Source organism: Pinus tabuliformis, chromosome 9, assembly GCF_031772625.1.
Source record: "Pinus tabuliformis cultivar Carrire ecotype Pingquan chromosome 9, CPIR1, whole genome shotgun sequence".
Taxonomy (NCBI): domain Eukaryota; kingdom Viridiplantae; phylum Streptophyta; class Pinopsida; order Pinales; family Pinaceae; genus Pinus; species Pinus tabuliformis.
The window spans coordinates 1868835313-1868907401 of record NC_142307.1 but is presented as its reverse complement, the minus strand read 5'-3'; the positions used below and the strand labels follow the sequence as shown (position 1 = coordinate 1868907401).

At 35.8% G+C, this 72089-nt stretch overlaps 1 protein-coding gene across 1 annotated transcript; it reads left to right on the top strand.

Moving 5' to 3' along the window:
* Positions 1-29364: 29364 nt before the first annotated feature.
* On the top strand, positions 29365-46505 carry LOC149156344 (LOB domain-containing protein 23-like). The gene is made up of 2 exons (XM_089437871.1): positions 29365-29601; positions 46164-46505. The coding sequence occupies exons 1-2, from the start codon at positions 29419-29421 to the stop codon at positions 46497-46499; spliced, it is 519 nt and encodes a 172-aa protein (XP_089293997.1). The 5' UTR covers positions 29365-29418; the 3' UTR covers positions 46500-46505.
* Positions 46506-72089: the final 25584 nt, after the last annotated feature.

Sequence of the window (72089 nt, the reverse complement as noted above, 5' to 3'; positions counted from 1 at the left end):
GAACACATCAATCCTGCTACAATTTCCATGGAGAACACATCAATTCAGGCCTCACAGGAGAACACATCAATCCTGCTACAATTGCCATGGAGAACACATCAATCCAGGCCTCACAAGAGAACACATCAATCCTACTACAATCGCCGTGGAGAACACATCAATCTAGGCTTCCATGGAGAACACATCAATCCAGGCCTCACAGGAGAACTAATCATCCTGCTACACAGGAGAGCGAATCATCCTGTTCCACAAGAGAGCGAATCATCTTGTCCCACAAGAGAGCGAATCATCTTGTTCCAGTGTGCAACACCAGGGGAGGGTGAGTCACCCTGTGGTCATATGTTGCTCCAGTAGGAACCGCAAGCCCTTAGAGCTCCCAGAGCTCAATGTATGCAACATGCAAGACCCTTGTACAAGGGTTTCTTGCCAACTCCAAGTCGTTTGGGAAAATCACAGATTAGATCTTTCCTCGGGGCTTTGACAAGGTGTATCAACCTGTACATCATCTTGATGCGATGGAGCTTCCTTGCTCATCGACTAACCATATCCCAGATGATGTCTATCTGCTGGAGCAATTGACGAATACGGGATTCCTCAATAATCAAATCCCACCTCTGGTTGTTACAGAGAATCACAGTGGTATCCAATGTAAATCCAAACAGCTCACTGAAGAGCTTTCGCAACCAGACTGCCTCACACGAGGTTATGCTATCAACAATATATCCTGCTTCAGCGATGCTTAAAGCCACCGACTTTTGCTTCCTGCTCATCCAGGATATCGAAGCAGATCCCAAGGTGAAACAGTACTCGAAAGTGCTCTTACAGTCCACCACACTGCCTTCCCAATCAACATCATTATATCCAAGTCGTCTCACATCTCCGGCAGTGTATCTTAATCCATGAGAGATTGTGTCCTGAAGACATCTCAGAAGATTCCTGGCATTAATCCAGTGAGGCTCAACCAAATATGAGCTCACAATGCTAGCTGCAAAACATATTTTCGGATGGGGGTTCACCAAGAACATCAATGCGAATGAGTTTATGAAACTCAGAGGCATTTCCGAAATCTGGTCCGACATCACTACCATATAACTTTTAAAAGTTAAGATCCTCGAGGTAGTCATAGGCTTGCAGTCCATCATACCAAATCTTTCCAATATCTTTCCCACATATTTTCCTTGAGATAGGAAAATTTCCCTTGGCTTCTGCCACACTTCAATTCCTTGGTCCTTCATTTCAAATTCAGAAGCCAACTCCCTCTCACATTTTTGAATGAGAGGGTATGCACCTGTTAAAAAGAGGTCATCCACATAGAACACCAGTATGAGAGGCTTGTCATCTTCAACCTTAAAGTAAAGGTTAGGATCGGCTTCACTCCAGTGAATCCCAGCTTCATTAAGTAGCTATCGATCCTCTCATACCATGCTCGGGGTGCTTGCTTCAGCCCATAGAGAGCTTTCTTCAACCTGCATACATGAGATTTTCGATCATAAATCTCAAATCCTTCGGGTTGCTCCAAGTAGACCTCTTCTTTGATCGAGCCATGCAAGAACGCAGTCTTGACATCCATCTGATGTAGGTTCCATCCTTGTGAAGCGGCAAGGGCTATGATCAAGCGGATGGTCGTATATCTGGCAACAGGTGCAAATATCTCATCATAGTCTATACCTTCCTTTTGGGAGAAACCTCGAGCAACAAAATGAGCCTTATACTTTTCCGTGCTTCCATCTGCTGCATGCTTTATCTTGTAAAGCCATTTGGAAGTAACAACAATCTTGTCCTGGGGTCTGGGAACTACTTCCCAAACATCATTCTTTCTGATAGACTCATATTCTTTGGTCATAGCATCCTTCCATACTTGATGCTTGACGGCATCTGAGAATGATGAAGGCTCATTTTGTATGATCGTGCTCATGATGGTCAGGTATCCCTGATACCTGTTAAGTTTCTTACTTTGATGGAAGGTTCCTCAGGGTGTAGCATGTCCTTCAGCATCATCAAGTATCCCCCTAAGCCATGAAGGCCTCTTCCTAGAAGAGGAAGGTTCATGTGGATGAGGATCAATCAGATTCATGGGTTTTTCTACATCAGGCATTGATTCATCATCCTTTTCTTTCGGTTCCCTGGTGTCATCTTCTTGAGAGCTCCTCAAAGTCGGAAGATTGATCACCTTGCGGAGAGACATATCTTCATCAAAGGTGACATCATGACTAATTATGACTTCCCTTTGACCGGCTACATAGATTCTATAGCCTTTAGTATTTTCACCATAGCCCACGAAAATTCCCTTCTTTCCAGATGCTCCCAATTTATTTCTTTTCTCTTTCGGCACATGAAGGTATACAGGGCTTCCAAAAATTTTAAAATGAGAAACATCAGGTTTCTTACGGGTGAATTTTTCTTCAGGAGTCTTGGAACCCAATGCTTGATGAGGGCATCGATTTTGTACATATATGGCAGTGTTTGCAACTTCAGCCCATAGAAACTTTTGAAGTCTTTGATCATGTAGCATGGCCCAAACAACTTCCATCATCGTGTGGTTCTTCCTTCCCACCACACCATTTTGCTCGGGAGTATGTGGTGTAGTAGTCTCCCTCTTAATGCCAACCTCAGGTATGCCTGAGTAAACCAATTGTAATATATCGGAGGTCCTGCTTTGGCTTGAGGGGAATGGTCCCCTTTTGAGCTTTCCTTTGGCACATCCCGGTCATACACCTTCTTTCTCTACTTGGAATTCGGGCATCCCTGTTACCATCTGTCTTACATCGGGTAGAGCTTTGTAATGAAGGTGGGAAAACCTCTGATGCCAAAGTTCAGATTGAAGCGTTGTGTCGCAAGACATGACTCCTAGCAGACTTCCATCGACCTGATATAATGAATCAACACTAAACCCAAGAGTAAAGGCATCTTTAACATTTTTTTTCCATATACATACCTTGCCATTACTGAAGGTTACCTTGTAGCCTCTGTCTTCCATTGCCAAGATGGACACTAGGTTCCTTTTGAGGTCAGGTGCATTTAATACATCGTGGACTTTCTAGCCTTCTTGAATGGTTGTCCTCTTCCTTGATCTCCAGCTCTCCTCTTACCTTTGCTGTTGAATTTGTCATTCCTTTGATTTGCCATCAGAGGGATTTTGATCATCGTCCTGGTGTGAGTCCTTTCTTTTCTTTGCATGAGAAGAAAAGGTAGCAGGAGGACCTTTAGGCATGGGCATTTCTTGCACTTCTTCCCTTGTTTCTTCTTGAATGCATCTAGCCATTAATTCCTCGAAACCAGGAATTACATTATAGTTCAAAAGAGTAGTCCTGAACACATACCATTCATATGGTAATCCTCCAAGAGTTGTGAGTGCCATTTCTCTGTCAGTAATAGTTTCCCCAATAGATAGGAGATCGTTCTTGATCTCGGTGATTCTTAAGAAGTATGCTTGCATACTTTCATCTTTACCCTTCTTGATTTCCATCAACTTATTTCTAAGAAACAAAACTTGATTTGCATCATTAACTTTAAATAAACTCACCAGTCTGTCGTAGATTTCCTTCGAGGTGTCTAGATCGGAGATGTAGGCCACCAAGCGCTTGTCAATAGAGTCCCGGATGATCTTCTTTGTTTTGACTTCTCCATTTTTCCATTTGTTCCAGGCAGTAGCAGATGCATTTGATGAAGGCTCAACAATATTTCCTCTTGCATGGTCCAGCACTCCTTGATCTTCAAGGGATAGATCGATAGACATCTTCCATCCGTGATAGTCAGCTTTCTCACGGAGCTTATCTTTGGCAGGAAAGAGTGTTGAGGACCCCATAGTTCTTTTAGGATAGCCTTGCCAATCTTCTCTTCGATGATTTCTCTTGCTCTTGCTCGGGCTTTGTCTTCACCTCAGCTCTGATACCATGTTAAGTTATGGTATGTTCTATGCTTATAACAGTTTACTTCTTTTTCTTATTATATTCCACCGATTAGCAATCACATGTACATAAAGTAAAGTGCAGATAGAACATTAAACAATCGACAGAAAACAAGCCAAGAAAAGAGACACAAGATGTGGCGGCTAGCCAGGGACAAACCCCACAATGTGTAGGGAAGCCCTTTGATCAAATCTTCTTTTATCTTCAATAATTCAGTAGAGAGAAATAGTACAATAAATCTGATTCATATCAGCAGTAGCAAACCCTAGATCAGTAGCATCAGCATTAGCGGCTTCATTATCAAACTAGGGCAGACCATATCTCACAAGCCGACCGTCGGATTGACTTCATTCCACCACCAAAAGTTTCAGCTTCCAGAGGAGTTTCAGATGAACCTACAACGCAGTTCAGATGAGGAGATCTTCTAGGCCACGCAAGTCAATCTTTACTTCTGCAGTTGCAGCTTCAGTTTCAGCAGTTTCCAGCTTCAAACTAGGGCAGTCAATATCTTGCAAACCGTTCGTCGGATTGACTTCATTCCACCACCAAAAGTTGCGGCTTTCAAAGGAGGTTCAGATGAACCTACAGCATAGTTCCAAAGAGGAGATATTCTAGTCCACGCAAGTCAATCTTTACTTCTGCAGTTGCAGCTTCAAATTCAACAGCTTCCGGCTTCACATGTGTGAGAGAGAGAGACCCATTTCAGCGCAGTAGAGAAGAGACTCATATCTGCGCAGTAGAGAGAGAGAGATGTGATGAGATGAGTGAGTCCAAATGAGGAAAATTCCTCTTATATTTATACACAACGTTGGTGGGTGAATAGATGCGACTGTTGGGCTTCTGAGCCTACATGTGTTGTAGGTTGGCTTGATAATAATTCCATAATCAAAATAAATTCATATCTCCATGAATACTTATCGGAATCGGATGATCTTTATATCAATCCTACACCTCTCGACGAGAGGAATCTAATAAAAATTTTATCAGCCATGAATAAGATGACCCACATGAAGTTTTGCCCTGGTTGCCAATTTTAACAGTATAAGAATACAAAATGGAGTTTTGTGTTAGTACATCGAAAACCAATATGCCCTCAACAAGATATGCTGAACATTTCGCTATTTCATGCTTTCTCAGATCCTCTCTTTCATAACTTGTACCTGTTAGGTCCTTCTACTCCTAATCTGCAACTCCTATCTCTATCAATGCTCCAATTTCATGTAGCCACTGAACCTCTATTATCAATCTGCTCACTAGTTGTGCCTTAGTCCATCAACGGTACAACACATCAAGACTCTTATCAATATTTTCACATATCTAATTGTGAACAACTCTCGATCTATCCATTATTTCTCCTCAGCTAATCAGGGACTTCAACCCACTATGGTCTTCCCACGCTGCACTGATGAAGACCAACATAGGGCATGGAGGGATGCCACCTATCACTACAATATTTTCATCTCCCACGATGAACATGGGCTAGGAGGACTGCCCATCATTTGCTGTAGAAGTCCTTCTCCACCCTCAAGTCTTGGGCTCCACAAAGTTCTCCTGGTTGATCAAACCCTTGACCTCATCAATTTCCTCTATTGCAACTACCATTGTCCATCAACATGATTCTCATTGGGCTCCAACTTGGACACTGTCACGCTATCCTCCAGAACACTATAAGTTCCCAATCCACGTTCACACTTGGTCCACTCTCATGCTGCCCTATAATAGTCCACGAATGGCCAATCGATGTTGTAGCATTTACACCTAACTAGGGCATCCTAACACCTAGGAGACCCTTCTATTGGCTACCAATAGACTTCTCCACATCTACCCTTTTCTCTGGAATAGAGGAGCTATTACACAAATCTAGGATTCATATGTACTTCTCTTCGCTGTTGTTTGTGGACTAAGTTTCAATTATTGGTTAGGGCTTCCACTGAAACCTACAACAACCCACTAACCCAACCAAAAATCACCTAATTTTTTGTGGCTTCTTCCCTTTACCAACTATGGAAACTTTCTCTCCTAGATGAATTACTCTTCACCCAATTTAATTTTGTTTAGAACTCTAAACATTTCATGAAGGACTACGGCTAGTTCACCATAGTTCTGTCAACTTCTCGGACTAATTCCCATGCCACATCTAGCCCAGAACAACTCTTCTTCCAATGCAACATCTTAGAAGATTACACCTTCAAACTCAGCCCTCAATGTGGAATTTGTCACCTAATTAGCGCATCTAACCATCAGGTATGCCCCTCCTCTTTGACTCCCATAGGCTACTGAAACTATCTAGTCTTGGACAAAACCCACTCAGCAACAATTCAACATAGAAAAATACCAACTTACTTATACATATGGGTGGATGCATTGTTTTAGGGTAATTTTCTGGTTGGGGAAACATAGAATACTGAACAACCTTCAAAAAACCCTGCAATAGTCCCCTCATTCTCTGCAGTTTCCCCTCCTTCTTAAGGCCTCTACCCACGCTACATTTTCCTCTGCTCTAGCACTATGGAATAGGCCTTACAACCCTCCTAACAAGCCTAGAAAAGTTTTTCGGTGCCTCTAATGTGACCACAGCACCCACGACTCAACAAACATAGATAATCCACCATTAAATCAACACCAAAATGGTGCATACTTGCTCAAATTCCTTTGCTACTCCTCAACCTCTGTAAAAGGTCTCACATCTGCCCAATATGCTCCTCGGCCTTCTCTCCTTCAGTTTCAGCTTCCATAGGTATAATTTTCACTATGAATGTTGCTCCAATGGATGACTAAATGAATCTCTCACCTTCTATTTATACCAAATCCAAGGTCTCCATGAATTTGTTGAACATGCATGTCTCTTGGACCAAGCCTACATGACTTGATTATCCATAATTTATTGTCAACTTCAAAAAATCATATCTCAAGTTCTAGAGCTCTGATTGGGGTGATTTTTGAAGCATTGGAATTGACACACCAATCTCTATTACCTCAAATTTTCTCATGCTCTAATTCTTCATAGTTTTCGCCCAAATCCCAATGTGTGCAAAACCTCATGCTTGGGTTCCAAGCTCACAAGCCTACTTTCGATGCTTTTCCCTCCAAAAGAAGAATCCTAGGTCTTGTAGTACCTCCCAATCTACCATCCTAGGGGGTGTTCATTTGGTTGTTTATGGCTAGGGAAATTGGCAAAGGAAATGGCAAAGGGTTTGGAAAGGAAAAATGGCATTTTGGAACATTTATTTATGAAAATAATAGAAATTAGGAGAAAATGAAGGGGAAAGGTCACAAGTTCTATGTGAAGAGGAAAATGAAGGAAAATAATGGAAAATGAAGAAATAGATGCCTCACTCATAAAAAGGCTTCTGAGGATCAGTTGGCAAGCTTCTTCTTTTCAATGTTAAGATCTTTGTTAGTGTAAGCTCTTGGCTCAAGTTTTTTCTATGATCATGCATGGGATAAGGAAAGGAATAGAAGGCAAGAGGAAGCAAAGACCAAGCAAGGAATATGAGGATCAAGAAACTACAACAATATTCTTTGCAAATATCGATTTGCATGTGTCTTTTCCTTGCTATATTTTGCATGCATGGAATTTCATGTGGTTCTTTTTTATCATGGCATGGGTTTCTCCTAGTGTAACAGTGTTTTCAACCTATCCTTTCCATTTTTGAATAGCCATGGTGTGATGGGGTTCTCATGTTTTGGTTAAGTTGGATTGTCACACGGATTCAAAGATGAGTGGGATGGATCTAGGAATGATAGAACACATAGCCTAGTGGTCCCTGAACCGGAATGTGGATCACAGTATATCCACTGGCCTAGTGACCCCTGAGCCAAACTGTGGGTTGCGATAAAGTGAGGATTGTGTTGCCTCATAGGCCTAGGAATCCTTGCTAATGAATGGAAGGATATACGGTAAATCCAAGAGGTGTTTTTCTCTCCGTTGGGCCTAAGAATCCAATGTTTGGGATATGGAATAAATCCTAGAGAGTGGGTCTTAGTTTAGGGCCTAGTGATCCGGGTTTGGATTATGGTAAAGCCCGAGAGACTAGGAGACAGGAAAATTCCTCACAGTGTAGGTGGATAAATCCAGTAACATCCATGCTTGTTTGGCCTAGTGATCAGGTGGAGATCATGGTAAATCCTATTATGATGTGTTCATTGTGTTGGCCTAGTGATTCGGTATGGATTATAGTAAATCCTGGCTTCTATTGATGAGGGTGAGGTGGTTTAGCCTCAGTATGCCCTCATTTGTTCTTTTCATTTGAGTCCCACATTCATGTTTGGAATATGGAATGGGGGTAAATGGTTAAAGAGAGATTTGTCTCAGCCATTCTATGTTCAGGTGGAACGTGGTAGTCCCATCACTGGTTGGTTTACTGCATTCATTAATAAGAAATTCATTCCCTTGATTTCTATGTGAAAATGTATTGATGTATATGTGGATTTTGATGGTTGTTATGTTTATGGTAATTTTTTTCCTATTCTATTGGTTATATGTATTTTTTATGAAATAGCTAAGTATGGCTCTCAGCATGTTTTTTCTTGTAAATGAGTGGATAGTGCATTTATGGCCTAATAGATGATAATTCATAAAATTTCATGAGGGAAAAATGGTTCATAGAAATTATTAGATAAGTATGATATCCCTACACTTAATTTTGTTGTTTACACATCTAGGTTACATGTTGATGACTTGTTTGATGAAATGGCTATCATGGCTAGTAAGGGTCTGGTTATGGAATTGTTCATCTTGTTACTTTTGCATCATTGTTTCCCTATACTTTTACTGATTTCAATCTATCACTCCATTATGGGAATTGGCCTTCGCCCTTGACATGAAAAAGTGGCTTAAATCTCGGGGTCTCTGGCACAAAACTAACAATTTTGGTCTTTGGTCGCTAGTAGGCAAGCCTCTGAGAGTGAGTTTAAGTTGATGGTCACTCCCTTTCCCATAGAATGAGAGAAAATATGACATAAGAGACTCAAAACAATAGTGGGACCTAGGTTTAGTCTATTTGAGTGGTTGACATGTCTCCTAAGGGTTTTGTTGCTGATGTTGGATGAATCTATGTGATTCCACTTCCTTAAGGTCACATAGGAGGTTGAATCTGATCATCGTAGCCTATCATCTAATGTTTACCCCTGTTGGCATGGTTACTCGGGTGGATGTGGGAGGAGGGTGTTAGAGTGTTACTATTTCAGAAGATGATTTGGTAACCCTAATCCTTCTAGGCCTTCCCAAGGGTTGGCACAAATACCAATATTTGGTGAATGCGAGAGAGAAACTACCAAATTGGGAATTCCTATGGTTTGCCTTGGTGCAGGAGGTAATAAGGTGGAATACAAGAGATGGGACCTCATTAAAAGAAGAGGAAAAGTAGTTTTTATTAGTCAACAAAGGAATCAAGGCCAAGGGAAAGAAGTCCCAAGGAGAGGCAGAATCTAGTAAATGGGGAAGAAGAAATGCTTATTCAAAATTAAGTATTCCAATTGTCCTGAATTCAGGAACTATGGTGCAGGGTAAGGGTAACACTCGCACATACCAACAATATGCATTCAAAAACAATGCATCCACAACTGTCCCAGGTATTTAACTCTACAATGGAGTTAAATCTTCAGACCTTTAATGGTCAAGTGGCCCTCTTATACAAATCTTTTGTAACAGAACTTCAATCACCCCACCTGAAACCTCTATCGGGATTATATGAACCCAAAAACCTTAGTTTAAGCTCTTTGTCGCATATATAACCTTCTCACTTCAATAATTGGTTATCTATGTATTTAACTCTCATAACTCGACATTCGGTGCTATTTCCTTATCAAACCCTTCACAAAGGAAAATGTCGCAAACATACTCTTTCTCTGCCTTCCTTATGGTTTCGCATAGATTCCGAGGTTAAAATCCTCTATCACAATCGCTATCGACTATCGAGACTTCCACAATCTTAACACATATACACCATCCCCCTTCTCTGACTTTGCTCTCCGACTATTGGAGCAATAACACCTGCTTTACGTTAAAAGGCCCGCACCATATAACTATCAAAAACATTAACTATTTGGGAATACAAAGGAAATTCCCCTTCGAACCACATACGCCGGATTTCAAATACTATAGAACCGCGACTATGACTATTGTTAGGTCTGTAATTTATCATTCCACCATGCTTTCGCTATAACCTCTGCCTTCTCCAAACGCCGATTCCTGATTTCTGAACCTCCAATCACTGATTAACGCTTAATCACTATCAACGTATCGACGTTCCATTATACTGGGCCTTGGCTACTTCAAACTGCTGACCTGACTAGTTCTCCAGACCCGATAACACTATAAATCAGTCTCTATAATAATTCACATCCAGAACTTAGTTCCAACTGTGTTTTGCACTAATTTTTCAGTGTAAACAAGGATTTAGGTTGCGAGACTTACTCTCCAAGAATAATCCCGCCGATGCGATGCTTTGCCTCCTTCTTCAAAGAAATCATCTGGACCATTGATCCATTGATCAAACGGTTCCTGTGCACTAGTATTCTGATTCCTTGCTCTTCAGTTTACTTAGTTTCCAGCTAAGTCTTCAGTTTTCCATATTTTAGCTTCTCCTCAAAGGGTTTCTTCAAAGGTTCTAGGTATTCTATTCTGCAGCTCAATTACTCTTCTAAATTCAACTCCTCGAGCTCTAAACTTCTCTTTCACTCCAGAGTGCCGCTCTGGTGCTTCAATGGGACTCGATGGTCCATTACGATTTTCTGAATCATTCTCCTCTCTGTGCTTTGCCTTCAACTGTGTTTGCTCGAACAATCCTCAATGTCTCCTCTGTGTGTTCCGCAGAAGTCTGTCTATAACCCCCTATCATAGAGCCTATGAGTTCACATAAAAATCAACACTCAAACACGCATTCAACTCTTTTGAGAACATTTAGAAATAACTATGTATATATTAATGTAAAAGCACATATTACACCCGAGACACCTCCGTCTCACATAGGCCTAATTCTCAACATTAGTGGCCTCTTTTATTGAATGTGTAGGTTCACTTATTTATAAAAATGTATTGGATTGGATCATTGGAGGATCCAGTCACCCCTCTAAGAAAATCCCTAAAGCTATTTGCATGCATACATATGTGGCAGAGTTTATCTACTCCATCTTTTTCTCTGTTTTAAAATAGAAAAGTCTCCTTATCAGCTCAATCGTCCATACTCTAATTAATTCATAAAAGCTCTCTCCTACTCCTAGATAGTTGGATTTGACTTCTACCACTCATGTTCTCATTTATTTATTTTGAGATCATTTGCATATTCTCCCATTATCTAATAAAATCACACGTAAAGGCCTAAATATTACATTGACTTGGAACTTAGGAAAACTATTTCCTAAAATGCATGACCCCCTATGTCTACTATTTACAACAATTTTCCTTGGGTGAAATGCTCCTGCATCTGACTCCAAAAGTAGAAAATACTCATGATATCCTAATCATGTGTCTTCTGATCTTGGTCTTCCTAGATCCCATATTTTGTTCTGTAACTATCCAGATTCTTTGTTACTTTGTTGCTGTTGTATGTCTATTGTATTTTGCTCCATGTTCTTCTTCTTGTCAATCAGATTCAAACTCTGATTGATCTTGCTTGCTACTGCTACCATTTTCCTCCATTTGGACTACTTCATCATCAGTTTCCATATTTCTTCAATTTCTATGTCCAGCATATCTTTAGGCTGGTCCATATTCTTCTTTGTATTTTTGTCTCTTTCTCTTTGTTTTAGGTTACTATTGTTGTCTTCTATGCTGACTCCTCTTTTACTTGCTTCATTCTTTGGTTTACTTGCTTTACTGAGTGCCTCCCTATCATCCTTACCCTCTTTCATGATTAAATCATGACTGTTCAACATTCTTTCTAGTAAATTAATTTTTCCATTCCATGGATTAAGTTCTTCCATAGAATTCTCTTCTTCTCTCATCTTTATTTGGTTGTTCACCTATGCCAAATCTCCTTTAGCATCTGCAACAAAACCTGCACTCACAAAACACTTGTTAAAATTAAAAACACGAGGCCTTGGTGCCCCTTCTTTCTTTGGCAACATTTCAGTTTGTTTCTCTATTTCCTCCTCCTCTATCAGCATATCAGTATGCTGATTCAAATTCTCAGCAGAATTCATGAGACTGTCAATTAGTCTCTCTTCCACACCATCTGTTCTAATGATGTCTTCTTGCTTGGATTCACAGTAGTGAACTTCTCCTCTTTTAACCTATTGTTAGTTATCTTCACCTTGAAATTGTTTGATTCCTACCACTTCTTTACCATCTTCAAACAATCTCTGCTCAATCTCTCTGATCATATACTCATACTCATTCATGCTTTTTAATGAACCTGCAAAAAATTATTACATCATTATGTCTCCATGGCTACTTGAGACACATATTCTTCTTCAAAAACTGTAACTGCAACTTCTGTTCTACCGTTAGGTTCTCTCATAAGTTTTTCCAGCAGTTTAATCTCCTCTTCACACTTAGCAAGCACTTCATCACAATGCTCTCTTCTTCTAGCTTCATCCTTTACATGTTGTGTTACAGTATTAAAATATTGTCTTCCTTCGACACTTTTACTCTTAAGGTCTTTCTGCTGTAACAAATCACTACTTCCTTCATTCAAGAGGTCTCCTCCATTATACTCTATTCTCCTAGAGTACTCCTCCAAACTTTCAACATCTTCAAAAGACTGTCAATCCTCTTCAAAAAACTCTTTTGTTAGTGTTCCTTTTCCCAAGGTTAAATCCTTTGCATAGGGGTTCCTCCTTCTTAACATCTTTTAGTAGATGTCCTTCTTCCCTACTTTCTGCCTCAATAGTTCCCATGGCTATCTCCACTAGGCATATCATCATAGTGAACTGATGATCCTTTACTATTTTTTCAGCTAACAGAGTCTCTTCCTCAAGTTTGCCTTCAGTTCCTTACTGTTTATCTCCTCTGAAGATATCTTCAAATGGCTGCTTTTCTCCTACGATACCTACCATCATACACAAACTATCAGTTTTAAAAATATAAGACCCTATGGTCTCACTTGATGGTTTAGCCAACAGATCTCCTTGTTGTTCTAAATCATTCATATGATTTAGAAATTCTTTGGTAGTCTCTTCTTCAATCTCTTCAAGCCCTTCAATCGGTTGCTTGACATCTTTATCTAGTTGTATATGACACCTATCTATCTCATCTTCTTCCAAAACAGAATTTGGATTCTGCTGGTCTTCTTCTTTTATGACAATATCATCAAATTATCCTTCACCCGCAAACATACACAAATTCTCATATTTAAAATCATCATATCTTTTGGTCTCACTTGAAGTTTTAGTCTTCAAGTCTTCATCTTCACTTTCCTTCTTCTAGTTCACAAATGGATTCTTCCATTTCTAACTCAACTTCCTTCAGTTTTTCCTTCAACCACTTCACTTGCTTTTGCTGTAGCCTTCTCTGTATTTCATGCCATTCCACTGGATTCTTCCTCAAGACACAAGCTAGTCTATGCCTTTCCTCAACCATTCTCCTTAATGCATTGAGTTCTTCTTTTAATTCAACAACCTCTTTGTCGATTTCTTCTTGACTCATCCTCTTGCCATTTGCTTTGGCATCTTCTTTCTTATACCCTCTACTGTGGCTTCTCTCTGAACCTCTGCTATGACTATCAATAGTCAGCTTCTTCTCTTCTTTCTTCATGAGCTCCTTTGCAACAAGCCTCTACAACAGTGAGTCCTCCTGGCTACAATCTTACCTCACTAAGCTCTCCTCACTCAGTCTTTCGGTAAGCACGGATCCTCTGTCTAGAACCTCCCCTTGGGAAACAGTTTTTCTCCTTCTAGGCTTCTGAAATCTCTCACTCTCTCTTGAGAACACTTCAGCTATCCTCTCTGTCCAATCTCTTGTTGGATTCTTCAGGTTCACTGCCACTTATTTTTTTTAGAGTATTCTCCTTACTCTCTCTTCAAGGACTCACCTAGTTCTTCTCTCACAACTTCTCTTGCTGTCACCTATGCATTAGTATAAAAACACACATTCTTAGTTTAAAACAGAACATATTACCTCACCTCCAAGATCTCAGCATGATCTTGTTTCACCCATTCTTCTGCACTTTGAATATATTGTCCTCTGTTTGGTTTCCAAGTCCTCCTTCCTTCACAACTTACACTAAGCAATCTTGCTTTCTCCTTCCTCCAAGGAATCCTCTGTTCCTGTTTACTCCAAGCCTCTACTACAATGCTATAGTCTTCCAAGAACTTCAAAAGTTCTCCTTTTACAGATTACAAATCTGCTCTGATACCACTAATGGTGTAGGGTAAGGGTAACACCTGCACATACCCACATTATGCATTCAACAACAATGCATCCACAATTGTCCTAGGTATTTAACTCTACAATGGAGTTAAATCTTTAGACCTCTAATGGTCAAGTGGCCCTCTTATACAGTTCCTTTGTAATGGAACTCCAATGACTCCACCTGAAACCTCTATCGGGATTATATGAACCCAAAAACCTTAGCTTAAGCTCTTTGTCGCATATATAACCTTCTCATTTCAACCATCGGTTATCTATGTATTTAACTCACAAAACCTGACATTCAATGTTATTTCCTTATCAAACCCTTTACACAAGAAAATGCTACAAACATACTCTTTCTCCGCCTTCCTTACAGTTTCGCACAGATTCCGAGCTTAAAACCCTCTATCGCAATCGCTATCGGCTATCAGGACTTCCACAGTCTTAACACATATACACCAACCCCCTTCTCTGACTCCGATCTCCAACTATCGGAGGAATAATACATGCTTTACGTTAAAAGGCCCACACCATATAACTATCGAAAATATTAACTATTCGAGAATATAAAGGAAATTACCCTCCGAACCACATATGCCAAATTTCAAAAACTATAGAACTACGACTATGACTATCATCAAGTCTGTAATTTATCGTTCCACCATGCTTCCACTATGACCTCTGCCTTCTCTAAACATTGATTCCTGATTTCTGAACCTCCAATTGCCAATTAGCACTTAATCACTATCGGCGTATCGGCATTCCATTATACTAGGCCTTGGCTACTTCAAACCACCGATCGAACTGGTTCTCTGGACTCAATAATGCTATAAATCAGTCTCTATAATAATTCATGTCCAGAACTTAGTTCTGACTGTGTTTTGCACTAATTTTTTAGTGTAAACAGGGATTTAAGTTGTGAGACTTACTCCCCAAGATTAATCCTGCTGATGCAATGCTTTGTCTCCTTCTTCAAAGAAATCATCCAGACCATTGATCCATTGATCAAACAGTTCCTGTGAAATAGTATTTCGATTCCTTGCTCTTCAGTTTACTTAGTTTCCCACTAAGTCTTCAGTTTTCCATATTTTAACTTCTCCTCAAAGGGTTTCTTCAAAGGTTCCGGGTATTCTATTCCGTAGCTCAATTACTCTTCTGAACTCAACTCCTCGAGCTCCGAACTTCTCTTTCACTCTAGAACGCTGCTTTGATGCTTTAATGGGACTCGATGGCCCATTACAATTTTCTGAATCATTCTCCTCTCTGTGCTTTGCCTTCGACTGTGTTTGCTTGAACATTCCTCAATGTCTCCTCTGCGTGTTCCACAGAACTCTGTCTGTGACTCCCCCGTCACAGAGCCTACGAGTTCACATACAAATCAACACTTAAACACACATTCAACTCTTTTAAGAACATTCAGAAATAACTCTGCATATATTAATGTAAAAGCATAGATTACACCCGAGACACCTCGGTCTCACACAAGCTTGATTCTCAACATTAGTGGCCTCTTCTATTGAACACGCAGGTTCACTTATTTATAAAAATGCATTGGATTGGATCATTGGAGGTCCGATCACCCCCCTAAGAAAATCCCTAAATCTCTCTGCATGCATACATATGTGGCATACTTTATCTACTCCATATTTTCCTCTGTTTTAAAACAAAAAGGTCTCCATATCATCTCAATGGTCCATATCTACTCTAATTAATTCCTAAAAGCTCTCTCTTGCTCCTAAAGAGTTGTATTTGACGTCTACCACTCATGTTCTCATTTATTTATTTTGAGAGCATTTACATATTCTCCCATTATCTAATAAAATCACACTTAAAGTCCTAAATATTACATTGACTTGGAACTTAGGAAAACTATTTCCTAAAATGCATGACCCCCTATGTCTACTATTTACAACAATTTTCCTTGGGCTGAATGGTCCTGCATTAAACTATCCCACAAAGTGTACAGACAAGAAGGCAAGCAATAAGGAGCCTATAGTAGCAGCAGTAGGTGAAGCCTTAGCATCACAATTCGAGCTTGAATTCATTCAGTGATGAGGAGTGTCTGAAACCTGGTCAATGGTGCCTCATTCCACATTATGAGGAGTAAAGAATTTTCAGTGAATTGGAGGAGAAAGATATCCAGATGAACATCGAGTTTGGAAATGAGGAAAGGTACAATGAGACCAGGATTGGTACAGTCGCCTTTCAGAGGGTGTCGGGATCCCCTCTCATACTTAAGGATGTCATGTTCATTCCAGGAATAAAGAAAAATATGATCTCTATTGCAATCTTGGAAGACCATGGTTACGATGTGTTCTTCATCAAAAGTAAAGGATTCTTGAGACACATAGCCATGGGGTAAGTGAAACATATCATTGCCTGAGTTAAGAACATGTATGCACTTGAGGTATAAGATGCATGAAAATCCCTTAGAACCAAGGTAGAGACTAGGGACATGGTGGTTGAGAGGGAGCATGTTAGACATCTCAACATGCAGCCTCAAAAGAAACCTCAAGAAGTTGTGGAGAAGCCATAAATGGAGAGGTAGAGAGGAGGAAGAGTGGAGACATACACTGAAGAAAATACCTCCAGTAAGGGGAAATTTGGAGCCATGTGGCCAGAGGGAGAATATGCAACTATATCTCGAGGAGCTAGGTGGAGTGATATAGATCCTTAGTCCACGAGTTTTAAAAAATTGGGCAGGGACCATTAAGGCATTCTCCTCATGGATAATTACCTTGTTATGAGGGTCCACAATATTCAGTAACAAGATGATAAATGTTATTCAGATACTAATGAGTGCATAGCAGTGTTGAAATATGAGCATGAGGCTCAGTAGCAGAGTCAACAACAGCACAATTTTCCTAGTAGAGAGTTGCAGACAATTGATTCGGTTTGTTTTTTTTGGATTCTTCTCAGTTGTAGATGTTACAGTAGAAACAACAATAGTGAGAGGTGTTTCATGAAGCACATTCCATAGGTTTAGGATAGGGGTGGTTCACAATCCCTTTCTTTCTGAGAGGGAATCTTGAAAATGCAACAAGAAAGTCTCAATTTTGATTTTTCCTTAATCAAATTGAGGAAATTCAAAACTCCACATCAATAGAAAATTTGGAGGAGTTAGCTGAGGTGACATGGATCTTGTCACTTAGTTAAGAACACTTAATTTGTTTTCAGGGCATGAAGTTCAATTATGTGTAGTGATTCCTAAATTTTAGGATCCTAGGTTGAGTTAATTTCAATTGTAGTAATTGAGTTCAGTTAAATTAAGTTATGTTCAGTTAAACTAGTTATAATTATTAGAGGAACTAGTGGAAGGTTAAGTTGTGGAAGTGTAACTTCAACCTCACTCAGTGATCAACCATTTAACTAATCTGTTAGCCCAAAATAACTGATGCATGTAGATAATTCGAGTCACCCAGTTGGGATGGAGATTGCAAGGAAATATTCTGTCAGTTGTAGACTATTCTGAAGTGTATAGGTGGTGCATGCAGTCAATGGATGAGCCCAAAGGAATTGCACAATTATAATTGAGGAAATTACTAATTAATAGGGACCCCATTCCTCAATGAAGAATGTAAGGAAATAGGATATTGGAGGGCTTGAAAATTGGCTAAGTGTTGGCTAGAGTTAGTCAGTTAGGAAGAGAAATAGAATATACACTTGCAAGTTGTGCACAAGCTTGAGAAAACATATTTATTCATTATGTATTCTTTGATTAATGAAATACAAATAGGAAGGGGATTTTAGTAGTTTATTTCCACCACGTAAATCTCTGTGCATGTGTGAAAAATATTCTTGCATGTTTATGATTTTTGTTCTCGTTCGTGAGATAAATTCCACAGAATAGTAAAGTAGATTTTGGTCTTGCATTTTGGTAATTTTCATGAGAAATTTCAGATCTACACAATAATTTCTACACAAGACAAGGTCAAACAAATGTTTTCTTGCTGCATTTTTCAACACAAGCCTTCTGGTTGCTCGATATACACCTCCTCAATAAATCCATTTCAGAATGTTTTTTTCACATCCATCTAGTGGATCTTGCACCCCAGTTGCGCAAACTAGAGAAAGAGTTGAACTGATGGATGAGTACATTGTTGCAGGAGAAAAGCTATCCTCATAGTCAATCCCCTCAACTTGAGAGTATCACTTGGCCATAAATCTAGCCTTGTACTTTTCTATGCTTTCATCTGCAACATGCTTTACCTTCAATATTCATCTTGAACCCATAAATTGTTTGTTTGCTGGTCTTTGGATCACTTCCAAAGCACTGTTGTTTATAATGGATTCGTATTCCTCCACCATTGCATCAACCTATATTGGTTTCTCTACTGCTTCCTCAAAAGAGGATGGGTCAATCAGTATAATCTCAGTGCTTAGATCCATGTAGCTAAGTGTACCGATCTAGTGACCTTCTTTGCCTACGTTGATTTGAAGGAGCACCTACATTCTCCCTCACATCTTGCATAAATCTCCCATCTTCTTTCATCCTCTTCCTGCCTACTCTGGATGGTTCTTTTTGAGTGGTTGTATCCACTCTTTGCTCCTCAATTTTTGGTTTCTCCACCACTTCTTGAGGTTCCTCCTTTGGAGCTAAAATCTCCTCTTCTAGTGGAATTTGAAGATCCCTCTCAAGAGAGCACTGCATGGATTTGTCTTCATCAAAATTTACATCCCTTTGCGCGATTTTCATTCTGAGAGATGGCATGTACACACAGAATCTGTGGGGAGTTTCTGTATAACCCACAAATACCCCCAATTATGTTGGCAACTCTAGATTCTTCCTTGATTCTTTAGAGACATGGCAGTAAACAAAGGCTCCAAAAATCCTAAAGTGCGACACATCCAAATTTCTCCCTAAGAAAGGCTCTCATTTGCAAATAGACTATTGTGGTGCATGGCTTGGCCCATAAAAGGAAAGTTAGGCCTTAATCATGCAACATCACCCTCATTTCTCCCACAATATCACCCCACTCTGATGTGGTTCGTGGGGTTCTTTCAACTCTCATCGAATGCCTTCTTTTGCACATAAACTTTTAAATTCATTTGGCACATACTCACCTCCATTATCACTATTGAGAGCCTTCACATTCTTCCTGGTTTCTTTCTCAACTAGTGCCTTAAATTCCACGAACTTGGAGAATGTCTCATCCTTCTTTCGCGTGAACAAGACCTAGCATTTCCATGAGAAGTCATCAATAAAAATGATAAAATATTTATGCCTGGTAGTCGAGGTTGTCAAGAAAGGTCTCCAGACATCAGAGTGGATCCTTTGAAGGATTGCATGTGCTTTGCTATCCCGATCATGGAATGTGGCTTTTGTGTACTTCCCAAAAGTACATACTTTGCATATTAGCTGCTACTCAAGTGCGCCTTTGGGGAGTCTTGTGGTTATCTACAGGATGATCTTCAAAGTTCCATGACGCAAATGGTCTAGTCTTCTATACCAAAGTTCATTGGCATCGTGAATCTGCACCTTCTCCTCCTTTGTTCTTTATGCAACATAATACTCCACATCTAGCTTGTAAAATTCCTTCACACAAACCCCAATATACTTCATCTGTCCCGTGGCTGTGTCTCAGGAATTCCTTTCCTTGGTTGAAGATCACATCATAAACACAGTCTTCCAAAGCTGCAATAGAGAAGAGATTTTTTTTTAGGCCTGGAACGAACATGACATCCTTGAGCCTGGGGGCGAGCTCGACTCCCTTTGAGAGGTGGTTGTACCAATCGCGGTTGTGCTATATCTTTCGTTATCCCCCATCTCAATGTCCATATGCAAGCCTTTTTCCTCTAGGTCACTGAAAAATTATCTATTCCTCGTCATATGGAATGAGGCACCTGAGTCTAAGTTCCATAGGCTCCACATTATTGTGTTGGCCATGCATGAAATGAGGGGAAATTCAAGCTCGAAATATGAAGCCAAAGCTTCACCTACTACTCCTACTAAGGTATTATTACTTGTCTTCTTGTGTAGACACTTCCTGGCATAGTTCCCAAATTCATGACAATGGAAGCATTTAATTTTTGACATATCTTTCTTCTTTCCCCCTTGAATGGATTCTAGTTTGGATGTGGATTTCTTTCTTTTTCCTTTCTTTTCCTTTCTAGCCAATGAAATGTTTTCTTCCTCCTCACCCTTGGATGAAGTCCCAACTCTGGTATTCCGCCTTATTTCCTCTTATACCAAGTCAGGCCATAAGTGTTCCAACTCGGTAATTTCTTCCTCCCATTCATTGAACCTTGATAGTTATTCCAACTCCTGGGAAGGCCCTGAAGGACTAGAGCTACCAAGTCTTATTCAAGGACATTAACACCAACCCTACCAAGTTCATCATCACACTATGTAAAAATTCCTAGATACAATGAAATTATGTCATTCTTTGGCATCTTGATACTTTAGAGTTTATCCTTGACCGCTAACTTCCTCTGGTGACTACTACACTCAAACATTTATGTTAGTTCTTTCCACATCACGAAAAATGTTTCTTTTCCATGGATATTCGACACAATATGATCCCATAATCTATCCAAGGTGATTGTCCTCACCTTAGCTACATATTTATTCCACTAAGAAAGGTTCTAGGAATAAGATGTTTTAGGTTTTTCCACATTTGTCTTGATGTATTCTAACAACCTATTGTCATCCAATACTACCTACCTATGGTCCTTCCATGTAACTAAATTTAAGGTTCCTTTCAACCTTAGCCCATTGAAGGCTACCATCTCAGATCTCAAGAAATCCTACTGCACTAATCTTCAAATTCGAACCTTTTAGACTAAACTTTGAGTTTCCTATTCTATTGTGAATCCTTCTCTAATACTATGTAAAACTTATGATGTAGATCTGAAACTGCTCATGAAATTTATTAAATCACAAGGCTCAAAGCTACTCTACTATTTTGCGGAATTTAATTCACAATCTAGAACACAAATTATAGACATGAAAAAGGAAATTTCACAAATGCACAAAATTTTATCTAGGGGAAAGAAACTGCTCATAACCCCTTCCTATATGTATTGCATTAATTAAAGAATAGAGATGAATACATATGATTTCTCAATCCTGAGCACAACTTGCAAGTGTATAACCTATCTCTTTGCCTGACAGGATGACTCTGGCAAACATTTAGCCAATTTTCAAGCTCTCTAAGCTCCTATTTCCTTGCACCATTCCTTGAGGAAATTATCCCATATTATTTTGGAAATTCCCTCAACTAGATTGCACAATTCCTCTAATCTTGTCCTCTCACTACATGGACCAACTGTACACATTGGAATAGCCTAAAACTTATAGTACACTCCCTTAGAATCTCCATCTCAACTCAGTAACTTGGATTCTCTTCATGCATCAATTATTTTGGACTGATAGATCAACAAGTGTTGTGGAAGTTACACTTACATAACTTTACCTTGCACTAGTTCCTCTAACAGATAGATCTAGCTTAACTCACTATAACTCAACTTAACTGAAATAGATTGCTACAAATTAGGAATCAATCATACTTAAATGAACTCAATCTTTCCCAACTAGAATTAATTTGAGTTAATTGAGTGACAAGTTCCATGTCACCTCAATTAACTACCTCCAAGATTTTTTCTCAAATGGAAATTTGAATTTTCTCTAGTTTGACCAAGGCAAGGTCAAAATGAGATTTTCTTGCTTCATTTTCAAGAGGTATTATTTTAGTTAAGCTTAGTTTTAAAAGGTGAAGTATTTGAAGAAAGTGAGTTAACAATGTCTGCAATTAAACAAAGTCTTTTGGTAGAAATCACATGAGAGAATGTTTTGGCCGTTACTTGAAATTATGTCTCTACATTTCTCTCTATTTAAGCCTTTTCCATGGTCTGCCTCTTCATCTGGTCCTGATGATGAACCACACTTGTTGGTTCGAAACGCGTCAGCCAAAAAATTCTCTCATGTGATTTCTACCGAAAGACTTTGTTTAATTCATTATGGATCACAGAAGCTTGAAAACCGAAATGTATGCAATTTCAAAAGGAAATATAACTGAAGTATGAAGTTGGAGATGTTGGATTTGATGAAAGGGCCTAGTTTAGAGAAAATATAAATATCTAGAAAGAAAGAGGAGATAAGAAAACACTATAGATAAAATATTGATGAGGTGACTAAAAATAATTAGAAAGTAAAAGTGAACTAGAACATTGCAAAACAAAGTTTAGAGGGAATTGATGTGTCTTCTAGGTTAGTTCCTGTAAAGAACTAGAGGGAATTGGTGACTCGTGTAGGTTGGTACCTATAAATAAGAGGATATTGGTGTCTCATGTAGGTTGTTTCCTACAAATCATTGTAATAGTATGTTGGTTGCTAGAAAGAATCATCAATTAAAATAGGTTTTGTGGTTTTATCTAAAAGTGTTCCGACATATATCTTATGTTTCATGTTCTACTTTTGAGATTGATGTTATATGGTGTTTGCATGTATAAATAAGTAAAAACAATATTACGTTGATTCACATCCCTCCTTTTAGTATAATTATGAATCCGACATTTGGTATTGGAGTAGGTTCCATTAGAAACAATATAACCACTGGAAGGTAGATCTAAAAGGGGAAAATGTCTAGTTAGGATCGTTCTTTCTCAAACAAAGCCCCACTATTTGATGTAATAAATTATGCCTTCTTGAAGATAAGCATGAGGACTTATCTAATGCCTCTTAGCATTGAATTTTGGAAATATGTTTTATTTGGATATAAAATTCGTATAACTCCAACTAATCAAGATGACAAAAAAGCCTTTGTAAATAATGAAAAAGAGATGAATGTCATTTTATGTGGCCTTGTAGGATTAGGGTTTGTTAAGCTAATGTAGTGCAAGATTTTTACAGATATTTGGGACAAGTTTCAAAGTAGATATGGAGGAGATGAAAAGGTAAATAGGGAAAAGATTCAAACTCATAGAATATGAGTTAATTTTCAAATATGAATGAATAAGAAAATATTACAGACTCCTTCCTTTGTGTAGATGAGCTTGTTAATAATATTCGAGGACTTGATACAAATATTAATGAATTAGCTATTACTGGGATAGTTTTGAGATCTCTTGATAATCAATGAAAAGGTCTCAACCATTGAATAAATGAAATATCGAGAAGGTATTATGATAAATGAACTACATGGAATCTTCATTGCATATGAAATGAGAATAGGGAAATAAAATCCAGGAATAAAGGAAATAGCCTTAGCCTTCAACGCATCAAATAAATTGGGAGGACATCAAATCCATGATTATTCCAACCATGAAACAGATATAGAATGATGTCAATTTGTGAGGAAAAAAAAAGAGGATTTGGAAAATACAAGGGTCAGCTACCATTCCAATTTTTTAATTGTGGTAGAATAGGTCATTTTGATGCTAAATGTCCACATGCAAAAGTGTAGGATAATGATGATGGAAAAGAACATAAAAATAGAAGTGAATATTATAAACATAAAAAGGGAATATCTCTCAAGAAGAACACATTTTATTACAAAGAAGTGGTAGCTCATCAGAAGAGATGATGGACATGAGACAAAGAAGAATTAATATTCATGGTCATGGAGGTTCAAAATGTTGATCAAGAATGTAAAGACAACCAGAAGTAGACATCAGATTTAGACTAAGAAGATGTTGATGGAGAAATAAATAGTAAGCCATAACTTGTGAGTGCATTGTAGGAAATAGTTAGACTCAATGGAAAGATTAAACAGCAGAAGGAACTATTGCAAAAAAATGAAAAACAAAATCATGACTCTGATGAAGCAATGATCATCCTCATAAAGACAAAACTAGAAGAGGCTAAATGAATAGAAGAAATATTGATAAAGTCATCTTACCAACTAATCTATATTTGGTGGATATTAAAATGTGCATTGTTGAATATATTGCATAATATATACAAAATGCATATTACTAAAACTAGACCATGATTACAAATTTCACATGAAACCAATCAAATGATGACATCGAAACAAGACAAAGGGTGATTCCTGAAAGTAATAGCCATTAGGGTTAGAATTTCTATTCCTCTTTAATTTTTTTTAAGTTTAGGGTATTTCTATTTTCTATCAAGGAAAGTTATGTTTACAATTTTTCCCAACAAGAGAGATGTTTTGATAATAAATTAAGCCTTCACCATTAAATATTTGATTAAAAAATTACCTTTCAATAATACAATTATGTTAAAAAATTTAACATACTTATAACAAAAAAATACAAATTGATCACAACACACAAATGACTTATAATAAGAAAAAAACAACAAAATTATCACAACACACAAATGACTTATTGGCTCTTGAATCTTGATTTGAAATTACATTACCTTGAAATCAAACATCCTTGAAATAGAAATTCATCTAACTATCAAACGTAAATGAAATCCAACACCACATAAATATTAATCATTATTGTTGTTGCAAACAAAAATAAAAGATTGACCAAATGCTTAAATATTCCCTACTTGTAATATGTTCTTCACACAAATCCTTCTCTAAACACTCGCCGGTTGGAAACAACTAGACCGAACACAAAAACTCCGAACCTAGCCATCTTCAGCCTACATCTTGCCATATTGTCTTTCTCACTATATTATTCCGAGTATTAGATATTGCTCTGATACCATATCAGAAACTGGAAGACTCATGGAAGAGCTTGATCATTGCATTAACAAACATAGAAATTTATACACACGGATAGTCGTAAATTCTACAGCAATCTGCCGACTGACATTTATGGTTCAACAACAATGGCCGACTACCGCCGCTTGCTGCTGACTAACATTGATGACTGGCCGACTTCTAGAACCTGCACTTTGAATATCTGTTGTATTCTCTAGATTAATCTAGCTACTGCATTAACAGAGGTAGTTGGAATTAATACCTTCCAACACTCCCCCTTAATTCCAACTATATAACAAATATAAAAGACACTGTTAAACATACTCTTAATTGATATGCCTGCTGGTCTAAGTCTCAGCTAGGTTTACAACAAAACATTTCATTTTTGCCTTCTTGCGAAAAGGTCCATGCTTGTTCATTTGCTGGTGCAGTTTCATTTTTACCTTTCTGGCTTTCCTAAAAGAATTCCTCTACTCCTTGCTTATGTACTTAACATCAGCAACCTTTCCCGGATTGGGATGCAATGCAAGATCCCAAAAAAGGTAATCTAATTCATGTTCTCCCCATTTTCCATGAGGAACCAATGAAGGAGTCACCAAAATGCAGTCATCTTTGAACATGAGCAGCCTCCATACAACATCCATGATAGTATCCTCCACAGTAGCAATCATCTTGAAAGTAGGGCCAATTAAATTTTTAACAATTGGGTTATGAGAGAAGCAAGTTTTACTCTGAGTGATTTCTTCAACAACATGATCGTCAACAACATGAGTGATTTCTCCAACAGCATGATCCTCAACAACATGAGTGATTTCTTCAACAACATGATTCTCAACATGACATTGTTTGTCCAAAAACTCAAAAATACTGCTAAGCCCAAATGGGTTCCTAAGAAAATGATCATCGACACAAAGCTTTCACAACTTTAATGGCATTGTGTAAATGCATTAATTTTTTTTTTTTAAGGAAACATCAAACCCTTCTATTACGAATGATTGCATTTATAGAGGCTTCAGCAAAAGCACATTGAACCATTAGTTGAACACAGTTCAGACAAAATTAGCAAGCATTAAACCCTACTATATACTAATGTCGACTAGTTTCTGACATAATCCAATACGATGTTGTTCATCTTGACCAAATATATATTAGAAAGAGTCAAAGCAACCCTTAAAATTGATGAGGCAACAGCCTACAGAACACGGATTGAATATGTACACCTCACGAACTCCGGGAGAGTCCAACAAATACAAGAAGCTTTCAGCATCTTCCCCTGAAAATTACCACTTCCGAACCCCTGCATTGAAAACAAGTCTAGCTGCAGGCACTCGTACATTACATTATTTATTTCTTGCTCAAATATTTGCGTAGTAGTCGGCGGCAAAAAAAACAGGAACAAGGAATCCCTCAAAAGCATCCATAGAAGGCCTTATTAAAAATGAAACGTTTAGCGGATAAACAGGAGAAGCATACACTGCTCAAACTTCTTCAGCACGCTTACCACCAGTACGCCGTTCTCCAAGCTCACAGCACACAGCTCACCACTGAGCCCTCCTTTGCATGGCTTCTTGACTCGCTCTTACACGCAGGATCTCGCCTGATTTCTCAGCAGCACACCCTTTACTCACACACAGGTGCCTTTCACACAGGTTTTCTGCCCTCTCTGCAACTTACCCTCACAGAAGAACCTTTATCTTCTAGTAGCTCACCTGACTGAGCCAACAACTGGCTGAGCACACAACTCCCAACTTTATGAGCACACAGCTCCACCACACGCAGCCACACACTCTACAACACTCAACCGAAACCCTCGGCTCCGATACCAACTCCAAGGGATCCACTATTCCTTGCTTTGCAGAGACTGTCGAATATAGAAATGTTCACACAGTCTTATACCATCCACATGACCGCATTAGTTAGATGTCAAATCTACATTTTTGAATGGTGAGTTAAAAGAAGAAGTTTATTTAGTTCAACCTGAAGGGTTTATAAAATAGGGACAGGAGCATCTGGTTTGTAGGTTAAAGAAAGATTTATATGGTTTGAAACAAGCACCAAGATCATGGTATGTGAAAATTGATTCTTTCTTTTATGAGAAGCAAAAATGATCCTAACTTATACATCAAGGAAGATGAAGGCAAGAATGTTGCTTTAATATCTGTATATGTTCATGATCTTATCATAACAGGAAATGCATGCAAGTTGATTGAAGAAATTAAAAATCGGTTGTCACATGTATTTGAGATGAAGGATCTTGGTGAATTGCATTATTGTTTAGGTCTTGAAGTTTGGAGGGAACCTGGCTCTGATAGCAACTTAGAGATTACACTGAACACACAACACTCAACCTCTACCGCTCTGATACCAACTTAGAGATTGCAGAGCTACAGAGATGCACACACAACCAACTCAGAGCTTACTTTCATTTGATGTCTAAACAGATATTTATATACAATAGAGAGACTTTTGGAATTTGGTGGGTTAGTGGCTTCTTCATGAAGCTTCCCCTATTGTCAATTGTTTCTAGAAACTCTATTTATATATCTGTTGAATTTTGGATCAAGACAGCCGCTGTAATAATGATGTTCAACAGACACATTAAACTTACTGATGTCTGAACAGTGGTCGCACATTTGAGTAGTTGTGATTACTGGTCTAACACCAAGAAGCAATTATAGTACTCCATCATTATCTGAATCTTTCCCTTGTGTTTTTTCTCAAACATTTCCCTTTCAAACCTATAATTCCTATGCCACTCTTCTTCCTTCGGTTTCTTTTTCTTCTCAATCATCAAACATGACCAGTAAAAACAACATCTTGAAGATGGTTGATTTCATGACTCCTCCTCACCTTCACTATGAGACCCATTTGAGAAGGATCCTTCAATTTTATGAAAGCCAAGCTACTTGAGAAGAATTTCATCAATTTAATGAAAGATTTGGATTAATGAGATCAATAACTCCTGAACCATCTAGATTTTATTTATATTTTTTCTATAAAATATAAAGAAAAAATTATGGGCAAATCTATAAGTTTGTTTTACTCACACTGCTCGCGATTATTGCAATTAGTGTGCTCCTATTTCACTATTCTTCATTTGAGTTTTTATCAAACTATCTGAATGTTGTATTGCAATCAGTGTGCTCCTATTTCACTATTTTCTATTTGAATTTTCATTAAACTATTTGAATGTTATAATTTTAGTGAAAACAAATAGATTTTTTCCATTATAATTTTAGGAGAAACAAATGGATTTTTTCCATTAATGTGAACAGAGAGAGTTTCTCAAGAAAAAAATTCCATCTCAAAGACTCTGGAGTTGACTAATCTGCATTCTCAACACTATCATAATAACATAGAATCAATGTGGGGTCTGTGGCGAAGAGTTTGTAATCAAGCGAACACAGTATTAAAAACATTATAATATTTCATAAATGGGGTAGATATCGTTGTTCATGAGCCAAATCTTTCAAATCATTGATCTATTTAGACTATGGAGACTAGGCGCAAACTCCAGTTGAAACGACATATTCACAGACGTAATCAGAAACCGTCATTGAAACCGTTATCTAAAAATTTTAAAGGAAGAAAATACCAGTCAAATTCCCACCCTTAGCCTTATATATGGCTTAGTTTATAAGAAATTCTTGGAAGGGCAGACCAGTGAAAGATTTTAATAAGACATTTGTCGGCTGTTGAAAAGACAGAAATGGCATACTTGTGTAAGATTTTAACACGAACTGTCTTTTTATGGGAATGACAGACTTGCGTAAATATTTTATCAGGAAATTTGTCATCTTATTGGTGTGGCAAGTAGGAAAGGTGCGGCAAAAGTCTAATAATTTTGGAAATTTACGCTCACTCCTATGGATTTGACCACGTTTTGCATTTGAGATTGAACATAATAAACTTTCGAGGATGACTAAGCCTGGCCTACAATCCTTCCTTGTATGGTCGGAAGTAGTAAATATTCTGCCACTTCATAGAAATTTCATAGAAAATGTAAATATTGAAGTGACAGTCGTGTCTTATTAGAAATTTTATTATTATTCAAGTGTCAGGCGCATAAGAGTTGTTGGACAATTGTTTTTTGGGAAGAATTTTCCATGGCCATATAATGCGACTAGGAAATATGGAGCACTTAGGTTTCTAATTGGTTTGTTTGTGTATGTGTTTTTTTATATTATTATGCAGTGCAAATGGGTAAATGTTTAAGGTGGGAAAGTCGGGTGGTCTAATCTCAAGTAGTACTATATACACCGCCCCATGTAAAGATTATATACACCTCCCCAAGTAAAACTGGGGAAAACTATATACATGAGAGCTACTCTAGACCAGATCTTTTCGGATGAGAGAAAAAATAGAGAAATGTGCAATCTATGTCCAATCAAAATTACAAGCGTGGTGTGCAGATTGATATTTCCGGAAGCTCTGGTAGTTTCGGGGAAATTCCGGGTTGCCTATTTTGTGACGTTTCTCGTAGTTTGTTTGCTCCTTTAAAATTTATTGCATACCTCAACGAAAAGGTAAGCAGCGGGAAGTGAAGCATCCCTATGTGAAGAGAGAGTTTATTTTCTCTCAAATTGTTTCGGAGATGAGCGATACGACTTCGAATCCAGAGGCGTTGTCCACAAGTGCGTGCGCTGCTTGCAAATTCCAGAGAAAGAAATGTACAGACAAATGCGTTCTCGCGCCATATTTTCCACGGGACGATCCTGACAAGTTCCACTTGGTACACAGGGTGTTCGGAAACGGCAATATTATCAAATTACTCCAGGTTCAATTCAATTAACGCACTCTTCATATTTATGGTTTTAGTATCAAATTACTCCAGGTTCAATTCAATTAACGCACTCTTCATATTTATGGTTTTAGTATCAGACACTCAAGTGCTTTTCACTACGTGTTAGTGTGACTGCTAATTCTAGATTTATCATGCTTTGAGTCTCAAATCTTTTTAGTCTAATCTTTTTTCAAAGTTTTATGTTTCAAAATGAGGTTTATAAAATCTTTTTAGCTGTATGTTTAGGGATTTGATATTCTTAAAGGACATGATAAGATTATTCTTTAAGAGGGATTTGATTTTCTTAATGGGTATGATAACATTGACCTTTAAGATTGGCAGTTAAGTTTACTAAATATTCTATTTATAGGATCGGATTTGTTTGCATATTCGAACCTACGATGGAATTTTCAAATAATTTTTTTTCCCCTTTATTAATATAATTTTTAAATGTTATGTGTATCTTTTAAGATTGGTAGTTCTATGTTACGTGTATCCTTTAAGATTGGAAGCTATTTAAGATAGCTATATTTTCTAAGTATTTTATTTATAAGATTTGGTAGTTCTATGTTACGTGTATCCTTTAAGATTGGAAGCTATTTAAGATAGCTATATTTTCTTAAGTATTTTATTTATAAGATTTCATTTCTTTACGAATTGTGATAAATTTGAAATTAACATAATTTTTTTACGGTGGAAGTGAATTAGCATCATCAAAAACATTTAAACAATCTAAAATCTTATAGCTTGACAAATGCAATTTAGATTTCCCTAAATTTCTACTTGAATTTTGTCAAAATCATGCTAGAATTACCACTATTTTCTTGGCAAAATTGTGGCCTTGTTAGACTACTCTTATTTTATTCGATGTTTATTGATATAATTTTTAAATGTTATGTGCAATATTTTCATAAATTTTCTTGAAGAAAATGATAAGATTATTATTTAAGATTGTAAGTTAGAATAGAAAATTTCATTAGTTCTAGATAACTGAAAAACACTTATTACTTAAATCAAATTATTCGTGCCAAATGGCTCCCCTCCCACCAATTTCCTAGGGATTTGAGATTATTCCATTTCTAAGAAGTTTATATTTTAATTAGATGGGGAAATTAATATATAAGAAAATTTTATTCAGCAAAATAGTCCATTTTACAATGAGATGTCCCCTCCCACCAATTTCTTAGGGATTTGATATTATTTCGATTCTGAGAAGTTCATATTCTAATTAGATAGGGAAATTAATATATAAGCATTTTATTTAGAAAAATAGTCCATTTTATAATGAGATGTGTAATTCTTCTTCTTCTTCTCCTTTTTTTTTTTCTTTTTTTTTTTTTTTTTTTTCTGAAGTTAAAGTTGTCCCATAACCTTTTTATACATGGTTAATCAGGTAAATGTGCACATTGGTAAAAAATTATTTGTGTTGCAATGGTTTTTTTTGTTATATTTATAACGTATTCCGCTATATCAACCACATTAATATTTTTAATGTGGTTGTATTAATACTAGCACCAAAGGTTGCACAGGAAACACGGTAGGTAGCATATCGAAGAAGAGCATAAATGAAGAGAGATGTGTTATGTTATGCAATCTACACGTTGTGTAGTTCAACATTGTTTCTGTTGCAATATAAATTAGTGCCTCTAACAATACGTAATAATTTAAATTAATTTATTACAATGGAGAGCCCAATTTCTTGTGGTATCCACCATGTGGGCGAGTTATATGATAGGTATAGTTGTACTAGCTTCACAAATTTCCCTAGAGTTACATGTATACTACCAAATAACTCGTTTAGAGAAAGATTTAATTTTTCTTCTATTGTTGGTGGGTAATGGATTTTGGGATTTTTCCACAAAGATTATAATTTTTTTTGTTTGTTCTGAAGTGGGATTTTATGAACTGGAGATATATTTGCTCTTCTCAATAGAAGAGAATATTACATGCTACAATATGTTTTGTGACCTATTAAAGACAAACCTAAATGGTCCATGGTTTAAACATTTCATGTTCAACCCCAAAATGGGTAATCAATCTTCACTAGCGCAAAGAAGAAAATATGAAGGCATTCGACTAATCACCATCTTCTACTTCAAAACAGTATGACCCTACAAACATTATGACATGTGACAAATTTGCGAGTCTGCCACCAACACAGGAAACAATTCCCATGTGTCATTTGAAATGCATCCCGTACAAAAAATAAAAGGGATATCTCATAGAAATGTCACTCAATATAACTTGAAGTACTGTTATCTGACATGAGGTATGTGCATTGTGAGCTTGTTATATGATAGGTCTAGTTGTAGTAACTTCACACACTTCCAAAGAGTTACATGTACACTACCTAATAACTGGTTTAGAGAAAGATTGAAAGATTTATTTTTTCTACGTGTTGGAAGCGGCCAATAGATCTAGGATTCTTCCACCTAGATTATAATTATTCTATTTAAATATTTTATTATTTTTATGATGACATTGAGATTGAGATTATTACTTTAGAAGGGATCCTTGAAATGGACATTTCTGAACCTGAGAAGTCTTTGCTCTTCTCAATAGAAAGACATGCTACAATATGTTTTGTGACATTCTAAAAGACAAACTTAGATGGGCCATGGTTGAAGCAACATTTCATGTTCTTGCCCAAAAAAGTTAAACAATCGTCATTGGCTAGAAAAAGAAAATCTGAAGGAATTCGACTAATCACTATCTTCTACTTGAAACGGAACCAACATTACAAACAATATGGCATGTGTCAAATTTTCCAATCTTCCACCAACACTACAAATAATTTCCATGTGTCATCTGGCATACATCTCGTATAAGAAAACACAAGGAATATCTGAGAGGTGATGCCATTCATTGTAACTTGAAGCACTTTTGTCCGACATAGACTGTCACATTCTACATTTTCATTCATGAAATACATATACTAGAGAATAAATCTTACAAAGATAAACCATACTTCCTCGAATTAAACTGTAGATTGTTATGTGGAAATTTTAAGAGTATCCTTTAATCATTATGGATAATACCTCTAGCTAAAATCCTCGTTGTTAAATTGCAAAACCAAAAATACAAAAACCTTCTATTACACTTGGAAAGACAACCATCCTCAATTTGTTAAAAGGTCTATATTCACCCATTTTTACTGAATGATAATAAAAATTATATTCATTATTAAATAATCCTTTATTGAATAATCACTTTTATAGAAATAGTATTTTAGTTTTTTAAAACATTATGATTATGGTAAGATATATTTTAACATATTAAATTGGAATGATGGTATGTTTTAAGATCATAATCATGTGTTTCTGATCTACAATCTTTATAAAGGTTATAACACTGTTACCTCGATCTTAAGTATTGATGTAACTTGGAATTAGGAAAAACTAGTGATCAAGGTATCTACCCATTGCTCGTGTCATAAGCAGATGATTTGAATTGGGAAAATATAGTCATCAAGGCATATACCCATGATATACCATTGCTCGTGTCATAAGTAGATGACTTGAATTGGGAAAAGATAGTCATCAAGGTATCTACACATAATTGTTCCTGTCATAAGCTCATGATGTTAGTAATACCAATTATCTCATTTTGTTACATTTTTAGTTCTTTATTATCAATGTAATTTGGAATTGGGAAAAGATAGTCATCAAGACAATTGATTTTTTTTGTCAACAATTACTCTTCTTGTCCAATACCATTTATCTCATTTTGTTATATATTTAGTTCTTTATCAATAAAGAGAGAAAACTCACCATATTGGAATTTTATTTTAAATTTGAACCACAATTTAGGCTGTGTAACTCTTAATAGTTCATCTTAAATGTTCATAATCCAAAAATATCTTTATAACCTAATTAAATTAATAATCTTAGAAAAAAACTAAAAAATATAAATTAATATATATATATATATATATATAAACCCAAATTTGTATAATAGTATATTCCATCAATGAACAAATATAAACAAAATGTGTAATTAACTTTGCACCAAAATTAATAATTCAATTCAGAACATTATCCTAACTATTAAAAAGAAAAAAAAAATAGAGCGAATTCATAACAAAAAAAAAATATTGTGGTTAAAAGCAGGTTGGTAGGCCTAGTGCCAAATTTTATGTAATATTAAATTTTGGAATTTTAACACTTAAATTTCATTAAGGTAAATGATGATAGATGATGATGATGGTTAATAGACCAAACTTTGGTCCATCGGACCTAAAGAAAACAAATTAATTAGTTTGATTTAAGATTTTATTCCTTGTCAAATTTTGGTCCAATGGACGTAAAGGAAACGAATTAATTAGTTGGATTTAATATTTTATTCCTATGCTCAAAAAGCATGGAGAGAAGTCTCCTGAGCTCACTATAATTTTGACATCGTAGAAGGCTAGGAAGGTTTGTATTGCAACAAAGATTATGAATCTAATGTGGTTGTACTCGGGCCACTCTAAAAAGAAGTGATTTTTATTCTCGATGTTCATATTCTCACACAAATATCTTGGTGCTAAGCGAAAATTTTGTTTTCCAAATACAATCAAATTACATTTTTATCCATAAAGTGTCTTCACATACGTTTAAAATTCCAAAAAAATCGACAATTCAAGATTACTTCTACTTCGATATTATTCCCAAAACGAAAAATACACCCAAAACAAAAAGAAGATTGACCAGAGAGCGAATTTCAGTACGTCGCTGCTTTCATAAAGACCTTTCCAAACCACTCCATTCTCGTTCCAAAATGCTCATCAAGAAGCTGGGAAACTATATAAATGCCAAACCAGTTTGTATGGATTCGTTGTTGGTGTAATGTTATTTATGATTCAGTGAACCACTTTTGCCAATCGTCAAGCAACGTAAATCAAGGAGGTAGTTGCGGGTTTAAGTGGTGGTATCTAACCGCCCAAGACCCTTGAAGAATTTAACTCGAGTCGAACCGTCTAAATAGGAGTTGTTAAAAAAAACAGACATTATAATTATATAGTTACACATGTTATATATATATGGAAAAACGGAAAGTAATGTCATGACAATTTTCTCAATCTACTATATTTTATATATAATCTCTTCTTAACACTATGGCTATATATAATCTCTTCTTAACACTATGGCTATATATTTTATTGGTTTCTCCTTAGGGTGGTTTTTTTCCTCTCACTACTATGCTATAAATGATGTTCTTAACTTTTTAAACTAGCAATTGTCTCAAAAGGTATAAAGAAAGGCCGATAGAATTATTAAATTGGAATGTTGAATTTTTCTAGAAAAGTTAATTGGTTTGTGGAAAACTTTGTTTTCTTGGACTGGATCATTGTACAATTACTTTTCTTTAGATGTTTTGTTTATATCTATATTACAAGGAACACATTGAATGTTTTATTTCATTTTAGCATAAGTTAATTACCCAAAATCAAGAGGTTAAGTTAATTACCCAAAATCAATAAGCCTCTATAGATGGCCAAGCATATACGAAGTTTGCTCGTGACCAAGGCAACAACCACCATGACTATCCCCTACCAATATATTTCATTGAAAACCATAATAGTATATTGCATTTAGAAAATCAAAACATAAAATTAGAAAACATGTTGATATATTGCTATTAAAAAGTTAATTCCATTAGAAACCACGATATTATTATTATATTTTATAAAGAATAATATACATATATAGAATGATACTACATCTTGAAGGAGTGCAATTCACCAAATCCCACCATCTTGAGGGAGTGCAATTCCCATGCCCATCATGTTTCTCTTAACACTTTCATACACGACCTTCAACAAGGCGTGAAATTTTTCACAACTCAGCCCCCATGCCCACCCGGCACCTTGCTTCTCTTGTGCAAAAATAAAATAACTCAAGGTCAATTAAGGTCTTGAAAATTATGAGTGAGCTACCTTTATTCAGGCGAGTAAGGCCCTCTCTTTGACTGAGCAGAGCTCACAACTAGGACCTTACCTGATCTCAGGTAAGACGTGAAGGTCCAGAACCTTCCTCGACTAGAAGGAAGGAATCACAAAATTGAAGGGAAAAAACCTACCGATGATATGTTGCGAGAATCCATGCAAATTATCAAAATAGTTTGATGTTCATTGAAATTTATTTACATCACAAAGGGTATTAGGCAAACTTTGAATATATAGTTTAATTGTTATATATAAAAGACCTAAACATAATTTCAGGAAATAGCATACAGAATCCATCCCTAGACAATAAACTACAGAAACTTTAAAAAACATAGTACCATGAAATTAACTTATTGCTTTCACCTACATATGAGCTTCTATGCACACACAAAAACACCTATTTGGATTCCTCTACATTCGCCTTAATGTGATCGACCACTGTGGGAAAATCCTCGTCCAGAAATATATCCCAATGCCCGACCCATCAGATGAAAAACTCAGTATCCGTGAAATACTACACCATCTGCACATCAGGCGCAGGAGTATAGAGATAATCCCTGAGACCCAAATCGAAGCACTGATTCTTAGTGACACAGAATATGCAAAGATGCATTATATTATTACAAATTAGCCATGTATACATGGGCAAGAATACTCTTGTAATAAAATAGAATGCTAAAATAGACAGTATGTGGAAGCAGAATGATAAGTCAAGAAAATTGATAAAATGTGTGTTTTGAACCTCATAGCTATCCCCTTTCTCCAAGACCTTCACATAAAAAATTTGCAATTTGCCTGTTTCAAACATAATCAGCCTTTGAATGCCTAATGATTCCTATTGTGTTGGCAATGCTTCCAAATCAGAAGCAAATACTCACAGACAAAACTTTTGGCTTGAGTCACATGATGATGATAGTGCTTTCAACCTGCCTTGAAGAGTCCCATACTTTGTGGAAGGTTCTCCCATTCCAGCATCGTTCTGGCATCTAATCCTTTTATCAGCAGCCATCATGGCAGACAAAGATCTCAAATCTAGCCTACCCTTCAAAAAACTCTCCTCTATTTGAACATCTGTAAAGTTTGGCAAGTTAAGAAGTGGTGCTAATTTGTCATAAACTCGCGGAATTTCAAAAGTAACTCCCTCTACTATCTCCAATAAACGAGATGTTGTATGAGGACCATGTTCAGGAGCAATGTCAAGATGGTTGTAATTCCCCAGATTCTGGACTGCACCGTCTATATGAGGACCTGCGAAAGTAGGAACGTCTAATCCATGTGGAGTCCTCTCATCTTTTAGAACCATCTAAGAGCCATGACTCAATTTCCAACTTTTCCTGTTTGATGTACGCTTTGCAGTGGAGGGACCTATGTGAGCAACAGCAGCTGCTGCTACTTTCAACTTATTGGCTTTCTTGAACTTTTGTGCATGTTCCCCGAGCATGGTCTGATAATATTCCTATGATATGTGCTTCTCAAAGTCATCATCATCTTCATCATTTTTGTCTGCATCTTTCCGTGCGAATGAATTATAACCAGCCTCTGGTTCAACATGGTACCATTTTCTTTTTAAAGCCAGCTCTGATGGTAAATCCGATGGCCTCTCAGCCTGACCACCATTTATTTGTGCAAGCACTGTGTCATAACCTGCTTCATTAAAGTCAAAAGAAACAGAGCAGAATGATCAGAGATGTTAATGAAATAATCCCAACCCAACCACTGTTACAATGTTGTTAAACAAGCAAGTAAAGAAATTTCATACAATGATCTCTACCTAGTTATGATGGACAAAAACAAGGGAAGCCCAAAAACACCCTAATAGATTTCTATAATTCAAAGTAACAAATCAACATCATCTTTATGGCACCTTTAATTCCATTACTCTCATCTTGACTACTGCTAGTGTAATTATCTGGATCATCATCATCATCATGTGGTACCTGAAAATTCCGTACATACTGGCAATAAAAATACATGTATCAAATACAATTACTTCAATTATAAAAGCATTTAAGTAGCCTAAAGCATAAAGCTGCATAAAACTAGTATAGAGCAAATATAAATGCTTCGCTTGTATCCCACAGGACTACAAGTACTACTTGAATGACATCAAACAAACTTACATCTAGGTTAAAGAGTTCTCAATATGGATAATTATTTTTAGCCAGATGGTAGCCATTAGTATAAGGTGACTTGTGCTCCATCCTGATCATAAGGACACCAAAAGAGAAGACAACTTGTTAATTGCAAGTCAACGAGTCATAAGAAGTGCTTTCAAAAACAATCTAACACATTTTTATTGATTTCGACAATCAAGTATATTAAGCAGACCATAACATAAAACATTTAATTCTTCATCTCAAAATAGTCATAATAACATGAAACAAAATCCCTGACAATGGATATGACACTACTTTGTTTTTTTATGTAAGATTGCAGCTAAGAAAACATGTTTTTTTGAATGATTGCAACTAAGAAAATGTGGCAAATACAACAATTACAAGGGAAACCACAAAGCACACAAACACTTCTAAGTGATTTTAGTACCGGAAAAAGGGAATTTTCATAACCTAAGGAACTAAAGGATGTTTCTTCACATAAGACAAATCATAGCAGCAGCAATCAGTGCCATGTCAGCAACAACAGAAGCATTAATTATTAATCTGCAGGCTAACAAGTAGCACTGCCCAATACAGCCATTGGAAATTCAATACCAGAAACAGGGACCTTTCATGAGGGAGAAGGTGGCGTTACTCTTCCGGATAGCTAGAAAACTAAACAATCAAGGCTAACTAATCAGCACTCACAAAATAAATAAAATGGTGAATATTGTTGTAAATAAGTTTCCCCGACTAGCGGGGCCAATCACTTCAAACAATTTATAAATGGATGATGAATATCTTGGGGCAAAAACAAAGGTAATTGACACCAAGGTGTATGAAAGGTTCGTGTAACAGAGAAGAGTATATGGCCTTCCCACAGGCTACAAGAAGTTCTACCTTGTTAACAGCAGTAGCAATTTTAATGTGTGGGTTAAAAAGTAGAGCTTCCCATTCCAGAGAGTTTGGAGATTCAATACAAGGAACGAGCCAACTTTACAGGCAGCGCCTAACCAGCCATATATCAATTATTAAATGCACCCGGAGATGCACGCGAGATAATCGGTTAACACACGAATTTGAAAACTCGTCACTAAATAAAAAAAGACATTTTGCGTGTTAACGGGCTATGTCGCATGCATCTCCGGGTGCATTTAATACTTGATATATGGCTGGTTAGGCGCTGCCAACTTTCAACGGGTACAAGCCTTGAGGTAGCATTACTCTATGGGCTAGTCAGAAACACTAAAAATTCAGTGTTGGCTAATCAACAGCCACAAAATTCATAAAATGACGAAAATTGATGTGAACGAGTCCACGCCGGGCCGTGAAGCAAATCATTTTAAACAGCGATAAAATAAGATTACAAATCTCAGGGGGCAATAATGGAGGTAATTAACACCAAATACCACAAAAGGGTCATGCAACAAATAGTACTACACTCATACGATAGCCATTAACCCATGCGGCTATGATTTGGATCTTGTGCTTGGAGGGCGACCATGATTTTCCAGGCTAAGATACAGCTAGATTCTTGTTCCTGCTACTAAAAACTAATGCGATCACACCTACCGGTGCCTATTGGATCTTGTTATGCTCATACCTCCCAGTGCATATGCAATAAATAAATATAATTTAAACAAAAAAACAAAAAAGAACACGGCCGTCATACAATTAAGTGCGGGAATTCATGTCCAATAACTAAATAACCTCTACTCAACGCAATTGTGCATAGAATACTCAGACAAGGTACTAACAACAAGAATGAATGTACCTGAAATTGAGACAGAAGAAACTGTTATCACCTCCAGGAGCAATGATTAGACTTGTACCCTACTCTCTTGCAATTTTACATAAACACCAGATCAATTACAGCCAAAATTGAACCCCAATTACAACGAAACCCCGAATTTATATAATAATAAAATTTGCAAAAACCCTGAAAATTCACAAACAATGTGCCAGACACCGTGAACCACCAAGAAAATATGTATATATATTATATATCTAATTTCTACGGAAATTAGATAGGATTCACATCACTCAATTAACAAAACCGAGAATATGCCCACACAACTGAATAACCTAACACTGAGTAAACCCAATTTCAGCCCAACAACAAAAGAACAAAACCCCAAAACTAGATCTCAAACGAGCTGTAAAAAAGTTGTACCTTTGACAGGGCGCCTACATGATAATTTGTCGCTGAAACCCTCGGAAATTCAGCGGCGGAGGGTCTGTATTTCGTTTGGGAATCGAACCGGCGAACAACGGGTAGTCAATATCTCGAGTGCCTTGAGGCTCCTTACGCTAGAATAAACCTACTAAACTTATAAGAACGGTGGAGAAATCTAGGTTTTGAGGATATGCGGGGGTTTTGACGTGGCCATATCTTCTTCTACCATATTTCCAATGCTATGCCGCTTGCTTGCTTCCTGTTTATTCTGAGATTCTGCTTACCCCGTGTGAAAACCGACTTTATCAAACGGGATCACCCAGACACAACAAGAAGGTCATGCCCAAAGGTATGGTGATGGGCCGGCTCAATACTTTTGGCCTTGAATTTGACAATGGCAGCAGTAGGGCTTTCTCGCACGATGCTCATGGATCGCCCGGGCATGATATCCACATCCTAGAAGTTTCTCGTTTTGCTTAATGAACAGATAGCGCAGGAGGGTTTTGCTTAATGAACAGAGAGCGCAGGGGGATTCGGTGTGCAGTGCATGCTTGCCAGATGCCAGATGGGATGCGCCGCGAGGGATAATGGATCGAATACTTCAAATCAACGGTTGAAAGTGTCTTCCCTGACCGCATTGAGCAAGGCACTGAGCAGGGTAACTGTTGAAAGTGTCTTCCCTGACCGCACTGAGCAGGGTAAAAGTGTAGACGATTGTTATTGGAACACGGTAAAAGTATACAACGGTTGAGATCGCACTGAGCAAGGTAAAAGCGTAGACGATTGTTAACGGAATAGGATAAATAAAAGTATAAACGATTGTTTATGCATAAAAAGGCCGCTTAATAGCTTTTCATTTTTCCAATTCACTTTTCCCTTAAAAATAGCAGTGAGAGTTTACCTTTAAGGGTTAATATAATTTTTAAGTTGAAAAACCTGTGTTAACATTTTTGAATGTAACATATTTTTTATTAAAAGTTATCACTACACCAAACTCTATCTAAATCTACCTTTTAAAAATATTGAATATTTGTCAACTCCACAACTTAAAAAATTTAGATATTAAATTTTCGCATACATATAAAAATTTACAGAAGGTAGAAAAATATGAACTCCAATGTCTCACGTGAACAACGTTCTACGCGGTGGTTTTTTTCATCTTACGAACTACTATCCCATATATGATGTTATTGACTTTTCAAATTATTACTTTTACTTATTAGCATTTCACTTTTCCCTTAAAAATAGTATTGAGAATTTACTTTAAGGGTTAAAGATAATTTTCAAGTTGAAAAACCCGTGTTAACATTTCTGAACGCAACGTATTTTTTACTAAAATTTATCACTGCACCAAACTCTAGCAAGGTCTAGATTTAAAAAAAAATGGACTTCCCCACTACACATCTTAGAAAATTTGGATATTAAAGTTTTTTATACAGATAAAAATTTACACAATCTATGAAGATGTGAACTGCAATGTCTCACATGAAAAACTTGTTATTAAACTTTACTGAGTTCTACGCACTGTCCAAACAGAACAAATATTGGTTATTTTAGGTTTTAAAATATTAAAATATTTGCATGTAATTAGTGTATATATATATATATATATATATATATATATATATATATGTGTGGAAAATATAAAAGAAAGGCACTAAAAAAATCTATTTATCACAGAAACTTTATTGGACCAGAATGAGGTGAAAAAAATAAAAATAAAGATAAATAAGTTTATGTCGCACCATTATGGAGGTAGATATATTGATTATATTACATAAATAATTTTATGTTGCATTGTTATGGTTTAGATGTATTGATTTTACTCTATAATAAAATCAACTTTTTTTCCTCTTATAAAAAGGAAGTGAATTTCCAAACCTAATTTATGAGAAAAAGGATCTTTTATTTAATAACGGAATTATATTCATAATTCTCTCTCAATACTTTCGTGACAACTTTGTATTCATATGCTTCCATAACTTTCTACATCTTTAAAAAATTAGATATTTCCCAATCGGACATCTTAGAAAAATTGGATGTTAAATTTTCTCATACATCTAAAAAAATTACAATTTACAAAGACGTTAACTTCAATGTCTCACATCGAAAACTTGTAAACTTTACCACATTCTACACAAACGGATGAAATATTTGTCCAAATCGATCAAATATTTGTCCTCTCCTTACACATACGCCCTCGATTTTGGATTTTAATCATATGCTTCCATAACTTTTTACATCCTTAAAAAATTAGATATTTCCCAATTCTACATCTTAAAAAAATTGGATATTAAATTTTCTCATACATCTAAAATTTAGAATTTACAAAAATGTTAACTTCAATGTTCACATGGAAAACTTGTGATTAAAGTTTACCACATTCTACACAAACATATCAAATATTTATCCTCACCTTGCAAACATATCAAATATTTATCTTCACCTTGCACATAGGCATTTACAATTTACAAAAATGTTAACTTCAATGTCTCACATGGAAAACTTGTGATTAAACTTTACCACTCTACACAAACATATCAAATATTTATCCAAACAAGTCAAATATTTATCCTCACCTTGCACATAGGCTTTTAGATTTTACCTTCAACATATATAGATATATATTTAAAAAAAATATTATAAAAAAATATATTATCATCGAACCTTCATTGAACAAAGATGACGTGAATTTCACGCCCTCCTATTCTGGAAAGAGAAGCTTTGATTGAGTGATCCCATTATATTCTGTCTCTCAATGTGTTCGCGATAACTCTATTATACTCATATGCTTCTATAACTTTATCTGAATGCGTTCGTTACAATTCTGTCCTTCATATGCTTTGATTATAGTCGTTTTCTGCATTCGCTTATTTTGGTGTTTTCATTGTTAAATTAATAACAACAGTTGATAATTCATAATCTCATGTAGTGTCCATGTTATAGTTGAAATCATCGTTCCAAAATGCTCCTCAAAGCGTCTAGAGTGGCATCCCAAAAGAGCTTTCTCTAAAGGGAACGATTTAGGTCGTAATTATTTTACTTGTGATAGATATCATATTTTTTTTTAAGTCAAAACTAAGTACATATTATACCAAATTTAAAATATATTTATATGGGATAAAACTATGTTGATATGCACATATTATACGAAATGTAAAATATATTTATATGGGTATTGGTTGTTTACATAAAATAAAACTAGTTACCCATCCAAAATAAGTGTTAATAGCATGTCATTTGGGATTTCAAAGTGATAGAAAAAGAGAGATTTCTATTTCCTAAACATTTCACTATGAGCAAGGTATCTAGTATCAATGTGCCATTGCCATGTTAACAAAATATTGTCATACTCCTCCAAGAGAATGGCGTTGGCAGGAATGTCCCTAGATTGCATGTTTGGATGCTTAAGTGTGTCCTAAATTGTAGTTGGTTAAATTTAGAAACCCATCCCATACACACCTCTATAGATAAATACAAATTTACAATAAAAAAATTTGAGGGTATGCATGACCTCTTCATCATTGGATTAAATTTTTGTTAATGTTTAGGACATTATGACCTTCATTGTCCGAAACATCTCAGAGATATAAAGAATTTTGGTATCATAGGTCCTTGAGTGAACAAGGTCACAAACCCCACCATCTACCTCTTCCAAATCTAATGATTAACATGGAGTTATATTGCACTGCAAACTCCTTTTCCACCTCCTCCATTAGCTCACGACCCTCGACTAAAACATGACCCCTATACCTTTCTTCCACTTCTTTTATCACATGCGTTGCTTTACTCTGGTACAATAGGGTAGTAGTTATAGAGGCTCAACCAATGCATGCTAGAATTCATCTATTCTTATTACCACCACTATTGCAAGGCTCACAACATTGCTCCCAACACTAAAGGTGTAACCCATAGACAAAGTGGCAAAGTTGGCAAAGTTGGAACACCCGCAGAAGTAGGCCGTCAAGTGGCTGTGTTCTTCATTTCAAATACAAGCGCCAAATAACGTTGTAAGCAAGAAATTGATGAGTCTGTTTATATATGGAGATGACCCCGCTTGGTTATTTTAAAAATATTATTAATAATTTAATTTACGTTGACGTAGTAATAAAATTGATATAAATTAAATGTGTAAGAATTTTTTTTTATTGAAACTAAAGTGTATTTTGTTGATTGTTACCTTCTTAATTGTAAATTTATCCAAATTTTGGCTATATTTTAGTTTGTATATTAATTTTTTTATTTAATAAAAAAAAAAAAAAAATTGAAATAAACTGCATTGATTGATTTTTTTAATCCTGAGTTTATATATTAATTTTATTTACTAAATAAATAAATAAATTTAAAAATGTGTATAAACAATTTTCCCTATATGATGTTCAATGTTTATACATCTTCCCCATACTTAAATGTAAAATGTATTTTAATATAATTATTATTTATATTACTAAACTAAATTCTTGAATTTTCAATTTTAAAACTTATTTCTTCATTTTTATTATTGTTCATTTTTATGGATGTATAATCATTAACTTGAGAGGCTCATTCTACAACCAAGTACGAGGGGATGTGGAGATACTCTTTCTACAACCAAGTATGAGAGAATGTGTAAGTCACTCTATCTATCCATTTAAAATAAGAATAAATTGTGTTCTAAATAGCAAACAAATAAATTAGGTTCTAAATAGAAAAATAATCTTTGTTATATTAAAAAAAATGAATATGTTGTAAAGTAATTAGAAGTTAAAAAAAAAGGTGAGTAAGACGTTTAAACATTATACTTTTCAAAAAAAAATCACAAGATATTTAAATAAAATATTTGAATATCTATGTTAACTAATTTATGTTGGAGTCAATTTCATATATATCTAGAAAAACAAATGTTAAAATAAACTATTTTATTGTTGTATATAATAAAATATTTAATGTAGGTTATCAATAAAGCATTTTAATATTAAGTAATATTGACACATACTTAAAAATATATTAATAATAAAAAAATCATTTTAATTTAAGTTTGCCTATCAAAACGTTTGATCATTTCTAACTCATGTTAGATCAGTACTTAAAATAAATCTACATTGTAAATCTACATTGATTTTGTTTGAGATACTTGTTTTCATTTCCTTAAGTTTTTATATTACCTTTCATTTCAATTAATAGCAAATTTATTTAAACCACCAAAATAGCGTATAATTTTGATTCATAGTCACAAACATGTATTAAATATATTATTTTATAATTTAATTATTATTATATTTACCTTACAAAATCATAAATAATAAAAATTAATTGAATAACTATTAAAAATATATTTACCATCCTTACCCACCTTCATGGATTGTAGATGGAGAGTGGTTACCTAATAGAATTAGGTAGATAAAATTGGAACATCGGCATACATATTTCCCTTTTTCAAATACAAGCATTCAATAGATTTGTAAGAAGGAAATTGAAGAATTAGTTTATATGCAGAGGAGATGACTAAAAAAATAAGGTTTTTAGTAAAATTGTTATTAATAATATTAATAATTTAATTAAATTGAAATATAAATAGATGTAGGAAGAATTTTTTTTGAAATAAAAATGTATTTGTTGATTTTTCTAGAATTTTTCTAATTTTTCACTATATTAAAATTTGTATATTAAAAATATTATTAATAATTTAATCTAAATTAATTTAATATCGATATAAAATAGATATAAAAAAATTAATAATACTTTAAAATTAATCTTTTTATTTAATATATAATAAATTTAATTCCTTAATATTTATTAATATTACACGATGTTCCATTAATATTGATATTAATAAACATAACACATTGAATTTACATTTAAAAATGTCAATATAACCTTTCACATCTTTCTCAAACTGAAATTGAAATGTAGAATAAACTCGACATTATTATTATTTACATTAATACTACTGAAATAATTTTCTCAACTTTCAATCCTAAACCAATTTCTTTCATATTTATTATTATTCCTTTTATAAATGTAATAATAGAAACATAATTAGATAATGATTATATCTTTGTCAAATACTTATTCCCATTTCCTTGTGTTTTTAAATTACCTCCCATTCGATTAATAACAAATTTATTTAAAACAGCAAGATGTGGTCTGTAATTTTGATCCATATAAATCAAATCACAAAGAAATGAAATAACGTAGAATACCAAACATTAAACTAAATGTATATAATCAAGATTAGTGTGCCTTCAAATATTTTGTTGAAGATTGTTTCAAATTAATTAACACAGACTGGTTTATAAACAGTATGGTCATGCTAAGAATCCGACATTGCACATTTGTGAAGCTATCTGCGGTGTGATAACGTACGGTTATGTTACAGGATCTCCCCGTGGAGGAAAGAGGTGAAGCAGTGAACAGCATGGTGTATGAAGCAAGCGAAAGAGTTCGAGATCCTGTACACGGTTGCTCCGGAGTTATCAATGAACTCTACAGAAATTTAGCAGAGCTGGAGTCACAATTGGCTTCTGCAAAAGCAGCTGTGGCCAACATGAGTGTACAACATGCTCATATTTTAATGCTCATTACAGGATGTCAAGAACCGCTGGATCCAAATTTTCACAGTGCGTCAATTCAGGAGAGTGAGTACGCGTATACAAGCCCGCCTGGTTTGGACGATGTAGATCTGTTGCAGTTATGGGATCCATTCTGTATATAAACAAAAAGGTTCTCCATTCTTAAGTTTGCCCTTTGATGCTTCTCCCTTTACCTTTTTTCCATTGTTTTATGTAAAAATATTGTAGTTTCCCTTTAGCTTTTTTCCTTGTTTTATATAAAGATATTGTTTTTTAGGGATATTGTGTCTAATTGGGAAAGTTTGATCTAGTCCAATCCTAGTTCGAATCCTGAACAAGATGATGTAAACTTGTAAACTGCTCCAAAATGTAATGTAAAAATATTACCTTTGCGCAAATTCATCTCTCAAATCTATTCGTTAGCCTGCTTACCGTTACTGCCAGCTACAGTTCCACATTTGTCACTACTGTGACTAGAATTGAGTTTCTATCCCATTTGTGTTTTTTGTGCTAAATTTGGTAGACTCGCAATGTTTAATATAAGATATGGTCGAAGTTAGCTATTTTTCTGACCTTTCTCATCTCATTCATATTTTCAAAAGTATTTCAGAATCTGAAATAGAAATAATTAGAAGTGGCCAAGCATGTTATATCAGAGATTTAAGTGATTTTCTCAGTTGTACCATGGAAATACAGGGTTATGGAAACTTGCTCACTCTCAAGGGGTTTGCTCTATCAGAGATTGCACAAATTGTTTGTTTTATAAACGATTTTCTTAATTGTACCAGGCTAATATAAGGTTATAGAATTTTGCTACATCTCAAAGTGGTTGCTTCAAAGTCACATTTTGCTATCTCTCAAAGGGGTTGCTTCAAAGTCACAACCCGTGGTTCATTTGTGATTCTATCTAGTTAAAAAGACTTTCATTCGACAGGCTGAATTTTAAATAACGAAGACATTATGTTCAACTCCGGTTGACACAAAAACTGGTAAATTTCAACAGGATTCATAGCCCTCACAAATTAGCAATTTTTCTATATCTTGATAGTAGATATGTAAACAATTGTGTAGTATCATAATTGTTGGTTGTGAGATCAAAGAGGTTTCTTGAGGATTCACAAAGTTTTGTTTGTTTATCCTTAAGGGGTGGCTTCATGATCTCAAACATGACTTAAGAAGTTACAAGTGATGATGGATTGGTGTTTGTATGGTCATTCTCTTTTTTTGGAGTGTTATTCGTGTGTTTTGTTTCCATTATCTAATACAATGACATTCTCTTTTTTGGAGTGTTATTTCTCGGTTTTGTTGCAAATATCTAAGACAACAACATTGGTGATTGATATATGTTTTCATATGGTTTGTTTCACATATATTGTTTATATTATTTTGAAAGAGATTTGACAAAAACAAAATGTGAAATGGTGTTAGGTGAGTTGCATGTTTATTCATGATGATTTTCTTAAAATATATTAAGTCATTATTTATATTAATTATTATTGCGCAATATGTGGATAACAATTAGGCAAACTTTTATTATTGATGTGATCTTGTAATAAATAATATTCACATCAACTATTATTGTACTTATTGTTGTGCAATAATTATTAGTTAAACTTATATTATTGATGTGATCATGTAATAAATGGTATCCATATGTTAGAAATTGAAGTTTTCATAGGAATAGCGTATTACTTTTATGCTTAGTTATTTATTTAGAGATAAAGTGAGTGGAAGAATTCAACTTTGTTAGTAATTTAATTTGATTTTAATAAGATAATTTTTTTCTATAATTTATTTAAAAAGGAAAATGAAAAGAATCCACTTAGAGTCTAAAATTTTAAGAATATATGATAGTGTGTGAGAGGGGAGGATAAAATTTGCAATACATAAAAAAATGTATGTGTGATATCGCTAATGATTCTAATATCATTGGAATGCATGAGATTATTATTTTTCAAACATGAAATATATGGGTTCAGTAGGAGTATGGGTTGTTAGATTTCGTTTAAGTTTTTTTTTTCCACATATTGTTAATGAATGATTATTTTAACATTCATCCCTACTATCCAAGAGGTCAAAAGGAAAATCTAGAACAAAGTCCCTCCTATTATATCCAGTGGTAAATATTTTCCAAAATGAACCCAAAAATTTACATACTTTTATAAACATATTGATATCCTAGGAGCATGAGCGTCTAGACAACCCTACGGTTTTACTCTTTCCCAAATCGGATTAAGAACATTGAGTTCATGGAGTTCAAACATAGAAGGACTAGAAAAATTGCTTGAAGAAGATGGCTCTCACTATCTCTAGCTTAATAATTTTCGTCATTCTTCTAGTTGTTGATGAACACTTGCCAATTCATCGTCTATTTTTTGTATGACAAAAAAATGATCAATTAATATCTCCATTATCAAATTGATGCTTAAAACTAGCTAGTTGTATTTCATTTGCAATGTAATAATGTACCGTTTTAACTTCTTCGTATGTGCCATTACTTGACTCTAAAATTCACCCTAATTACTAGCCATTGTGTATTATAGCCACCGTCTGCAACTCCCAAACCATTAGCTTTCCCTTTGCACACAAAAATTAGCAATTGGTATCCCATATCACTCCAAAATATGGAGATAAAAATTATTACCTTCAATATGCACTCACCACTATCAAATTGTTGAATGACACCACGAAATGTTGGAGATGAACCTCTATCCACTGACACCCTCCTATTAACATGTACTTGATTGACCTATATTTCCCTCTCCTTTGAATTTTCCATGGATTGTATAAAGTAGGGCATTCTTCTAAATTGGATGGATCCAAACCCTAGAGTAAACAACAACCCTTTCTTGCTATATAGTTTACTCACACATAAAATTGTCAACTTTCTCGTTACTTGACTTTCTAAGTTTTGGAATTGAATCCTTGATACTAAAAACTAACTTCATCCCCACACTTCTCAAGATTTAAATGAATCTTGAGATTTTAATCTTCCTCTTGATTTGTATAAATCATTTAAGTAATTATTTCTATTTCTATTTTGGGAGTGTCCTCTTAAGGCAAGGAATCTCCATTCTGACTCTCCATGTTTTTCTCTCTCATCTCCTCCAAAAAAAAGGTTTGGACTCCTTCATTGAATTTTAAGGTAGTTCCATTACTAGCTATGACAATAAGTAGACTATCCAATGAGTCCAATAGAGAGCATAAAATACTAAGGCACTTATCCTCTTTTGAAATATGAATATAAATAGATAAAAATTGACTCATCATAGTATTGAAGGCGTTGAGATGCTCTATCATATAGTCTCAATCCTTCATCTTTAGGTTTTACAATTTTTTGTGCAGGAACAATTTGTTTAGTAGATACTTCAACTAATAAAAAGCACATAACTTGTTAAAATTCACTTCTCAAATGTATTCATTAGCTTTCTTCTTGTTACTACCAGCTACAGTTCCGGATTTGTCAATACTGTGACTAGAATTGAGTTTTTATCAAATTTGTGTTTCTTTACTAAATTTGGTAGATTTGGAATATTTAACAAAAGATATGGTCGAAGTTATCTATTTGTCTGACCTTTCTCATCTCAATCATATTTTCAAAAATATTTCAGAATCTAAAATAAAATTAATTAGAAGTGGCCAAGCATGTTATGTCATAGATTTAAGTGATTTGCTTAGTTATACAATGACAATATAAAGTCATATAATTTTGCTAACTCTCAAAGGGTTTTCTACATTAGAGATTGCACAAATTGTTTGTTTTATAAATGGTTTTCTTAGTTGTGCAATGATAATATATGTTATACAATTTCTCTATATCCCAAAGGACTTGCTTCAAAGTCATAAATGTTTGCTCATTTCTGATTCTATCTAGTTAAAAATACTTTCATTTCACATGCATTAGTTTAGACAACAAAGACATTATATTCAACTCTGATTGACACAAAAAATGGTAAATTTCAATAGGATTCTTTGCCCTCACAAAATAACAGTTTTTCTATAGTTTGGTAGTAGATATGTAAACACTTGTGTAGTATCATAATGGTTGGTTGTGAGATCAAAGAGGTTTCTTGAGGATTCAAAAATTCAACTTTGTTAGTAACTTGATTTGATTTTAATAAGATTAAATTTTTCTATAATTTATTTATAAATAAAAATGAAAAGAATCAACTTAGAGTCTAAAATTTTAAGAATATATGATAGAGCGTGAGAGGGGAGGAAAAAATTGGCAAGACATAAAAAAGTGTGTGGTATCATTAATTTTTCTAATATCATTGGAAAGCATGATATTATTACTTCTAAAACATAAAATATATAGGTTTAGTAGGATTATAGGTTGCTATTTTTTGTTTAAGTTTATTTTTTTCACATATTGTTAATGAATGATTTTTTTAACATTCATCCCAACTATATATGAGGTCAAAAGCCCAATCTAGAATAACTCCCCTCCTATTATATCTCGTGTTATATATTTTCCAAACCACAACAAAAAATTTACATACTTTTATAAACATACTCAACATGAGGCTCTAGACAACCCTATTGTTTTAATCTTTCCCAAACAAGGTTAGGAACATTGACTTCAGGGCTTTCAAACATAGAAGGAATAGAAAAATTGCTTGAAGAAGATGGCTCTGGCTATCCCTAGCTTAAGGATTGTTGTGATTCTTCTACTTTTTGATGAACACTTGCTAATTCATCCTTTTTTCTTCGTATGACAAAAAATTGGTAAATTAATATCCTTATTGTCAAAGTGATGGTTCAAAATAGTTGGTTGCATTTTGTTTTTAATTTAAGAATGCAATGTTGCAAGTTCTTCATTTATGCCATTACTTGACTCTTAAATGCACCCTAATTACTAGCCATTGTGAACTATAACCACCGTCTACAAATCCCAAATCCATTACCTTTCCCTTTGCACACAAAAATTACCAACTTCTAGCCCATATCATTCCACTACAAGGAAATAACAAGGATTACCTTCAATCTGCACTCACCACTATCAAATTGTTCAATGACACCATAAAAGTTGGAGATGAACCTATATCCACTGACACTCTCCTTTTAATGTGTACTTCATTGACCTGTATTACCCTCTCCTTTGAATTTTCCATGGATTGAATAAAGTAGGGCATTCCGGTAAATTGGATAGATCCAAAACCTAGAGTAAATAACCACCCTTTCCTGCTATATAGTTTATTCACACATAAAATTTTCAGCTTTCTCATGACTTTACTTTCCAATTTTTGGAATTGATTCTATGATACTAAAAACTAACTTCAGCCCCAGAATTCTCAAGATTTAAATGACTCTCGACATGAGGAAACCAATAAGTTGGAAATATTAAGAACTATGAAGCCAAATACATGATTGCATTCCACATACCTCTTGCTTGAAGCTTGCATGTAATATGTGTTTCCATAATTTCCTTATACATTCTAATTAATATTAGCCTGATATAGGGCATTATGCTGATACGAAGAAAATCAGTTTGACAATAAATAACAATTATGGAAAATTCTAAATTGAAACTCCACCTAACATCCATGAAAAATATGATACTACGAACATGATATCACCAAATTTCTTTGCATATGATACCACGATAACGATCATGTGACAAGCCCAAATTGCACTAACATATAAGAAGATTATATAATTATAATTGTATCTATTTAAGCATAATTTAATGACATGATTATGCAGTTTCCATGGATATCCAATTCCATGCATCAAGATCTCACCCCTCATCCTCATGTTGCACTTTATCACTGTTACCATAGGGTTTTTTCACCCTCTCTTATTTAATTTCCACCACACATTTAATACATTAGATTACAGAGTAACATGAAATATCCATAGCCTCTACTCAAAGTTATTGTATTAACCCAACATCACTGAGCATGCTTGTTTCTTTTTCCATCAACATCCTATTCATCCTTTCTACATCTCCATTTTGTTGAGGGGTGTATGGGATAATATTTTGTTTTTCTGTCCCACAATTTTAATAGAACTCTTCAATTTATTTCCCACAGAAATATCTGCCATTATCTATCATCAACACCTTTAGTTTATTCTATGTTTAATTCTCCATCAAAGCCTTAAATTCTTTAAGTATGTAAAATACTTCAAATTTACTCCCAATGAAATATATCCAGTTATTCGTCGAGAATTCATCTATAAATGATACATAGCGCACATGTTTACCCAATAATGGAACTGGAATAGGTTCAAACACACAATTGTGCACTAGTTGGAGTAACTCTTCTACCCTCTTAGCATAAGCGGAGAATCTCATCTAATTTTTCTTACCATATAGGAAATGTTCATAGAAATCAAAATTTAGAGAGAACTTAGACAAACCTTCTACCATACCATTACCATGTAGTACTCAAAGGCCCTTCTCTCTTATATTTCCCAATCCTTGAAGCCACAAGGAAGTCTTTTCTCCTAAAGCTTCAAGAATTCTTTTCGTTTTCTACTTCACTCTCAAGAAAAACAGAAGTCTTCAACCAAGCACTAACAATTCTTCTTAATAACTTATACTTAGTTCCAATCTTAACTCCCCTCTGTAATGCCATTGTTCCTCCAGCCATCCCGTAGGTATGCTTTTCAAACATTATTTTTACACCTAATCCCTCATATTTCTTAAATAAGTCAAATTTATAGCTAATATTAAGATGTGTAGAACACCAGGGAATGTCCTAATCCTGCCATCCATGAGATTTAGCTTATCTTTTTTTCATACCATGATTTTGGCTCTTGAGTGGCCTCCTACAAAAACATCACTACTGTAAGATCTTTGACACTCGCAAAACCATTCCTTGTGAGGAGTCGTCTAAAATGATGCACCTGAGTCGACCAACCATGCCTCATGATCTGCTTGTATACATGAAAAATCCAAGTACACATCCCCTCCTTCTTCTAACAAAGATTTTTCTTCTCTAGAAGGAGCATCTTCAAATTTGTTCCATTTCTCTACAATTTTTGCTTTACAACATTTCTTGTGATGCCCTTCTTTTCCACATCTACAACATATTTTTATAAATTTTCCTTGAGATTTCAATCTTCCTATCGATTTATGTCTACCATTTAAGGAATTGTTTCTATTTCTATTTTGGTAGTGTTCTCTTAAGGAAAGGCATCTCCATTCTAACTCTCCATGTCTTTCTTTCTCATCTCCTCCAAAAATAGGATGGGACTATTTCATTGAATTTTAAGGTAATTCCAATACTAGCTATGGAAACAACTAGATTATCCAATGAGTCCAATGGAGAGGATAAATGACTAATGCACTTATCCTCATTTCAAACAAGAATATTAATAGATATCAATTGAATAACCATAGTATTGAGCTCATTTAGATTCTCTATCACCTAGTTTCAATCCTTCATTCTTAGGTTATACATTTTTTTCTACAGAAAACATTTTCTCACTAGGGACTTAGACTAATAGAAAGCACCAAACTTTTCCAAAGATTTTGATGTCTCTTTTGCTAACAGATTCAATGAAATACTAAATATGAGAGACAAAATGGTATTATACCCTTTGTCTTCTGGTACAACTCCATCGAGTCTTCTATTGACATCATTGTCAATGCACTATCTAGATCCAAAAAAATTCCCTGATATTTGTTCACCAACAATTATTCCATTTTGAGCTTCCATGGCTCAAAGTGTTTCACATTAAATTTGTCAATCTCAAAGTTTCAACTGCTCATTATTTCTTTTCACCACAAGAATGACTCCTACAAATCCCCCATTACAACAGGCTCTAGCATTAACCCGAGCCAAACCCCTTAGACACAAAGACATCCCCTTGAAGAAAAAAATTCTCTAATATGAAATGTATATTTTAACCATATACAACTATTTGCGGAGATAGATTCTTCATAAAAACAAAAAAGATACAATTATCATACAAAGATTTTATCCTAGAAACCAAAACTAGGTAAAACCAACAAGTTTTTTTATTATTATTATATTTTTTGTATAGTATTACAATACAATTATATCTCATGGCATACTTCAACCGCCAATCCAACTATAGTTCTATAACTGAAACTACAAAACCATGGAAAAAACCACTATGCACCAATAAACTACTTTTAGCAAAATCGTGAGTCAAAAACTACCAAAAGTTGAGACAAAAAACTTTCCTTTCCTTTTGGTGCATATATGTCATGCAAAGAATATAATACATACCCAACAAATTCCCCATGTAGTCGTAGTTTTAAGTAGGTATATTTCAAAATTGGGACAGAAGCAACGAATATCTATAAAATGGGTTCTTTCGTAGTTGCACGTAACAATAGACAGTGAAATCTATTATTAAGGAAGACCTAAATGAGATAGAGTGTTAGGTGTACATGGCTTTGTTAATGTTAACTAGGCTAGAGAGTTGGATCATAGAAGGTGTATACGTGGTTATATGTTTACACTATTTGGAGGAGAAATCATTGGGATTAGTAAGAAATGGGTTGTAATGATATTATAAACTATAGAGGTTGAATACATGGCAACCATTCATGCAAGTAATGAGGTTGTACAGTTATAGTGTTTTAAAAACAAGTTGTGAGGTTATATTTTGTGACAATCAAAGTGCTATTTTCCTAGCAAAGGACCTTGCTTATCAATGAAAAATAAATCATATTGATGTGCAATACCACTTTGGAAGAGAAATGGTTGAAAGAAACAAGGTATTGCTACAGAAGGTTAACACCCTATAAAATGTTGCATACTCCTTGAAAGTTTTTGTGAGAAATAAATGGTTTATTTAGTCTAGACAAGAAATGGTCATCCATGTGTTGGATTGTTGATTTGATAAAATAATGTTCTCCCATATATACAAAGAAAGCAACAAGTGGGAGAATCTTGAATATATGTTATATTATTTGTTGTAACGAGACTCCTTTTGGGTTAATGTTTTTGGTCCATGCTTTTCAACTAATGAATTTCATAGATGGTTTTCAACAATGGTTTTTTCGTTGATGGATTTTTGGCTAATTGTTTTTTTGTCCACCGTAATCTAATTCTGATCAAAGAATTGGAGTATGAAGGATTGGAGAAAATCTAGATTTATTGTACTAGGGATGGTCAAAAATAATAATGAGAATATTGGTTTTCACATTAGTATTTTTAAGCCTGAAAAACGTATATACTCTATTTAAATACCATTATTTATCCTTTTTATTAACTTTACAATTAACATGCATTTTGCACTTAACAGGTTTAAATATAACAACGGGAAATAACATAATATCATTATTTCATTTTATCGGTTTAAGTCTAATTTATTCCTATTTAATGGACTCTTTGTGATTTTATATTCCATCTACATTTACAACCTTACTTCTATTTATATTAATTCAATGCACATATTTATAAAGAAATATATTTGTGGCTTATAATCCATATTCAAAATAAATAAATGCAATAAAATATAAACTATAACAAAACTAAGAAATCGAAACACATAGGATCATTATTAAGTGAAAAAATAAGTTAAGAAAAGAGAGTAAAGGAAAAATAAAAAAAAACATATATTTTATTAAAAGAAAACAAGAATAGTGATAACTAAAAAGTAAAAATAGTTTTAGCATTATTAAGTTGAATTAAAAATAATGAGAAACACTATTAATTAAATTTTCAATATAATAACCTTTGTTAAGTTAATTGTTTTTCTATTAATTTAAGAAAATAATACATCGTGAGTAGAGCAGGTGCCATGAAAATAATTCCTTATTTTTACGAGGTGTCATGACAACAAAACCTCACTCCTACTAGATTTGTTGGACACTAAGTACAAATGAAAAATAACTGATGATTTATGGACTAAACTAGATGAATTCATATCGAGAGCCCAACAAGCACAAAACTTAGCAAAAAGAAAAATATATCCCTCTCTTTATGATATATTTTGTTCATTTGGGGCTTGAGCATAATTACCTCCATTAGCCAGACAATGGAATACATAATGGATATGTGATTCTATATGGGCAATTTTCCCTTCAATTCCATCTATCCAGTCATGCAACTGCTGTTGATTATGGCATAGTGATGCTTGGTGGTCCAAAATGCACCCTTGATTTGCATAATGACAAAAAATAAACTAATATTTTCATTGTGGTCAGTTTGGTGGTCTTGAGCTAGCTGGTCCACCGAGGCTTGCACTAATCAAATATAGGATTCAATGGAATCAAAATGGGGTGGCAAGGCAACTCATCTAGGTGAGCCTCCATAAGGCAGCTCAAGCTCATCTTCGTCTGCCAGTTGCTCACTTCATCTTCTACCTTCCATGCCTTGTTGGCTGCCCCCATGACGAGGACGACTATGTTGTCTCATCATGAGTATCTCATAGATAGTTCAGCCCTGGCCTAAGGGAAATGAGCCCTCCAACTGAAACCTAACTATGACACCCATATGACCCCACCAAGGCTTGACAAGAGAACTAAATTTCCCTGCTCTCAGCTAGAAATTATTGGTAGGGTGAGACTGCCCCTAAGTTACTATCTCAGTCACCAAAATAATCAGGGAACTAGACTCTAGTGCCTAAGTGATAAAAATGAAATGGGGTCTCCTAACCCTAGCATCCCATGTAATGAAACATTTTTTTATAAAAAAAACCACAATTCTCCCAAAATAACAGAACCAAAGGGTAACTATCCCCTCGAAAACTTTGACAACGTGCACAACAACAAAATTCAAATAACCTTAGGGGATGAGTAGCCTTCACATCAAAATAAAATCAAATTGTCTTACTAGATGGGGAATGGGGGTGGAGAACTAGCTGAGAGAGAACTAAATAATTCAAATCGACTGCCTAGACATAAGATAAGCTTACCATCCAGTAGAAGCTTGACAGGAAAACGGAATTCTCATACAACTTATTTCTCCCTTACCCAATAGCCCCATAAGATGCTTGAACCATGATCCAAAAATATAAACACAGTCATAAGAAGCTCCAACCCTCTGAGTTTCACATGCCTTTGGGTTGCTATAAGTGCCTCCCATGCACTAGAGGAAGAACTTGGGTCTCTAAGGAGTCCTTATCTAGAGATGAAGCCAACACCACCCTCAATTGCACCTAATTTCATTTCCTTACTGTTACAACTGACTATCCAAACCTACTTCATCATAATTATACCAAGAATTTCCTCAAGAATGTTCGTTAGGCAGTTTCCCAACACCATCTCTCTACCATGTTTATGCATTAATGTTGCCACGTGTTGGATTATCATGCCGACCTATTCCCATACCCTCCTCATCTCACCCCTAGCGGAGAAAATTTAAATATAAAAAGATTATTATTATTATTTAATAAAATAGAGATAATCTAATTCTTTTATGTTTTGTCCTTTTCCCATTATGTTTTTTCAATAGTTCTTTTCAAAATTTGGTACGAATTTGATAAAATCACAAGATTGAGTTGTGTAATTTGCAAAATTTAAATGTCTGATAGGTTTTTAAAGGCACTTAATCTAGTTTTGAATTCATATTTGCATTTTTGTGTTGAGAGACACATTCTATAGCGTAATATGAAAGCGATGTGTAATTTCATTTGTGTTCAATGTGGAGTTAAAATGTTGACAATAAAATAAAAATAAAAATAAATATCTACTTAATACAAATTCCTAAGCAAAAATGAAAATATCCATATTTAAAAAATAATATGATGATGATGATATAATAATAAGAAATTATTAATACAACAATTACAATTTATCTTTGGATTAACTAGATTCATTTTCCGCCAACTTGCTAAACTTCTTCACACTTGGTCAATTTCCAGGTCTTGTTTGTGCTCGCTCCACTTCCAAGTAAATAAATTGTAAAGAATAATAATTATGATTCTAAGCTATTGATTAGGTTTTTGTGTGATATATTCATGCTCATATATGACACTTGAGATGTAAGCTCAGATCCAAATAAATAATCGAACCATATTTGTTGTATAAATTTGAAACTACTTCTATGAAAAAAAATTGCAGTGAAACAAACCAAATATTATAACTCTAAAACTAATTACTTATTTATTACAAATTAAAAGCTAAACTTTTTCTATGTTTTATGTTGACATATTACTTATGCTAGGTTTAGATTTAGGGTTTGAGATGTTAATGATTAGACGTTGTCCTTTCATGCTAAGGATATTCGAGTATCGCCTACATGCAAACCCTTAGACACAGTTAGTTTATGTTGATTACGTATATATGTTATATGTGAAGTTAGAAACTTAAATATGTTAATTAAGTTGCATGAGCGCACGACATTTCACGACATCTTAATATAAATACCATTTCTGACTCTACATGTTGCACTTGGCAAAACGAACGTGAAACTCGAGTAATATTAATGGCATAGACATGATTTCAATATAATAATTTTCTATTTTTTTAGTGCTTAGGAGCATCCACCCGTGATTCTCTTTAGCAAGACATATTTTATAGATGTAAATTATGTTTTGTATTACTTCACGCTAAATTGAAAGAAGTAAAACGTTTTAAAAGGAAAGAGGGTGGAAATACATGTGAAAATACCCAATTTTTTATTTTATCTTTTTCTTTAATGTTAATTTTCCCTTTAAAATGTCCATCAAAATTTTAATGTAAATAATGTTTTTTAATATAATATATAATATTAACTTTAATTTAATATTAAATTTGATATATATATTAATATATTGGGATAAATTATCACATACAATATAATATAATATAATGCATGCATATTAAAATTCAAAATTGTGGATATTAAAATTATATTATACGAGAGTGTGTGTTTTAATGGCATACAATATAATATCATATAATGCATGGATATTAAGTTTCAAAATTATGGATATTAAAATTATATTATGTGTGTGTATGTGAGAGAGAGACCATGTGTGTTTGAGGGATAAGATAGAGAGACAAAGAAGGAAAGGTGGAGGTATATATATATATATATATATGGTAGGGGAGGGAGATGGAAGAATAGAGAGACAAAGAGAGGGAGGGAGACAAACTCTTCCATATTATGAATATTTTTGTTTGTCACTAAAATAGATACATTGATTTCAGTCTAGATGTTGATTCTTAATCCTATTTTATTGGAGAGGGAGGTAGGGAAGAAGAAAAACATCGAGAGAGAAAGATGGAGAGAGAGAGAGGGATTTACAAGGGAGAGAAGGATAGTGAGTGAGGGGTATAGGAGAGAGATAGGGAAGAGAAGGAGAAGAAGAGAGATACGGAGATAAGGGGAAGAGAGAGAGAGAGGGGGGGGGAGAAGAGAGAGAGGGAGATATTGATATATATTGTGGGGGGAGAGGGAGAAAGAGAGAGAAAGAGAGAGGGAGGCAAGGAGATATAGATAGATATGGATAGAGAGAGTGTGTGCGTTTGGGGGGGTGATATATAGAGGAAAAGTAGCATAAGTGGATGAAGATATAGATATAGACATTGGGGGGAGAGCGAAGGAGGAAGAGAGAGACAGAGACATAGGGAGGGAGAGAAATGCTTTCATTTTATGAATATTTTATTTTTTACTGAAATATATGCATTCATTTCAGTTTAGATATTGATTCCTAATCCTATTTGATTTATTATACAAGAAACATTGGTTTCACTGTAGCTTTTTTTTTTTTTTTTTCTAATCCTATTTAATTGTTTACACTAGATTCATTGATATCAATGTAGATGTTGATTTCTAATCCTATTTGATTTCTGGCACTTGATGCATTTATTTCGGTACAGATATTGATTTGTAATCCCATTCAATTTTTTGCACTAGTTGCATTGATTTCAGTGCAGATGTTGATTTCTACTCTTATTTGATTGCTTGCACTAGATGCATTGATTTCAGAGTAGATATTCATTTATGATTTAATATAACTACATGCATGAGAATTAATTTCAAAGTAATTATATTAATAGTGTGCATTGACTTTAGTGTAAGCACAGAAAAATATTGTTGGCGTGTATTGATTTTTGTGTTAGAATAATTCAACCATAAATAAAATACTTGAATTTTCATATTACTTGAAAGTTTTGCTTTTTAAAATTGTCAACTATTTGTAATTGTTTACATTCTTATTATTCCCACTTTCCATCTTTCAATAGTGTTAGTCACTTTGCATTCAGACAAGGTAATTGAAAACAACTACCATTGAAAATTACTTGGGGTTTAACACTCCATAAGAAACAATGATTGACTTTGGAGAAAGGTATCGTATATATTGGAGAGCAAGAGAGACAAGGTATGAAGTTTACTACAATAGATCGAGTTAAATATTTCAGGGGTCTACTATTTTAACCACCCTTTTAATATGATCAATATGAAAAGATGGAAAAACTACTAGGTACCAGAATAAGAACAGTAGAAGAAAATAGTTTGATATTGATTACAATGAATACTATTTGTAATTTACTACATTCTCATCATTCTCATTATTCATATTTTCTATAATCCAATATTGTTATATTTTTATTTCACATTCAAAATAACATTAAAATAAGAGATAAATCAAAATTTTGTGTGATTGTGAATGAATAAAACTAGCATAGATCCATCATAACCCCAAATATATTAAGGATCGAGAGGGATCAAATCTCTTTAGGTGAAAACCTTTCTTCTAGTTTTGTACTAAAAAAATAGGTTTGAACATCAAGAAATTTGATCCCTCTCAATGCTTGATTGATTCAAGGTCAAGATGCATATTTGTTGGTAAAAAATAAAAATCATCGTCTTTCCAAAACTTGTATCATCAAATTATAGCTAAAATAACAAAAATGTAGAACAATTAGATTGCACCAATAAAATATAATTACATTTTTTATTAAAAATATAAAATTACCCCCATTGTTTACTAAATATCTAACATAAAATAACATAGAAATAACATATTTTATCTAAATATTCTTGTAGGTCTACACAATTTATAATTACTAAGCTTATATATTGGTGGTAGGAGCTAAGGGGCGATCCTAGGAAAAGTGGAATGAACCTTTTCATGAGTCCTTGTCCAAGCTTCTAATAACCAAGATGAAGCTTATGCCCTTTTTCAAGGACTTATTTAAGGCTTTGCTCTCAATCTAAAAAATATAAATATTGCGTGATTTTTTGGCACCTAAATACATGATCTCCACATGGGTTCTTACCCAGTGGATATTAGTCTAAGAAACATTTTCAAAATTATTTAAACTATGTTAAATAGGTTATCCTCACACATGGTGTTTCATGTTCTTCAACATATTAACCAAGAATTTTATCTCTTGGCTAATAGGGGCACCAATTTGGAACAAGGAAACCATCGTATCAATAAAAGGGTGGATTTTAATCCAATCTATTAACAACTAAATTTTGTTCATATCAGGATAATGAGCATTAGACATTTTTTCTCTCATTCAAGAGACTGCATGGATGTCTACATGAATTTAGGTGATGTTAAGGAAAGTGAATTTAAGGTTCATTCAATTATAGACGAGGTTGGTGTGCCATGAATGGGAAAATATAATCAAGCTTCATATGTTATCTATGGGAACTATTGGGTTCATCATATTTTGGAGAGGATAGGGATGCAATATTCCCTTTTATTTTTCTTCCATTTTCCTAGCTTGATGAAATATAAAAGTGGCATGATGCATTTTGTCTGATGCGAGGGAGATTTTGTCCTTGGAATACCATGGGAAGATGAAAAGAATGGATATGTGATGATGGAGGAAAATGGTGTGTAATTTATTAGCGTTTTAAATTGGATTATTATCCATATGGGAGGGTTTATAAAATGAGTGGCGAAGGATAGAAAAGGTAAATTTATTACTGACTATTATGATAAGGGTAGAGTGGTGGAAGGTACCAATTTTGATTAATGATCACGTTCACTGTTAGGATAATAAGTTTCCATTTCAATCCTTGGCTGAATTTGTTTTCTCCTCAACCATAAACATTATTTTATTTAGTGGAATACAAGGTAGGTGCATGGAGAGTGGTTGGAATAAGGATTCCAAGGTTGCATATGATGTCTCATTTTGGTTTGCCTCCTCTTCTACAATTCATTATTTATATATTTGTTTTTTCTGCTATGATCGAAGATAATTTGGGTACACTATGGATCAGCGATGTAGAAATTTCTGTTTTCCCACCCCGGTTTTCAGTTTCTCCTTATTTCTCCCATGTAGTTAAATGCCCATTCCCATAACCATACATTTAACAGACTGAAAAAAATAAATATTGCTGAAAACACAAATTCTGGAAATTTTTCAGAATGCTGGAAATTGCAGAATTAAAAATCAGCAATCAAAAACAGCCATTAAAACACATTAAAACACTGATATTTTTGGTCAACTTGACCGTGGAAAAACCCCCTACAACTCTTGGGGAAAATCAGTTTGAGAGCTCTTCTTTATTTCTGAAAATTGCCTTTTTACAGTGAGAATTATTCAGCAAAAAAATCAGCAAGCAAATTTACAACTTATTTCCTTTCCCATGCCTCACAGCAATCTGGAAATTACAGCAAACAGGACAGCAATAAATGTTGTACGGCCTCCGTTTTGTGTGCAGAAAAATCAGCAAACTGCTCCTCGATTTTTGTGCAAAAATCTGCATTTCACTATGTGCTGAATCAGCTGTACAAATCTGCTCAACTGCTGCCTTGGAATGTGTGCGAAGCTGCTGTCTCCTTCTCCTCCCTGCTCAGAAATCTCTCTTGCTCTCTTGCTCTCCTTCTCCCAATCTGCTCATGAAAGAATGAATGACCTTTTCCTCATTTTCCTCCTTTAATATAACTCCAAGTGACTTTTGGGTGATCCAAGTGACTTTTGGGTGATCTCTAAATCCAATGGCTGAAATAGATTTAGATCAATGGCTGAGATTAAATGCTCATTTAAATCTCACTTTCTATTTTTTTAATTCACCCCACTTTAATAAAGACCCACTTAGTCATTTATTTCCAAAGTCACTTTTCCTTTCTAATTTTTCATTTACTTTATAAAAGTTACTTTAAAATTAGACTTAGTAACTTTATCACTTAAAGTCACTTTTAAATTAGATTTAACTTTATAAAAAATTATAAAGTTACTTTAGGAGAAAAATTAAATTCTTTTGGACACTTTTCCCTAGGCCAAAGATCAAAGCCTTAGGGAACCACCTGTCCTCCAGTACCAAATTTCAACACTCCCTCTTACCGAGGAAGGTGTTCCTCACCACACCCATCTTGTCTCTGAAGTAGACATGCTTGCCCCGTGGGAAGGCTTTGGTAAGAATATCTGCAACCTGCTCATCAGTGGAAATATACTCAAGCTTCATAGCTCCCTTCTGAACATAGTCTCTGATGAAATGATATCTGATCCCGATATGCTTTGACCTGTCATGAAATAATGGATTCTCCGTGAGTTTAATGCAACTCTGATTATTACAGTAAATCACTGAAGGTCTCAACGGCTGATCAAATAAGCCAAACAACATCTTGCGAAGCCAGATGGCCTCACAACTAGCTAGACTGGCTGCCATATACTTTGCTTTCGCTGAACTCAGTGCTACTGACTGCTGCTTCCGGCTGAACCATGACACTACTTCTGAACCCAACCCAAAACAACACCCTGAAGTGCTCTTCCTATCAGAAGCACAACCTGCCCAATCAGAATCAGTGTATCCTGTCAATCTCACTCCATCTCCCTGCCTGTAGTCCAGACCATACTCCACTGTCCCCTGCAAGTACCGCAAAATGTGTTTTGCAGCCACCCAGTGAACCTTCCCAGGCTCACACATAAACTGACTCATCGTGTTGACTGCAAAACAGATATCTGGTCTAGTGTTGACCAAATACATCAAGGAACCAATCAGCTGCCTGTACAATGTGGGATCCACCAACTCGGAATCCGAAGCATGAAGCTTCTTCCAGTTGGTGATCATCGATGTCGACATGGGTCTACAATCCTCCATGTGGAATCTGCTAAGGATGTCCACAATATACTTCCCCTGCCCCAGGAAGAAATGCCCCTCCTCCTGCCACACCTCCAAACCCAAAAAGTAATGCATCAAGCTGATGTCCTTCATCTCAAACTCCGCCGCAAGATCTCTCTTGCAGTGCTCTATGAGTCTCTCTGCACCTGTAATGATCAAGTCATCCACATACAGCACTAGAATGAGAGGCTCCTCACCAATCACAATAAAGTAAAGGTTCGGATCTGCCTCACTCTTTGTGAAACCCATCCCCTGCAAGTATGCATCTATCCTGGAGTACCAAGCTCTGGGAGCTTGCTTCAGGCCATAAAAGGCCTTCTTCAATCTACACACATGGTACTCCTTCCCATGCACCTCAAAGCCCTATGGCTGCTCAATGTACACCTCCTCCTGTATGAAGCCATTGAGAAATGCGGTCTTCACATCCATCTGGTGGATCTTCCAACCCATCTCTGCTGCTATCGATATAATGGAGCGGATCGAAGTATATCGAGCCACGGGAGCGAAGGTCTCCTCATAATCAACTCCCTCTACCTGGGAGAACCCTCTAGCCGCAAACCTCGCTTTGAATTTCTCAATGCTGCCATCTGCAACATGCTTTACCTTGTAAAGCCATCTAGAAGTAACCACGGATTTGCCCTCAGGCCTCGGCACCACCTCCCAAACATCATTCTTCATGATAGAAGAATACTCCTCCTGCATGGCCTCTCTCCAGACCTGCTGGCTAGCTGCCTCCTCATAGCTAGAAGGCTCAGAGTCAAGGATGCTGGTAACCATCACCATATAGCTACAGAACCTCTCAGGTGGTCTACTCTCTCTGACCGGCCTCTTCGGCTCAGCAACAGATGTGGCATCTCTCAAGGTGTCCTGAAGCCACTTGGGCTTCCTCTTCCCTGAGCGCACTTCTCCCACCGGAGAATGAAACTCCTCCTCATCATCATCAGTAGCCTGAACTCCTGACTGTCTATCTGCTGTCCTCCTGCCTACACCTGAACCTGTAGAAGCTGAGGTACCGTGTGAACTGTCCATCAGTGGACTCCCTAGTGAACTACTCTGTGAACTACTCTGCATGCTGCCCGGAGCACCACCCCTCTAGCTCGATGAGCCACTGCTCACTGACGGACCTGACATCCTCATAGATGTACCTCCTGATCCTTCTGATCCCTGCCCACTGGATCCCTGCGACTGACTCAACTGCTGCTGAGGGTCTGGCTGATCCAGATACTCTAACTCCCGTGACCTCCTAAAGGCCCTGTCCTCCTCGAACTTCACATCCCGTCTGACAACAACTCTCCTCTGTGCAGGAATGTAAATCCGAAAGGCCTTTGAGGTCTCACTGTAGCCCACAAAGATACCCTTCTCTGCGGTGGGCTCTAGTTTGGTCCTCTTCTCCTTGGGTGTATAGGAGTATGTAATGCATCCAAAGATATGAAGATGACCAATATCAAGCTTCTTCCCAGAGAAAGCCTCCTCTGGAGTCATGTGCCCCAAGGCATGATGCGGACTCCTGTTCTGCAAGTAAACAGTTGTGTTGCAGGCCTCTGCCCACAAGAACAATGGCAACCCCTGATCATGTAACATGGATTTGGCAGCCCCTATGATGGATCTGTTCTTCCTCTCCACAACCCCGTTCTGCTGGGGGTTGTAAGGAACAGTGAACTCCCTCCTAATGCCTGCCTCCACACAATAGTCAACAAACTCTCCAAGGGTGTACTCTCCTCCATTGTCTGACCTCAAGGACTTGATCTTTCGACCTGTCTGAGTCTCCACAAGAGCTCTGAACTCCTAAAACCGCTTGAAGACCTCACTCTTGGTCTTCAAAAAATAAATCCAGGTCCTCCTGAAGTGATAATCAATGAATAACACATAGTACTCATATCCACTCAAGGAAACATGAGACATCCGATCGCTCACATTGGAATGAATCAAATCAAGTATCTCCGTCGCTCTGCTTGCACTGCTAGGAAAAGGGGATTTGGCAAATTTGCCCATCGCACAACCTCTGCAAGTATCAAAGTGATCAGTACTGAAATCTGGCACACCTGTAGTGATCTCCCGCAATGTCCTCAAGGCTCCATGATACATGTGTCCCATCCTGCGGTGCCAAATCTCACACAGCTCATAACTGCTAGCTCTGCTGTCGGTACTACTGCTCAATGCCAAAAGGGGCTGGAATGCAAACTTGTACACCTTTGCATGGCGTACCCCTATCACTCTAGCTGAATCAGCTGGAGTGTCCCTGGGATACATCAACACCTGTCCTCCCCTAAACAGTACCTCATATCCTCTGTCCTCCAAAGCTGAGACGGATATGAGGTTCTTCCTCATCCCTGACACATAAAGAACCTCTGACACCTTCAAGGGAGGTTTGGACTCCCTCTGAAATGTCACTGTCCCCACCCCGACTGCTCTAACAACTCTGTCATCACCGAGTACTACCTCAATATCAGTGCCACTCTCTGAAAGCTCTGAGAAGTACTCACGGACTCCTGTCATGTGACGTGAAGCCTGTTACACTAAAAAATGTCACCTTGACTACTTACAGTTAGTATGGCTCAAATCAACAATCATACTACCCTCTTAGGCAAGTCTCATACCTCTGTTATCCATCTCAAACTCAAAGAAGAGAGAAAGTCTTGTAAAAACTATGTTTATCTCTGGGGTCGCAGGTTCTCTCTAGCCTTACCTGCGGGGACGCTGACCATGTTCACAAAATCTGCGTCCATGGACGCTCTGTATGTTAAGGGACAGGTGCGTCCCTCTGTAAAAGGCAAAATGCGCGAGTTTTATCTTGAAAAAGTTACTTGTGGTTACTTCTAGAACATTCTAGAGGTCGGTTTGATGAAATGGATGCCCCTCCAGTTGGTTCATGTATCTCTATTAAGGGGGAACTTATCCCATCAATAAGGGAGCTATCCCACCCAAAGAGGGGGATGATCCCATTGATAGTGGACCTGAATAACCTCTTTACAGCACTATAAATAAAGACATTGAGCCAGAGGGAGGAGAGGTTGGAGCTATACATTTTCTTTGGGTAAATGCTGCAGGATTTAGGTCTTCCATTAGAGCCTTTGTAAGGAGACATTGTCTTTACTTGATTCTACTTGGAAGAGGGTGAGCTTTGTCAAAGTAGAGGAAAACCCTTGATGGACCCTGGGAGGAACTTGCACAACACCAAGGCCAGGTTGTAAGAGTTTCTTTGTTTCGTTATTAATACAAACTGGTTTATTTTTCTCAATAGCTTGTGTTAATGAGTTATTTCATGTGTTCCTTGGTCTGCATGTTGAATATATGTTTTATTATATGAAATGCAAGTGCTTGGTAATTGTTTGATTGTTTGTGCTTGCAGGAATTGACTTGAAGGAGGAGCTCATCTGGATCGTCAAGAACGGACTTCAACAACAGCGTTTTGGAATAAGGTAAGCCTAAACACTTGTAGTTTTCATGTTGTAAAAGGTGTATTTAGAGAAAGATCACTCCATTTTGTCTTGTTTGTCATTAGAATGTCTTAGACTTCTAGGAAGGTCAGCTGTGTCCGCACCCTTGACCAATTCCATGTGACAAATTGGCGACTCCACTGGGGAATCCATTAATGTGAAAGTCTTTTCCTTTGTGTAAACTTTGCTCTGAGAAAATCATTTTTATTTTCTGGTTTTTGACTGTGAAAATTAGTATTTGGGTGGCTTAGCTTTAGATTTAGTTAGATTTGGTTTTTCTTAACTTTTCCAGAAGGACGCACCCTCTGAGTACTGCACAGTGCGTCTTTGGACGCGCTGTTGCCGTTTGCACAGAGCGGGCCCGCGCCTGTTCTAATGGGTTTCCTGCGTCTTCCTGTAAAAATTTAGGAAAAATCCATTTTTGCTTTAATTGCTTTTAGATTTTGGTTTTTCTTAGTGTTTTCTGCCCAGATCCTTTAGTACCCTGTCAAAAATTTTCACCTGAACTTGTTTCATTAGCATTCCTGCTTTTAGCTTTCATCAATTGGGTGTTTTGAGTCTCTTTTTGAGAAATTCTTGATTTGATTTCCTTTGGTCATTACTTGGAGGTTTCTCTCAGTCTTTTCACAATTTTGCATCTTTTTGCTTTGGTTTTTGCAAAAAAATTCCCCCTCATTCGCCGGGGGGGGCTAAATTGTGTATGAGTGTTAATCGCCTTTGAGTGTTTTTATTTTTTGATCTTTGGAACTCTCGCCCAATTTTCTCGACTTGCACTTGATTGGTTCTTAGATTACATTAGAATCATCTTGTGTTTGAGGATTCTCTTGCATAGATCACATTTGCATAATTAGAATTCTCACTTTCAGAATATGAATGAAAAATGTGCATAGATTACATTTGCATACTTTTCAAGTGAATTGTGCTTAGATTACCATTGCATAGTTTACATTCTGAAAAATCAATCGTAGATTTAGATCAGCTTTCTTTGATTTGAATTTACACAAAAAATAAAAATAAAAAAATGGTTTGGAATTGATTTGCATTAGTTTTTCTTAATAAAATTGGTGCATTAGAGAATTTGTTATATTTTCTCTTAGTGATCAATTTTTTGCATTGTTGGAAGTGAATGGAAACTCTCTCCTTACTTTAGTTAGGATTCATCGAATTGAAAAGATTACATTATCATATTCGATTGCATTCAGTTGAGTCGGGTCATAACACCATTGGTTTCATCTCCATTTACCCATTTGAGTAATAACAGCCTTAATAACACAGCGCTTAATTAAAATTCATCTAGTAATTTTTACATTTCTAGGGCTCTAAAACACCAACATAGCTTAGGCTAGTGTCTTGGAGTAGGTGAGTACTTAACTCTCCAAGACTACAAAACTAAACAGATAGTTTATCTTGAGTAGAATAAATCCAATTGTTTCAATTGCACTCTAGGAAAGCTCCTCTTAAAGGAGAAGCACGAGCTCGTGTCCGAACCAGTGAGGGGATCATTCCCCCCTCGTTGGGAACGACGCCAGACAGTACGTATTACAAACGGTAAACCTCGGATTAACCATTGTCGAGGAGCCAGGGGTCACTTATCGGTAAACCTTGGATTGTTGTCAAGGAGCCGGTAAGGGGATTGAGCTTGCTACTCTGCCCTTGCGTGCTGTCGGAGTTTAGACTGTTCCCCCAGGTGTATTTGTTACTGTTGGTGACCTTAGTGACCATAATCTTTAGGGTTCTACCGAGGTGACGGTGGAGGGAAGGTCCCACTGTACCTGGAGCAGACGTCGGTTATACTCACTTGGATTTTCCGGGGGGTTCACTTCACTTCGAGACGGTTAAAGTGGAGGAACTTGTGCCGGTCTATTCATTAAGCAGGTTGCCGGGGTAACTGTTCCACCCACCATTTCTGTACTGAATTCTGCGAGGTTGGGCTTCATCACCAACTAGTGTTTTCGGTCCGGAGAGCTTACTGTTTGTGTGTGGTTTGACTCCTAGATTTGATAGCGCGTGTTAATTTGTTTGTTTTTACTTTTAGAGACCATAGGTGTGAATTGTGAATTTTAGTTGTTAAGTGTGAATTGTGAATTGTTAATTTTAGATATAAATTGTTAATAAAATTCACTGAAGTTGAATATAATGGCAAATGTTCCGGAATTTATCAACCTAGGAACCCCTCCTAATGAGAATCCTAGTACTTTTCCTTACTTTGGAAATGTTGGTCCTCCTTACATGGCTACTTTGTCATTACCTGGATTTACAATAGGTTTACCGATATGGTTATTTTCAACTTCGTTGGCCCAAAATACTCCAATTGTTCCATCTCAACCGGATGCTTCACCTCAATAGAGTTCACCATCTCAACATCACCAACCTTCTGTTGACCCTTTACCTTCTTCGCCTAATTTTTCTTCCTCCATTTCTTCCTCTTCGCCTGGTAAAAGCCTTGATGCTAGTAACCAGGAGGCTAAGAAGAAGAAGAAAGGGAAGAAGAAGAAGAAAAAGAAGCAAGATAAGAAAGAGGTCAACCAACCAACCATGGCTGTAAATGTTAGTTGTGTTGAGGAAAATTCCGACATGCACCGTAAACCCAAATACCCTTGCAGGCTTTGTAAGGGTGACCACTTCCTTGTCAATTGTCCTGGTATTCCAAAGGTCTTGGAAGTATGGTCAGAAAAATCTCATCAACTTTCTGTTGATCCATCAACCAGTGATAGTCAGGTTCCTGGGGAAAAGGGTAAAGTTAGGTTTCCTTGTAAGTTATGCAAAGGGAGTCATCAAACTCACATTTGCCCTCACATGGATGAAGCCTCAACATTGTTGGAAAACCTTACTGTTCCACAGCAAGAATTTCCAACTGGTTACCGTAAACTTTCTCCCAACCTACCGTCAACTGACGGAGTGATTGATCTAAATTCAAGTACAGTCGATCACACTCTCCCATTGGAGAGTGAAACTCATGTCACTCAGGTTGATGATCCATTAGTTGATCAAGTGGTCGATTCAATTTCACATTCGGTCGATCACACTCTCCTTTTCGAGAGTAAATTTCATACCGCTCAGGTTCTTCTTGTTACATCAGATTCTTCTATGCCGGGGGGCATTTCACATGTTTCTACAGAACCCCCTCCAAGCACTGAGGTCTTTTCCTTTGATTGGAATAGACTGACAGAACCTCGTCTTCCTTCCTCCATCCCTTTCCAAATCATTGTCAAGGCTGGTGGTAGGGACATACATCGTACTCAGGTAGATGAAGGTGCTTCTGTTAGTATTTTATCCTCAGCTGTTTGGAAAGCTTTGGGTTCCCCTCAGCTTGCGCCTATTACGCAGAATCTGAAAGCTTTTAACAGAACAATTAGTGAACCTTTAGGGATCCTTCCTAAGTTTTCTATTACCTTGGAAGGTAAAACTGTTTGTGTTGATCTTATGGTAGTTCGAGGTCCCTTGGATTTCAATTTACTCCTTGGGCGAGACTATGTTTATGCAATGAAAGCTGTCGTATCGACACTCTTTCGCGTGATGTCTTTCCCTCACAATGGCAGTATTGTGACTGTAGACCAGCTTTCGTTCCCTAGTCTTGTTTCAACTACCAGTAATATGACACCCCTAAATGTTCCTGATTCTAAAGTGGTATCTACCCTGCCACGGGTTAATTATGTGGCAACTGGTCCCATGTTCTCAATTACCGATGTAAGTGAGCCTCTCACTGTTGCTTTAGATCCAGTAATTGACATGGAAAACTCTATGGGATTATTTGAACACGATGTTCTTATCCCTTTTGAGTCCCTTGACGTGTGTTCCTTCCAAAAAACTATTCTTCCTTCGGATGAAGACCTTTTGGAAGCCATGATCAAGGTGTGTCCATTGACATGTCTTTCTTCCAGTTGGAAGCCATGATCAATGTGGTGAGGATAGTTTCTTCTAGTCTCAACCTCATTAAAAAATGAAACTGGAAGTCATGAGCATAGTTCCTTGTCTTGTGTCAAGCTCTTTAAAAAATGAAACAAGGAGTTGTGAGGAAAGTTCCTTTTACTGTGTCAACCTCGTTAAAAAATGAATCAGTGTGAGTGAGGAAAGTTCCTTTTACTGTGTCAACCTCGTTAAAAAATGAAACATGCTTGAACGAGGATAGTTTTTTCCTGTATCAACCTCGTTAAAAAATGAAACAGGCTAGTGTGAGGAAAGTTCCTTTTACTGAGTCAACCTCGTTAAAAAATGAACCAGGCACGAGGATAGTTTATTCCTCTCTCAACCTCGTTAAAAAATGAAACTGGATGGTACGAGGAAAGTTCCTTTTACTGTGTCGACCTCGTTAAAAAATGAATCAGTGAGTATGAGGATAGTTTTTTCCTATATCAAC

What these genes read in the sequence shown, in the direction of transcription:
- LOC149156344 (XM_089437871.1), top strand. Translation starts at nt 29,419, where the DNA reads ATGAGCGATACGACTTCGAATCCAGAGGCGTTGTCCACAAGTGCGTGC. An exon ending in ATATTATCAAATTACTCCAG is followed by an intron (nt 29,602 to 46,163) that starts GTTCAATTCAAT and finishes GTTATGTTACAG; the next exon opens with GATCTCCCCGTGGAGGAAAG.